This window comes from Helianthus annuus, chromosome 8 (genome assembly GCF_002127325.2).
Source record: "Helianthus annuus cultivar XRQ/B chromosome 8, HanXRQr2.0-SUNRISE, whole genome shotgun sequence".
Lineage (NCBI taxonomy): Eukaryota > Viridiplantae > Streptophyta > Magnoliopsida > Asterales > Asteraceae > Helianthus > Helianthus annuus.
The window spans coordinates 28,042,642-28,113,779 of record NC_035440.2 but is presented as its reverse complement, the minus strand read 5'-3'; the positions used below and the strand labels follow the sequence as shown (position 1 = coordinate 28,113,779).

Genomic DNA, 71,138 nt, shown 5'->3' with positions numbered 1-71,138 from the left:
CACGGTGGTGTTTGACGATTGAAGTGGACCAAATTCGTATTGGTCATATAAGCTACCCGGTAGAATGCTTACGCTAGCTCCAAGATCTAGAAGTGCCCGGTTGATTTTAAAATCGCCTACTTGAATTGAAATGATAGGCGCACCCGGATCTTGGAGCTTGGGTGGTAGTGCACCCGAAAGAATCGAACTCACATTTTCGGTTAAATCTAATTTTTTTGGAAATTTGTGAGTGCGTTTTTGGGTACACAAATCTTTCAAGTACTTAGCATACGACGGTACTTGCTTAATTGCATCCAAAAGAGGTAAACTGATTTTGACTTGTTTGAAAATTTCCAACAACTCTTCTTGTTGTGGATCTCTTTTGTTTACAACTTTTTTCATGGGTCCCTTCAATGCTTCGGGATAAGGGGCGGTATTTGCCTCCACACCCTTTTCCTTAGCCTTGGGGACGGGGATGGTCCCAACGGGTGGGTTGTTTTTCTTTTTCAAGTCATTTTTATTTTGACCCGTTTGACCATCCTCACGCTCATCTTCACTCGCATCTTCCACCACCCCTTCAACAAATTGGGGTGATGGTGGTTTAACACCATTATCTATGACTCGACCACTACGTAAAGAAATTTCATTTAATTGTACCTCACGTGGGTTTCTCGAGCTCGACCCTTGATGCTTAGGGTTTACCGTGGTGTCACTTGGAAGCTTCCCCATGCTTCCCTTTATCTGGGCCACTTCTTCCGCTAGTTGACCCACTTGTTTCGCCAATGCCTCGTGTGCTTTGTCTTGAATCTCGTTTGCCTTCTTTATCTCTTTAACATCACTGTGAGTCTCCTTTTGCATGTTTAGCAAAGCATCCATCTTGGCACTCAAGTCATCACCACCGGTTTGGTTGTTTGACCCACTTCCGTTACCGCCTTGGTTATTGTAATTCTTTTGGTACCCTTGGTTGTAATTTCATTGGTAACCTCCTTGGTTACCACCTTGACGGTTTTGATATGACGGCCCACTTCCTCCTTGATTACCCGGTTGGAAGTTTGGGTTCATTTGATTTGAAGCGTTGCCGTATCGAAAATTGGGATGATTTCTCAAACCCGGATGGTAAGTGTTGGAGTTCATGTCATACTGTTTTCTATCTCCATACACTTGATTGACTTCTTCAGTGTAACCACTCGACCCCGTTGGACATTGTTCCGCTCTATGTCCAATATCACCAAACTCCTCACAAACCTCGAATTGAACTGCATTCACTTCTTTCTTCTTCTTCTTCAGTTGAGCCATTTCCCGTTCTAGGGTGGAAATCCGGTCTTTGGAATCGAGATCGGGGAGTGACCGGGAAACTGGATGTCTTTTTGCTCTATCGGCCGATTCTTTTTCCTTGGATCGCTTGCTCATCCTTTCCAAAAATTCCCAATCATCATCTTCATGATTGCTCAAGAGTGTACCATTGCTTGTTGACTCTAGACGATTCCAAGTCGCATCATCCAAACCCCGTACAAAGCATTTCACCAACTCCCATTTTTCTATTTGGTGATGTGGGCATCTCCTCATTAGCTCTTTGAATCGAGTAAATGCTTCATGTAAAGGCTCACTCGAAAGTTGACGAAACGACCGAATTTCATCTCTAGCATCATCGGTCTTTGCCATAGAATAGTATTCGTCCAAAAACGCTTGTTGCATTTGTTCCCAAGTTCGAATATTGTTGGCCGGAAGTGTAAGGAACCACTGTTTTGCCTTGTCTTTCAACGAAAATTGAAACAACCGAAGCTTAACTTCCTCTAGTGCGAAATTGTGCCCCCCGATAGTATCACAAATGGAAGAGAATTCCGTTAAATGTGTGTATGGCTCATCATTGGACCTCCCATTGAAGTGAGGAAGTATGTTGATGTAATGCGGTTTACAATCAAACATCCTCCTTTCGCATACTATCGGAGAATTATTCTCGGTCACTATCGGTCGGAAACGGTCATTTACTCCCCGTGGAGGTTGTTGACGGCGTTGTGGACCATTAACTTCTTGGTCGACCGGTCTTCTATTATCCTTCTTTCACCTCTTCGGTCCTCCCTTCGATTATCCCTTGGGTTACCACCTCCCACGAAACGAGGAATCCGGTTAGGGTTTGCATTGTGATTATTATAAAACCCATCATTCCGGTTCCGTTGGTTATTGTTTCGTGGTTGACAGTTGTTCCCATAACCATCATTTCTTCCACCTCCATAACCGTATTCATCGTCCCCAACACAGTTGGCATTTTGGTAGCCAAATTCCTCATCATCATACCTTCTAGCATTGTAGATGTTTCCCCTATTCACGTAGCCCCAATCTTCATCATCGTTAACCCGATCATCGTAGTACCCCCATCGTCCGAATTTTCCGTATGAATGCTTACATGTTCCGGCGATTGATAACCGGGAACACTATACGGTTCATCATCGGGGATTGCATTCCTTAAATTGTCGATGTTGAAAAACGGGTCTTCATTTGCGGGATTGCCGCGATCACGGTTACCACTACGATCGGAATTGACATTCCGATCATCAAGGTTGATAGGTAACGATGCTTGTCGGTGAAGGGTTTGTTGTTGAGGTGTTCGTTGGGTGTTGTTGGTATTTTGGTTTCGGAAAGGTGGAGTGGGTGGTCTAGCGTTGGTGTTACCACCCGGTTGCTCTTGAGGTATAGGTTGTGTGTTTTGGGCGGGATAAAAGGTTCCTCGGGATTGGAATTGATTTGGATGGAGATTTTGGTTAGGATTAAAGTCTTGGTTGGAGTTGTGGTTTGCCATTGAATCAGTTTCAAGAGTCGGTGTGAGTGGTGGTGTTTGGTTGGTTTGATTAGAAGCAAGAGTTGCTTCTAACCGGCTTGCTAGGTTCCTTCTTGCGAGTCTTTCGATTTCCGGTTCGTAGACTAAATGTGAAGTCCTCCCGGAGTTCCGCGTATGCATGCACTACCTGTAACCTACACAAGTAACACATCCCGCGTAACAAGGAAAAAGACAAATACAAAAAGAAAGCTAAACAAATTAAATAGTTAATCGCAAAAAACAATTCAAACAATATCCAAACACAAAGCGCACGCACTCCCCGGCAACGGCGCCAAAATTTGATCGGAGTGTCGCGCTCCGGTCAAAGATAATATTTATAAGCCCAAATTACCCTTAACAATGTGTTAGTGGTAGTAAGGGGTCGATCCACGAAGAGTATGTGGTTTGTGTATGGATTTGACTGAATTATAAAGACTTGTCACAATTATGAAGCTTGCCAGATATTTTTGTACTTTTTTGTTTAGTAGAAAGATGTGAATTGGACTACTGAAATTGAATTACTTAATTAACAACTACTACTTAACGATTGCAAGAAATTTGGATACGAGAACAATAATAATAATAAAAAGGAGTCACACCCGGTTTCGGTAATTGTTAACCTAGGATTTCTACAAGTTTTAGTTTCAACTCAAATGCATTTGATTAACGGATTTAGTGTACCGTGACTTAGGTGCTACTAACTATCAACGCCCCGAAGAACGGACAAAAAGACACTTTGTAATCAACACAAGTAAATCCTAACAATGATAATGCACAATTACATATCACCGTTTCGTGAAGTCATAACTTTTAACATCGCTCGACAATTCACGAATTCGCAACAAATGTGACACTATTATCAAGAGTTTCAAAAATCAAATACAAATTGTCACTAAGTTAAAACAAGAACAATTTGAGACCCTAAAATTAACAACTACCTACACCGGGGTGAAACCGAGATGATTAGCCGCTCATGGTTGATGCAACTTGATCACCGGAGGTTTGGAATGCGGATGGAGTCATCTTGAAGCTTAATTGGATGATTGGTGAATGATGAAGGTTGGTGATGAATGATGATGGTGGAAGGATTAGGGTTTGTGGAATGAATGATTGATTGTGTAGATGGTGATGATGATTCCTTGATTCCGGATTGGATGTAGTGATAGATGGAATTGGAGATGGAATGGTAGGTGTTAGATGGTGAGATTAGGCTCCAAGATGATGTTCAAACTTGAAAATATTGTGTAACTCCCGTCTTGAATGGTCAACAACCCCATTTTACTCGTTCCAAACCCAAAAGATCAAAATTCACGTAGTCACTAATTGGGAGCCATCGGCGACGGACAACCCTACCGTCGGCGACGGTACTTGTTTTTCCACTATTGGCCGATGGCCAATGTTGCTGTCTACGGAGAATTTTAGGCTATGGTCAATTGTACCAACCGTCGGCGACGGCCCTTCTGGGCGTCGGCGACGGTGCCCAAAAACTGTACTTTCTGTTTTTCGCTTCCCTGACTACCGGTTGACCCGTTTCGCGTTCCGGTGGTCCAATTTTCACTCCGGTGACCCGTAAAGCTCCCGAAAAGCTCCTTAAACTCCATCAACCTGCAAAACACATTCTTGATTAAAAGTAGGCTATTCGAAACTAAAACTTACGTAAAAACGTCAAGTTACACAATAACGAGCACCGGTTTACAACCACGTATCAGTGACATGCATTAATTGCTAATTACTTATTCCCATGCATATTTGGATTTGAATTTCCCGGTACTTAGCGTTAAACATCTGCTGATCTAAAAGCATTACGGAAGATAACAACAACTTCTGCTGCTAAGTATACGTTTGCCAAAGGAAGCAGCTGCTACTTTCTCGTAGATGGGCAGTGGTTTGCCCTTTGGAATGTGGGCCAGACCATTTGAATACACAAGACAGTGGTCTGAAATCAAATTAAATTGATTTACATATTAGGCATTATGATGTAATAATGACATAAGAAAAGCCTTGTTGGACATGCTCTCCTGCTGACACATCAGCTTTTCTTATGTCACTTGGATTTCTCCTTTTATAGAAAATATAGATAGATATAGATATTTATTTAATGTCTTATAATGAATGTGTTTTTTCTGTTAAAAAATCATCTCGATATTACGTATTTCTTAAGTATATTAATGTCTCAAATTAAATTTATTATTATTTACGCTATGTAATTATATATATTACAATTGCAAGTTGGATGAACAGTAGTTTTTTTTGTCTTTTGTCTTTTTTTATTTCGTATACTTTTACCCTCAAACTTTCAGTGTTGACACTTACAACTCTTTAGCTTTTTTAAAACTTTGTAATCGAGTTTTACATGTTTATTTTATTGTCATGTTGGTATAAATTCAAATTGGTTTACATTTAGGTGTAATTTTTTTTATAGAAATGAGTTGAGTCAAATATAATATGTTCTTATGCTTATTATTATGTATGTTTTCAATTGTTCTACGTTTTAACGTAAATTTATTTATTTTTCCGAAAATAAATTGGGTCAAATATAATACCTTTTCGTACTTATTTTTATGTGGGTTTTCAATTGGTCTACCTTTCGATGTAAATTTAATGAGTTGGGTCTAATATAATAAGTTTTTATTAGACGGTATAAAATTGGAATCACTTTACGTTTGTGTCGCAATAAATTCAAGTTGGTTTACTTTCGATATAAATTTTCTTCGGAAATATGTCGGGTCAAATATGATACATTTTCATACTTATTTTTATGTACGTTTTCAGTTGGCCTACGTTTAGACGTATTAGCAAGTTGTGTGAATAATGCTTTCATTCTATTGGTTTTTTTTTTCTGTTTCCATCATGATATGATTTTATGATTTTTTTTCTGGACTTTATTTTTTGTATTTTTCTTTGTGTTTAGTGTTTTAGTCTTAGATTCCTTTTTCATTAAAGTTATATATGATAGCGTTCACGTTTACATTTAGAATTAATATAAAATCAGCCTGTCCCGCTATCCAATTTGAATTTTATATTATATTAATGGTTTTCAGTCGATGTAAAACATGTGTCGATATTCTTTTGCGCTAATTTCTTTCGGTTGTTACACTGAATCAAAATAAATACTGAGCAAAACCACACAGCATAGCGCGGATAATCTTTCTAGTTAACATAATAGGGTGAGTGGTTGGATCAAAGGTTCGAGTCTTAAAATAAATATTGCATTAAAAATGTAACCAACATAACATAGTATTCATATCATCACATATAACTTTATGTATATATTTTACTAGGCTATCACCCTGGAACATCCCGGGTTAGAAAAATTTAATTTTCAATAATCAAAAGTACATAAACAACATTTTGAACCTCTTAAGTTTCTTGTTTCCCTTCCCACCACAAATTTTTTGTTCGGTTTCATCAGTATTCCAACTTTGCCTCCATATGTATTTAAAGTTTTCATGTAAAACTAATTCCTTTTTAGTTCATAATGAGATCTCTATATAAAAATGCTTTCGCAACCCATACGCCAGTGGTGGCTTTGATGGTGTGCGGGGAGGACCTCCGCACAAGGCCCATGATTTCGAGGGGCACGTGATTTGTAAAAAAAATCTGATATATGTATATGTTAATACTTTTTGAAAATAGTAAACACATAACTATTTTCAATCTAATTAGATCTAATGACATTATCTATTCATTATATGGGTTTGGCATTGGAACTTCGCGAGCCGAAAAAAATAATATACTATGAATAACAAACAAAATTTTTTAAAAGTTTATATAAGTAGTTGAAGTGGTCATATAAGTAGTTGCATAAGGGCCACCCAACCCAATAACATCATCTAATTTGTAATACAGAATTCCTACATTTTATAGCCTTATGAAGAATATAGAAACACGATTAGAAATATATACAAACCAAACTGTGCACACCCAAAAGTCAATATATACATAGCAAATTCCCATCTTTAGAGGTTTACAAAGTCCAATCAAGAATACTCACATAGCAGCAAATAATCATATTTATTTCTTGTTCTTTTAAAGGACAAGTACAAAGTAAGATGCTAACTATCCAATGACGCGCCATTTTAAGAATCAATGTAATAACAATGGGAACATATTCTTCATAAGTACATAAACAAACTTCTTAGTCATCCTAGCAGAGGATTTAAGAACACGTTATGCTGTCAATGGAGCAAATGGAACAACACTTGCTTCCTGCAGTATCCAAAAGGTAACATACGTTTACAGTATTGAAAATTTATACACAATAGTTATAACCCTGAAAGGGCATTTTTGTACATATGAAAACATATCGTGTTCGTGGGCTGGCGGGTTCAACCTGACCCGAACCTGAAAATTTCAGATGAATCTGAACCTGACCCCACCCCGAAAATCTTGCCATACATATGAACCCGAACATGACCTGAATATTCGTGGGTTGACCTGAACACGACCCGTTCAACCCGATTTTTTTTCACAAATGCGGGTTGACCTCGAAATATCACCGCTCAATATGCTGGTATAAATTATTAGGGGTCAATAAATTACTCCTTATATTATCAAAATCCAATTTACTTGCAATATTATAAAAAAATAATAACGTCATCGTAACAAACACTTACCAGGACAAAAGCCACAAGTCGTCACAGCGAGTTCATGAAACGTGAAATTCCGCAATGAAGATTTAACCACTGAAACACTAACTTACTTTGTTATATGGGTTCACTTCATAATAAATTATGGGTGCACTCACCTTTTTTATATATACTTTTTTATAAAAAAGTTGACGCTCACTGGGTTTGTGTGAACCAGTACCTTAGTACATGAATCCGCCCCTACACTCGGGGTTATTCAAGTACTGGTGCTCCTACAATTGAAAATACTCAATAAGTAAACATCAAATCATCATGACCCGTTTAGACCCACATCCAAAAATTACCTAATTTGATCTCCGCCACCGCTAGATCTGAACTCGGGAAAACGTACCTGGGAGCACAAGGCTACCTCCAATCTTCAACAATATGTCGTTGCCACCACCATATATGCTTGTGCTATCAAAGACCACCGCGAGACCTCAGCCGATGGTTGCGCCACCTCTACTGTGTCCGAAAACTGGTGTATATATATCTGTTATCTCTTAAAACCCTTGAAGGATAATTTAATCTGTCTTTAGCTTATATTAACATCATGCATTTGTTAAATGGGTAATCTGCACCAAATAGAAATGAACTTTACGCGTTTTCTACATGATTTTATTAACCAACTTGAACTTATGCAAAATAGAAATCAGCTTATAAATCTATCACCAATTTTAGCACCCAAACTCATTTTCACATATTTTACATATAACATGTTAGTGTGTCACGCGTTGATGTCACATCAGATGCAATATAAGCAAAAAATGCTTATGTCAAAAAAGTTACAAAATAAATGTACCTGAACATTTGAAGAAATGATTGTTATTCAGAGATTTAAAAGCTGATCAAAGTAAAGCAAACAAAATATACACAGAAATGTACATACTTGTGCATGACGAAGTCTAACACGAGAACCGGCTCCATCGATTAAATCAATAGCCTTATCAGGCAGAAAACAGTCACTGCGGGCATAGATTAATCATTAGATGCGTAACAAAAAACAAAAAAAAAAGACGAACTTTTACCACCATTAAAAAAATATAACCGATTATCATCTGCAAGAAATTAAAGATAATTAGGCATTGTATTCTAATACCTTATGTACTGATAATCTGGTGGTAAATCACGTCACCTTTTCGTACTTTCATGCGCAGCGACTACATCCATAGATCTTGAACCCTCTGAGTGAGGGCTCACTTAATATCATAGTTAGTGAACTCACCAGTTACCATATTCCTATGCCAATGACTGCAATGATTAATATTACCTTGATCAAGTAAGTCTGTTTCTGGATCTTGATCTGTGTATGGGTCTCCAAGAACTGTTCCAAACGACACACACTCTTTCCATCCCCATGTGTACACCTCTCCAGCCATTGTATATACACAAAAAATATAAAAATTTTGTTTGCAGTTATATAAAAAGGAAAAAAGTATTAGCAATACCTGTTACACGGACACAATGTGCCCAACCTGCTGCAGCTTTCACCATTGAAACTTCACTCGGAAGAGGAAAAGGTTCCGGTGTTTCCTTAAAAAAATAGCACATTAGCTTCTTTCATATGAAACACATACGATGAATAGACGAAAAATTAAACACACCCCATGTCTCCCTGAGGTCACGTAGCTTTGACCAAGATCATCAGTTGTACCCCATGTGATTAGCTTCCCAGTGTCTGATCAAAAGCTTCACGGGTAAATATATTCATATATGCAAAGGAAGAATGAGTATATAAAAAATTAGCGACCTGAAATGGGCATAGCAAACCCACAGCCACCGCCACAAAAGTCCGTCCAGAAACGACCAGTGTCGGTTGACGGTGGGAAGTTAACTTCGACCGGAGAAACTAATGGCGAGCGTTGAGGTAAGGCTGCAGGTAAATACCCCCACATGTGAACCCGGACATGACCCGATATTCGCAGGTTGACCCGAACACGACCCGTTCAACTCGAATTTTTTTTACTTTCTAATTTTTTTTCCACAAATTAATATATTAAAATTCACTAAAAAACACAAATGTATATAATAAAATTACATTTAAATTAAGAAATCTTATTTTAATTTCTCATTTTAAGTTATAATTATAACATATAATACACACCCAATTTAATTTATGATATAGAACATATCGTAAAAAATATAATATAAAACAAATGGGTTAAACTGGTCAACCCACCAACCCGACCTAGTTAACCCAAACCTGACCCGTTTAGCTAAACGGGTTCAACTCGAAACTAACCCAACCCCGTTTAGACTAAACCCAAACCCGCGAATTTCGTATTAGCCCCATTGACGTTTGCATTTCTCATCACTTTACACCCTTCTGTCAGTTGACCGATTGTTTGACCGGTATGTTGTTAACACCCATAAGGGTATTATTGGATGGAAGCGTGTACAGTGACGAACTATGCAAACATAAATGGGGCAGGTGCAAATTGACGTTTACTCAAAAAAGAAACTTTATAATATAAAGTGTTACCTATAAATAATAAACACTTGTTGTTGCTGGCTCGTTTGAAGCATTTATTGAGCGAGATCATGCAACAACAGGACAACTTTAGCCGGTACAAGAGTTGGTGGACGATAAACAACGGGCCCCTAATTCAGGCCACTGTGTGTTTTTGGCTTTCAGTTACATAATAAACTATTGAAAAATAAGTAAACTGTTGCAAGAAAGTAATACCACACGTGTCTCAGGAGTTTCATGCGATATGTGCAGTTGTAGTATCACCCAAGTCAGCAAACAAACACTAATTGAACATGCGGAGGAAATTATTGGCATACGCCATTGGCTTCACATCGGGATGTGGCTGAACATAGATACAAGATAGTTATAAAGAGTCCAAATAATATTAATAGAGATAGAAAATGCAAAAAAAAAGGGACTAACCACTGCTGAAAATGTAACAAGTTTGAGCTCCATTATGGGTATGAAAACATACATATGAGATGAAAAGGTAAAAATAATAACTAAAAAATTTCTTGATTTATTAGTGTATACATATAGAAGATAATATCATCAACAAATACTAATGGAGCATCATAAGAAAATAATGAGAAAACAATCTATCACACACCTGGTAACGGCTACTTCATCTCCCTTTGTCCGCATCTCATGAACACAAACCATTTAGCATTAGGCACAAATCAACCATCATAGATCCTCAAAAGCCATATCTGTATTATTGAATCTTATCTTGAAAACCCCATAAAGAATGGAAAACTAAGTGCAACATGGCCAAAATAGGTAACTTACAGAGTATTATTGATTTGGAAAAGACACTTTTGTACCATTCATAGAAGAAGCCATAAAGTGAAACAATAATATATTCCACTTTTAAAAAAATCACTCAAAAATTCAAAGAGAAACAGACAAAATACAGCCTAGAAAAGATTGTTTTAATATCATCTTCTTAACCTAATAAAAGCTATACCTAGGGGACACATGTCCCCTATCTAGAGCCTCTATTCCTCATTTTCCCGCCAAAAGTTGCATCCCTTTGTTTTCCCTGTGGTGCATGGGTCATACGGACCCGTTTTCTAATATGGGTCATAATCACGCGTGCCTATATATTGTTATAACCCGTATAAACACTTCAATTCTCATATCGCACTAGGGTTTCAGCTTCTTCACCACGCTTCCACCTCCCTCATTCACATTCTGCCTCCATGAAGAAACCCTAGCCGCCTCCCTGTGAAGGAACATCATGAAAAAACTAAATCAAGTTATTCATCTTCTTTTTGTATAATTCAGTTCTAGATCCAAATGGATCAAGTTTTTGTTTTTGTTTTCATCTGTCGTCTGCTCATTCAAGCTCACAATTGGGGGAACAAATTTTAGGGTTTGTTAAAGGAGATGGTTAGAACTCAGAACGACGGCAATGGATTGGAATTCAGGGTTCTTCGATATCGGTAAGAAATTCTAGGGTTTCGATCGAAATAACGTTGGGTAAGAAATTATTTGGATCACTATCTTCTCTGTTTAAGGTTAGGCAAGCGTTAAGAAAGTCGTAATAAGATCACACTATTTAGAAAATCGTAAATAAGATCACTATCTTCAATCTCTAAAGCTTTTGAAACGTAATTTTTTGCTCTTTATTTCCTAATTAAATATTGTTTATGGCTGGATGTGCAGATTTATTGTTGATTTTGTTAATATTTCTTTAAATTCTAACTGTTACAGTTCTGAATAACAATGGTCATCCAATATTACGGTTGTTGATTCGCGTGTCGCAGGATTTAGGGTTTCGTGTTAACCAGGTAATTTCCTGGTCTGACTCATTTGTGTTTCATTCGGGTCCAACAGGTGCTCTCTAACCCTAAAATTTATTGGCCTTTAGTCAATATTAAGATTTTGATTTGTTTTTTTATGCAGGACTCAAGGCGCTTAATCTATCTGAACGAATGACTGAGGGAGAAAGCTCTTGAAAAGGTTACTTTTCTAGCCTAATACAATGTTATTTAGAAGATTTAATTATTGGGTTATTTAATTTTGTTGTATAAATAACATATTGACTTGACTTTTGTAGTAGGTTAGAAGTCAGTTTGGATTTTAGTAGGGGAAATGTTCAGGTACACAGTGTTTTTAGGTGAGTCTTCAAGAACTGTTATTTCACCGCATGTGAATTTGTCTGGTGTCAAAAAGTAGTCGACTTATGTATTGGGTCCTGTATTGGGTCCTTCTACATAAACAATGTTATTTTATCATCGTTTTTACCCATATTTAACCGACATGTATTGGGTCCTTCTACATAAAAATTATGTATCCGCCACTCAACAAAATTTATATACATTTTTAAAATCTTTCTGATTAAGTTCTCAACAAAATTTATATACATTTTAAGAATGAACTGATTTATTGGTACTCAAGTCTCAAATAGATAATGTTATGACATGTTTCTATATCAACAAGTAGGACATATCAACAAGTAGGACTTATGATACAAACAGAAAATCTCTGGTCCTAAATTGGTAACATCTCTATCTACTTTAATTTTTAATAGAGTGTACTTTATACCCCATTACATGTAATATGTAATTTTTAATTGTCAGAAGTATATATATATATATATATATATATATATATATATATATATATATATATATATTTGCATATTTTTAATACTCGGCCTCTTGTAATATAATGATGGTGTATGGAAAGAAATGTTTTGTTTAGAAAATCATACAAAAGTTATTAGGATAAGGGAAGTAGGGAACAATTTACACCTATTTAGGTTCAATGTTGAATTGTGACTTCGATTATAACATGGGCTGGCTCTTGATGTTATTTTGTTGTTTTTATGTGTAAATTATTGCGTTGTACCCACCAGAAGCCATCATTATCTTTATTATTTTCAAGCGCGTTCGGGTATTCATGTTAATATTTACTTTCAGAAAGTCAAATTCAAGGGATACATTCAAAGTGGACCAAAATTCAGAGCCCGTTTTCATCTCAGATTATGGTAATAGTTCCTATAATAACTTTAATGAAACACAAAATCAAATCTATTGTGGTTTCAAGTGAAGTAATGAAATAAATACATGTTTTAGGATTGTTCAGACAACTTCAAAGATCAAAAGAATTCTGGTATGTACCTAAAATGCAGACGAATCACAAAAAGATGGTGGATACCTCGGGTAAAGGTTCCTCCAGGAGGACTTTCAGATGAATCAAGAAAATGGTATGAACATCAAAAGAATATTTACAACCAAGCTCTTAAAGCTTCCATGACCAGAAATGCGCAAGTTCATTGAGAAATGGAGGTCCCAGAGACCTACATTGATTCCATGCCAAAGGTAATTTTGTATATTTAAAAAATATTCTTTTTGTTAGGTATGAATTTTGACGCAGTTTCATTTATTAGTACCATGTTTTTTTTTTGTTTTTTTTTTAAGAAATAGAATAAACATTGCATTTTGAAAATGTGGAACAAGGTATACCGCAAACATTGGTACTTCAGTTTAATTTGCCCTTGATGTGTTGCTTAATTGCCATACTGTACTAAGTTCCGAGTAAGTGTTTTTCTTCGGATTACTTTCAGTTTGTGCACATACAGGTCCCAATGTATATTACACACCATGCATCAATAATTTTATCTTTATATTTTTCTTTAAGAACTAAGCATCGTCGTTATATTTATCTTTATAATTTTATCTATAATGAATAAAATATAAAGTAATTTTTTTCTGTTTCAGGTAATCTAATTAGAAATAATCTAACTAGAAATATTTTTCTTTAAGAACTAAGCATCGTCGTTAAATCAAGTTCAAAGTAAAATAAGGTTGATGCATTGGAGTTCAGTCATCTTCTTCATCCATATTAATGGCAGAACACAAATAATCGACTTATTTAATCAAGACAAGTATATTTAATCAAGACAAGTATATATGGGCTTTCAGTTATTTCTTACTATTTTGCATCCCAATTTTTATTCTTTTGACACTAATTTTTTTACTAATGAAATGTCTCTATACTAATGAATTTGTGTGTTGCCATGCTTGACGTATGGTAGGAACACAAGTTCAATTTGGTTATTGTTCTAAACCAGCTTTTACTTTAATTAATGGAGGAAGAGTTATTTTGAAGGAAGCTGTTGGTCCATGCGTCTGTCGACTTCGTCTTGTATCGAGTCTTGTATAGAACTAGTTAGATCAGGGCACGAAAAACAAGAAAGTGTGAATTAGAGGTGATTCCGCTTGAAATGACACCAGGTCATTTCAAGCGAAATCAAAATGATTCTAATTCTGCTTGAAGTAAACATGATGATCTCGCTTGAATCTTTTATGTTATTCCGCTTGAAATGAACATGGTCATGTTCAAGCGGAATCACAAAGCCTATATATAGGGCATTCCAAGCGAAATCAGATAAGAATTTCCGGATTGTGCAACGAAGTGTTGCCGAAGTGTCGTCTCGCTGTAAATCATTGTGAAATCAATATAACGACAGTTTAAAGTGATATCATTGCTGAATTGACCTCAATACGTCTGTTTCCGCCTTTCGTATTGAGTAAAACTCTTCTGATCGACTCGTTCGGGTCCGCATACGATCCTACAAGTGGTATCAGAGCTCAGGAGGAAGAGTTCATACCAATTCAGCTGCGAATTTTGTTTTCTACACCTTCTTTTTCAAAATTCAAAATTTTTCACGGTTAAAATTGGCTAAATTTCTCACAGAATGTGCGCAATAGTGTTTTAACAAAGCCTTGAAAGTTTCAGGCCTAAAATCGATCTAAAACTGGTAATTTTCATAATTCCGCTTGAAAACAGCTTGAGAATGATGACATCAGCAACATTTCAAACGGAATTAGATGCTTAATTCCGCTTAAAACTGGGATTTCGCTTGAGAAATTGGATTGATTCCGCTTGAAATGGTATTCTGCTTGAAAAGTTCTGTTTATTCCATTTGAAACCTGCTAATTCCACTTCAATTAGTGATTCCGCTTGAAAAAGAGTTATTTCAAGCGAAATTAGATATTTTGTTTGAAATTAGTTATTCCGCTTGAAAAGATATTTCGCTTGAAAGGAGTTTTTTGCTTGAAAGTACTGATTCCGTTTGAACAGGGATTCCGCTTGAGATTGTGATTTCGTTTGAAAACACTGTTTGAAAATTTTTGATATCCAAAACATGGAAGGGGAATTCTACAACGCCTTTGCTACCCCGATCACTGTGACTCAACAGACAATGTTGGAAAATGAAACGGGGACTATGCAAAAACCGCCTAAACTCATGAACATCGAGGAATATAAAGGTTGGGAAGGACGGTTTGAAAACTGGGTACAAGCGAATTATTTAGATGCTTGGGAATGCGTTGAGACAAAATACGTTAGACCGACAAATGACGATGAAAAAGAGATTGCCATCAAGGACATGAGTGCTGATGATAAAAAGAAATATAAGAATGAAAATATGATGCTAAGTCTGCTACAACACGCTGTGAAAGAAGACATCTTGGTCTTGCTACAACACAATGGTAGTGCTTATTCGATCTGGAAAGCTTTAAGATCAAAGTTTGTTGGTAGTCAAGAAATGATAAAGAACAAAAAATCACTTTCGAAGAAGGAGTTTGATCTATTTCGAGGATTGAAAAATGAGAGCACAAAGCAGATAATTGAAAGGTATTGCAATTTGTTGGTAAACATGAGGAGAGTAAGCATCAACAAAGACAATGAAGAGTTGATTGAAAAATTAGCAGATGCGTTGCCACACGAAACTTGGGGCACATACTTGATGATGCTAAGGAACAAGAAGGGTTTTAGCAATCTGACACTTAGCAAATTCATTGAAAAGATTGAGGCTCAGGAGATGGAACAGATAAATATTTCAAGAATGAAAGTGTTTGATGGTGAACAAGACATCGGTTTGTACTACAAAGCAGGATTGACTGATAAGACAAACATGTCACCGAAAGTTGAAACTGCATTCAATGCAAAGGGTTCATCAGGAGGTTCATCTAAAGGATCAAGCAGCAAAACAAGTTTTTCTTCATATCCATCATTTGATCCGAATTTGGCAACAACAAAGAATGGCAGGAAATTACAGTGCAATATTGTTTTGAATCTTGAGGATGATCAAGATTACACAGAAGAAATTGCAAAAAGTCACATGTCTTTGTTGGGAACTCTTTTAGAATCATATGGAAGTTTTGTTGCAGGTAGGATCGGGAATCCAATGCTGAGGAAGGAGGATTATGACCAGATCGATGCTGAAGAGATGGAGTTAATGGATATAAAATGGTGTTTGGCTAGTGTGTTAAGGAGAGCTGAGAAATTCAAGCAGATCACAGGAAGAGATGATCTCTGTGAAGCTAATGTTTCTACTTTAGGTTTTGATAAATCTAAAGTCACTTGTTTTCGTTGCAGGGAAAAAGGACACTTCAAGAGGGAGTGCACCAATCGCAAGGCAAGTGGAGCTCAAAATCCGTTTAACAACAATGATTACTACCGGAAGGCCATCTACCATCAAGTTGCTCAACAACCAACTCAGCAACAGGCACAAACAGCACATGGAAGAAATGTGATTGAAAAATCTTCAAAGAGAGCTTGTATGGTGAATCAAGATGAAAAGAGTCCATCAACAGGTTTCAACTAGGACAAATATATTCCATCTGATACTAATGCATGTGTGATTGATCAAGATGATGAAAAGTTACCTGAAGGGTTTAGCTGGGAGAATTTCAATTGGGATGATTATGATCTTAACAAAGCTCCAGTTCACACAGCTTTTGTTGCCCGAATTGAAGAAGATAGTGATGATGACACTGAATATTATGCAAAAAGAATGAGAGATCATTTGAAAATGCTGGCTGAAAGTGACAGTGAAGATGAAAAAGCTAAACAGAAAAAGAAAAGGATCAAAACACCGGTCAGCAGTGATGATGAAGATGTTTCGGTGGTCAGAAGAAAAGTGAAAGAAGTTCCAAAGTTCAAGATTAGAAAAGAGATTGATGCCAGGGAGATTCCTGTGAATTGTGAAACCTGTGTGATCATGAAGAAGAAAAACAGTGAGTTAATCAACAACATGAACAGGTTAAAGGAATCTTATGATGTGTTGAACAAAGCAATGAATATGTACAATGATAAAGTGAAGAACAGGCAACAGCAATGAAGACACTTCAAGGAGCGTTCATGATCAAGCAGAAAGTTGTGAACAACTACATCGAGAAGTGTGCTGTTTTAGAACAGAAACTAGAGGCTCAAAGAATTGAAACTGAAAGAGTTAATCGTTTGTTGAAAAGTTACTCATGTACTTCTTATGTCATTGACAGGATTTATCTAACTATTGAAGGCATGAAGGCATTTGAAGAGGATGAAGTGACTAAAGAACAAACTGAAGAAAAGACTTCCGAGAAGAAGAACGAAAAGAAGAATGACACAAATAAAAAGACTGACAAGAAGAATTCTGGTAAGAAACAAGGTGTCAGTTATAACAAGTGTCCACCTCCGCTGGAAAATGGATATTTGCCCATAAATCCAAATTCTGAAAGAGTTCAAAAGGCAACAAACTTACAGTGGGAGTCAGAGTCCTCAGTCAATTTGCCAGAAAGTATTGATGTCACGTTTACATCGTCTAACACTGATCAACAATCTCAATTGATGAAGAAAGTGGTGGATCATGTGTTAGATAACGATGAAACTGAGGAGTCAAAGTCTGAGTCCAGCACTCCGGGTCAAAATGAAAAACAGGGCAAAAGAGTTTATGATAAAGAATTCCTGTTATCAAAATCTAATTTGAATGATGAAACATTTAAAGTAGCTTATACTTTGAATGATTCTGACAAATTATATTCTGATGAGGAATTTCCAATAAGAGGTGTCAAAACTGAGATGATAAAAAAGGTTTTCAAACTAACAGAAATCAATATTTCTGAAATAAAAGATTTAAATCTTACTGATAAACCTAAAAAATACACCTCAAGAGTTCAACAAAGATTAAACAAAAAAAAGGGTTACAGTTCTGGTTCTGGTTTTCAAAAGAAACCAAACCATAACGGTAATTTCAAAAAGAAAGGTCTTGGTTTTACTCCAACAGAAAAACAGAAAAATGAAAAATATGTTTGAGATTTTAAATCAAAGATGACATTTGTTTCAGGTACATCTTCTGAAGAAGAGAAAGAAAAGTTATTCAGAAAGCAGTCTAACAGAGATTTCCTTGCAAAGAAGCAAGATGAGATGAAGACTGTTGATCAAAAAAAGAAAACTCGAACCTGTTTCAAGTGTGGAAAAAATGGTCATATTGCCATGAAGTGTTTAAAGGCAATTCAAACCAAACAGGGAGTTTATAAACTGAAAGAAAAAGTAGTTGAGTTTGAACCGCCAATTGATAGAACCAAATTATTCAAAAATTCAAAATTTGAAATTGGTGAATGTTCAAACAGGTTTTACAAGAAAAGAGCTAAATCTGACAATCAGAAATGGGTTGTTAAGAAGTCTGTTGATAGTTCTAGCGATGATTCTGATAGGTCAAAATCAGAGGAGCTATCTTCTGGCAATGAATCTGATTCCACAAAATCAGAGGAGCCACAGGTTGAGGAAAATGGTGAAAAATTAGTTCCGACTGTGGATGATGAGAATTTTCCACCACTTCGGGCTGAAATTTTTAAAAAGAAAATTGGTAAAGTTGAGATTTCAAACCAATTCTATTCTGATAAGCAGGTTTTTGATGTTGAAAAGGCTTTTAACCCCAAAGTGAAACACATCTTTGGAAAAATGATTGACAGAAAAGTCAAAGGGGTTAAAGAGTTCTATGAGAAGAAGATGGGAGGTAAGAAACCGAGTGTTGGTAGTTCGGTAACACCCAAGGCTGGTCAGGCTTGGGTGGATATATTCTTTGAATAGAAAAACCTGACTTGCCGGAGCTCCCAAGTTGGTAATCGTGGAGCATGAATCGGCATCTTTATTAAAATGTTTTTAAAATGGTTAAGTGTGACTTGCCGGAGTTCCCAGGTTGGTAAGAGTGGAACATGAATCGGCATCATTCTTTGTTTATTGGTTGATAAACTTTCATGTGGTAAATCAGGGACATTAAGTTGTACTTGATTTCTTACAAGTGGTACAGAGGTTTATTCTGACAAAGTGATTAATCAAGGTCATTAATTTGAACTTGATGTAATCCTCATTCAAGTGGTTGAAAAGCAATATGTTGAACCTCATTCCCTACAAGTGATAAAATCAACTAAACTTATTTTCCAGAAAAACCATTTTGATTAAAATAAACTTAAGTGTTTTGAAATCATAATAGGAAAATAGTTTGTTGAGAGGGGGAGTTCTGATTGTTTATGCCGAGTGAATGGAGGATTGAAGCAATTCACAACAGTTGTCAACTTTGTTTGTACAGTTTGTTTTCAAATTTCTTTAAATATTTCTGAATTCTAGGGGGAGTAAGAATTTTAGAAAATCCAAAAACATTAGAAAAATTGTAAAAGCCAAAAACATGATAAAATTCAAAAATGAGTTTTTGTTGAAAATAAAGGAAATGATAGTACATCAGTGGACTATCACAACACGCTAAAGAAATGTAAAGTCAAAAATGTGATAAACAATCTCACTGAGGATGTGCCAGTAGGTTTTTACACATTTAGTAGATTGATTTTGAGATATAAACCTAAATTCAAACTTGCTTATATCGTGGGGAACATTTCTTGGATATATGGGTAACCCCCGAAATCTTGTTTGAAAGGTCCCTCTTTCTGAGATACTAGGTCTTTATACTCAGTAATATCTGGGGTATTATCCCGGGACTTCTGATTTTGCGGAAGCAATGGCCTAGTCCCCACATAATACTTTCCGCATTGCTTGAAATATAGCATCGCCCTCAGCATAAAAATGATAAAACATTGAAAAATGCAAATCATGTGTTGTTGTAAGAAAAGATCCTCTAAAGGGGACATACCAAAAGTCGAGCCGTCATCTCTCTGCTGAATGGAAGTTCTGACCTGAGCTCTCACGGTTTCGCATCTAACCCCTTACAGATATCATCTAGGTATACTCACCTGTAAGACTGAATATTAGGATCTGGATACGGGAGTATATTCAAGTGGTGGGACACGCGAATAAGTTTAAGTCCTTAAGACATTAATCTCGTATCTCGAAACAGTTGAACTTTGTGTGAAAATTTAAATGGATCAGTATACTGACAATCTAGGTGAATTGTTTAGAACTTAAAATGAAATCAAGCTTAACGGTGTTGGTGATTTGTCTCATAAACTGATATGATCCTCTTACACAAACTCACATAAATATTGTCTGTAAATATTTCTTTACTACATTTCATATTATTCAAAATCCAAAAAGATTTTATGTGTGTTTTAGCATAAATTTTGAAAAAATCCAAAAAGATTTTTGTCAACTGTTGTTGTAAAGCTGATGTTCAAAATTCCAAGTGCTAAACATGATGAAGATTATTTTGAGTGAAAGATTGTGTTTAAAAAGTTTTAAAATCTTTTCTGCAAGTGATTAGTCAGAGATCTGTAAGTAGTGTCTAAGACTGTCAAATCTTTATCATAAAAAGCTTATGTTTGTGGTAGAGAATGTGTAGGTTTGAGTAAGAACTGGGTTAATTGATCCTGAGAAGCTTGAGTTTAGAAAGCCAGGTTTCGATTCTGAGCAGAGTATAAGGCAGGCGACGATCTTGAACCTGTGAAAGCCAGACTGCGATCCCAGCTTATTGAAAGAGGGAGTCTGAAAATGCTAAGAGCCAAGTTTAACATGAAAGTTGTAGATAAATTTAAAGATTCAACATTCAAGGAGGAGAGTATTTGTTCGAAGGAAGTCTGATGGTGATGATAGAGAAGAAAAGAGAGAGATTTGAGGATGCTTTTCAGTGTAAGCTACTTCGAAGAGAAGCCCGAAGGCTGATAAAGACTGAAGATGCGAAGACACGACACTTTAAGACTCGTCAACATTCGAAGGGGAGTCTGTTGGTGCATGCGTCTATCGACTTCGTCTTGTATCGAGTCTTGTATAGAACTAGTTAGATTAGGGCACAAAAACAAGAAAGTGTGAATTAGAGGTGATTCCGCTTGAAATGACACCAGGTCATTTCAAGCGAAATCAAAATGATTCTAATTCCACTTGAAGTAAACATGATGATTTCGCTTGAATCTTTTATGTTAATTCCGCTTGAAATGAACATGGTCATGTTCAAGCGGAATCACAAAGCCTATATATAGGGCATTCCAAGCGAAATCAGATAAGAATTTCCGGATTGTGCAACGAAGTGCTGCCGAAGCGTCGTCTCGCTGTAAATCATTGTGAAATCAATATAACGACAGTTTAAAGTGATATTCTTGCTGAATTGACCTCAATACGTCTATTTCCGCCTTTCGTATTGAGTAAAACTCTTCTGATCGACTCGTTCGGGTTCGTATACGATCCTACAGAAGCGTCGTTTTTTATGATTACTTTTAATCAGAATTTGATATTTTGAATAAAAGTAAAATATTAAGTTTTGTTATAGAAAGATCAAATATAAGTTTTGATTTTAAAGGGAGATCAAATATAGGCCAACCATCGTGTTTCCTCATTCCGTTTCACATTTACAACTTTTGGCATGTGTAGAATGGGTGCCGGTTGTTTTTTGTATAGTTATATAATTATACTGTTAATTTTTAATGAAATGAAATGGTTTAGGAGAGTTTATGAATTGTAAGAATTTAGTCTTTTTGACCCATTACATGACCTCTGTAATTAGTTTGATACTCTTGATGCTCTAAATAACTATTTTGTAGTAATGCATAGTACTTTTTCATAAATGCTTTTAGTATATTGCTTATTATGAACTTTAAATAAATTGAATAATTTGTTTGTCAATCCAAACCGACCCGTTTGTCACTTTTCCCCATTATATAAAAGTGTACGTTTTAAGTTTTAACTCGACTCATTTTGATATGTTATCCAACCTGTTCGTTCTGCCACGTCTATTAAGAGTCATATTGTTAAACTTAATGGTTGTGTGTGTCTTACAAATAATTTTCAACATCGTTTTTTGTTTAATATGTTTGAATTTCTTTTTCAACAATTTTAGCTCTGATGAACTTATTGGACCATTTAGCTGTTAGTCTAGCAGCTGAATTTTCAGGCTCGATTGCCGCAGCAACGTCCAATTTTTTTTTAGCATTGCCAGATGTCGATCACAATGTCTTGGGGATGAATGTACAAATTTATGTTTTTTAGCCTCTCTGAGTTACTTGCTAAGAGTTGGCTCTATGAGTAATTTTTTTTCGTTGCCGTTAAAAAAACAAAATATTTTGTATAATTTTGTATTTAAAGTTTTTATCAACCTAAGGACATGTAGCACACATGGTTCTAACCTAATGATTATATTAGCTTATTATTGTTTGCTTAAATGTGCGGTTGATGTTAATATTGCTGATCCGCCAAGCTTTGCTGGTCACCAGAGACATGGGGATGCTTCCAGAATCATCAAAATTCTTTAATGTATGTTTAAAATTTTGGTTGACTTATGGTCACCAGAGACATGGGGATGCTTCCAGAATCATCAAAATTCTTTAATGTATGTTTAAAATTTTGGTTGACTTATAGTTTACAATTGTTGACTTCTTATGGTTGACTTGATTCAATGCATTCTGCACATGAATTGTAGTATAGGTTTTCTGTTCTTCAACTGGTGGGCTTACTTATTCCATGCTACGTGGTGGGTCGTTCATGGTTTTAATGATTTAAAAAAAACAAACTATTTTGTATATTTTTTATTTAAAGTTTTTATCAACCTAACGACATGTAGCACACAGGGTTCTAACCTAATCATTATATTAGCTTATTATTGTTTGCTTAAATGTGCAGTTGATGTTAATATTGCTAATCCGCCAAGCTTTGCTGGTCACGAGAGACATGGGGATGCTTCCAGAATCATCAAAATTCTTTAACGTATGTTCATAATTTTGGTTGACTTATAGTTTGCAATTGTTGACTTCTTATGGTTGACTTGATTCAATGCATTCTGCATATGAATTGTAGTTCCAGGTTTTCTGTTCTTCAACTAGTGGGCTTACTTATTCCATGCTACGTGGTGGGCCATTCATGGTTTTAATGATTTTAAGGCAAAGAAGAAGGCAGGTTAGTGAGTCACTTTAATTCATACTCCGTTTTTTCCATATCTAACAAAAGTGTAACAAAGTAGAGCACATGTTTGAAATGATCTATTCTAATGTCACTGTCGTGGTTAATAGGCAAAGCAAGAACCGGGGCTAACTACAGACTTGCCTTGAAGTGGTGACACAATGGCTATCTCAACACCATTCAGTTAGTGAAGTTCAGATGTGGAACATGATGCACATTCTATACCTCCTATTTTGAAGGTACGCAAGTTCTTTTACACCTCTGTGTGTGTGAAGTTTTGAAAAATTTATGTTAGTGACTATTTATTGATTGTGGATTGTTTTTAGGGTCTCAACTTGCATATATTTCCGAAAACAGTAGTACTGCTTGATCAGTTAGCCTTTTGCAAACCTCCTATGTGAGTAGCTTTGACTCATTTTACTTAAAAAATGGGTGTATGTGGAGTGTGCTATATCTCTAACGGGTCATATGGATTAACTAAAAAGAAAATGGTTCAAATGAAAGCATAATGAAATTACTAGCCAAAGGTAAATAAATGGTCTTATATTGATAAATAGCATTTGTACATTTGTTACTGTGAAATGAGCAAATATTTGCTTTATCCTAATGATAACTTTATACGTGTTCAGAGACCTTGCAAACTATATCTTTGGGTGATTTTGGAGCTGACTATGTTGTATAATCTTCTGGCATTTTTACGACGGTTAATTTGAAGTTAAAAAGTTCAGTTTGGTTTACCTTAAAACTTTTAAAGGACGTGTACCCCTAAGTTGATATTTTTCTTCGTCGATATGCAGGGTGGTGCCAAGAAGTTGGTGATCTCAGCTCCATAAGCCGATTCACCTATGTTTGTCGTAGGAGTAACGTAAAGATGAGTCTTGATCTCCTAAAGTGGAGATTGCAAAAAAGATGAGTCAGATATCCCTCTCCCTCTGACAAGTATCTTCTCTTAAGCCATTTAGCAATGGTAGCATATCTTTATTTTATAAGATCTAGTTTGATTTCTTATATTTCGTCACCTAACTAGGTTTCTGGAAATGAAACCAATGATAAATTTGAGTATGAAGCTTCAAAAAATTTTTATTTACAAATATTATTTTTTGCATGTTCTTGCTGTGAAAAAGGCACCAAGTGTAAGATATAGGTTAAATGGAAGGGATTTAGCACTATTATAACTAGATATCCTCAGTACTGACTTTTGTTATGCTTTATGACGTAGACGATTGTAATCGTACAATACAAGTTAGTTTATTATATGTTTAATGTTGTTAATGTTTTATTGGCATTTGTTTTTTTGTTTAGACATTCACGGTCTTTATGATTAACAATGTATTTGGTTTTTAAAAGTAACAAACATATTATTTTTCAACACCGCGAAATTCACGGGTATTATCACTAGTAATTTGTATGAATCTTTAAACTAAACATGATAAAATCAAGCAACTTAGATGCAATGCAAGAATCACACTATGCAACATGTTTTTTTAAAGTCTTAATGAAAGAAAAAGCCATGCCTTTGCAGCATCAGATGATGATGCTTGAAGCTGCAGATTTCTCTCATTTAAACTCTTTTGCAATCTAGAAAACTCTTCGTCTATGCTTTTGAGTTTTATCTCTAGTTTCTGCTTCCTAAAAATGTAGAAACACAACCCCATGATATGTCACCTTGGCCGAGGAAAATTGCAACTCTTTCAAGTTTGTTAGTTCTGTAACACAAAAGGGTGTAAATCATCAACATAACATAAATGTTAGATATGCTAATCATTTAGAACCAATCATAGCTTTCATAGTTTATTTACAGAGATCAATTTGGTATAAACATAAAAGGAAAAAAAAATTATATGAGCTTTTAAGAAGCTAATAAAGAACTGTAGAAATTGCCCCTAGAGTTCAAGTAGCTTGTAACATGGAAGACATCATATCAGCACCATCAATACATTTTCAGTTATGGAATTGATTAAGAGCAAAGTGATAACACCCATAAAATCTTGCCATTCAGGAGGCTTTCCCTACAACATTTTGAATTCAATCAGGGTTTTATAGAGGAAAAATGGTAATTTCAAGAACATCATGTATTCAATTAGGGTTCTTAGTTCTTACTCCTCAGTTTGGAACGGCAATTTGTGTTTGGAAAGCTTTGCTAGATCAAAGAGAATGTTCCACATTGTGTTCTTAGCCTATCACTGGATCTGTTTGTTGGCTCTATTGCAATGGTTTTGTTCAGATCTAAAAAAAATTAGGGGGCATTTGAAATTTGAAAATCCCGCCCAAGACAATTCACGGTGTTTGAAAGCTTTTGTTTGAAAGATATTGAAATCAATTTGTGCTATAGAGGATTGTACTACATGCTTCTAACTCTTGTACATATTGAAAAAGTGGCAAATGACCATTCTCGCCCTTCTAATATGCTTATATATATAGAGTATAGATATATATATGATATAGTGAAAAATGGGACCTACCTCAATTAGCTCAGCTCTTCTTCTGTGAGGATCAACACCTGATACGCCAAACCGAAAATGAATTGGATCTCAATTTGATAGGAAACAAAAGAACTACATGTATCATAATTCAAACAGAAAAACGTAATCCACATAATCGTCAATCGTCATTCATAAAACTAATTCAAAAAAAGATAACAAAATTTTGAAATCATACCTATATGATGCTAATCAGTTACCAACACCAAAGCCAAGATGAAAAATCGCTGAAATTTACATTCTGAAAACTAATTGTAAATCTGCCTTGGTAAAATGAAGGGCAAAGCAATTAGGGTTCTGAAGAGGAGTGCCCCAACATCATTACCACCCAATCCTCACTATTTGTCTTTCTCTAGTTCATGCTGTCAAATCAAAACAAAACATCACATATCCCCACACTCAATCCAACCAAAACCCTAAATTTATTCATCAGCAAAGAACATATAAAACCTAAATGTACATTCCAATTGCCAATTAAAATCCATCAACACCAGTTCTAACTATAATTACAAAACCATAGCACGATAAAACAACCAAAAAACAACAATTTCAAGAGCGTCTAAGGCACTATAACCGAACATAACAACAATGATTGACTTGCAGCCTTTATGACTCAATAATAAATGGAAACAACTTTGGGAAAACCAAACCATACAAAACTTATCCTTTTTGACCCATCTACTAATTTTGGCACCACTAAATTAGAAGTAAAGAGGACTTTACCCATTGAAGGGCCTTTGCTTCAGAATTATTAAAAATCACACATAAGGGATAAGGGCCACAATCACCGCTTTCTTTGAAGAAATCACAATGGCACTTTTCTCACTGTTTTTCTTTTCTTGCCCTTCTTGAAACATTCATTCATTTCATCATCTTCTTCAACCTACATCGTCAAGAAAAAAAACAGTTATAAAAATAATAACAAATATGCGTATCAAAATCATCATATCACATCCAATAGTGGCATATCCTTCAATTACAAATATGTCACCTGTAACCAATAATGTAGAATACTTGGAGAATAACCACAATGGTGGCTTTCATAACGATATCCTGGATCAACACCACTGTACATGTGTGCACAAACTTTTCCCCACCTCATTCTGTTACATAGCAGCATAAATTAATCCCAGTTTAATTATGTTCGCTCAATTACGTGTGTATTTAAATAAATAACATCAAATATTATGATCAACTAAAACCCATACGAAAATAGGGCATTTCAAGAAGAACAAACACTATAAAAAGATCAAAAAACAAAGAATGAATTCAGAAAAAATAAGTTTCATCAACTTTTTACAAAGTTGCCTAACCTCAAGCAGCAACTCACGCAGTTGTCAGCGTGATCGTAGACGCGTGGCGATGAATAGAGGAACTGTCGAACAGGATTCAGCTAATGAGGAAAGGAAAGCAATCTAAAATCAACAAATAGTTAACGAAACCACAATAATTTATCAAACGATTTAACGATTGGTGAAAAATAATGTTAAACTTCTGAAATTAACCTATGAAACCAATGAAGTGATTATACCTGTTGAAACTGAATGAAAAGATCCGATGATTATGGATGGATGAATGGTGAAAAGAGAGAACATAGAGCGGCTGGATCAATATAATTAGGGTTTTAGGTATACCTGTTGAAATCGAATGAAAAGATCCCACAAACTGAACAGTTGAAAACGAACATATCAAAATCAAATGTCAAGAACTTCGAATCAGATACAGAAACTTACCATGAATACAATCTTTAGAGGCAACTTTTGGGTGGCGACGATCGAAGAAGAGTAGATTAGGATTGGGATTCAAGATCTGAAGAGTTTTCTAGGTTTTGCAAAGTAGCGGTGATGAAACGTATGAGGGAATTAGAATGATTAGGGTTTTTTTGTTCATTATATACCCGGGTCAAACTATGCGGGTATGGTTGCTGCCATTCGGATCCCGTGTTAGAATATAAGGTTTCCCATGTTTTCCCGCCAAAAATGTAGTGAGGTTGCACCACAACGCGACACGTGTCCCAAATCTTATTCATTTATTATATATACTAGCGGTAAGACCCGTGTGCAAACACGGTTCGTTTCTTAGAAAACCATGCATAACACATATTGATAGAACATATAGATGCATGTATAGATATTGTACGAAAATGTGTTATCTATTATAGCTAAAAGACAACTATAAGTAATATAAAAGATATTTAACAAACTTAATAAAAGATGTCTAAAAGATGTCTAACAAACTTAATAAAATTCATCAGTTACATATGATTGTTTCCATTCTCTTATTCAAAAAAGATAGTATCCACTCATTGACAATATAAATTGTTATAAACATAAGTACATATAAAAGATGTCTAAAAAACTTAATAAAATTCGAATACAACTTAACTTTAACAAACATTAACTAAAAACACACGATCACCTGCCTAAACAACACACATCAAACCTCACTCAAGAATTTGTTACGCAGCAACATGTCCTTTGCTACATGTTGTGATCTGGTTAAATATGCTACTACAAACAATGTAATAGCTGCTGATCCAACAATCTCCCTATACAACAGATGATACGAAAACCCTTCTTTATTACTGATTTTTATTTCTCATCAACATCTCCCTGATTTGTCCTTTGAATTGTAGTTCAAAGTCCAGGGAGAACATGTCTTCTTCATCATCCCTCTCAAGTTGAAGGTCTAACAAATCTTGGAGATCGTATGCATTCAGATTATATGCACTATCCATTTTAATCTCTTCAACACTACCATATGATCTGATCAAAGTCAATACTTGGGTTTTTGAAAAATGACTTCCACTTTACTATTTTTGGATCAGTTGGTTTTCTTGCGCAAAAAATTATTGAAGATGAGTTTGGTGATTGTGGTTTGCTAACTAAATTTGCAATTGATTCAGACAAATCAGATGATGAGAGAAGGTTTTTCGGAGTACCGATTTTTAGAGACAGAGCAGCAGTTGTAGGATAGACTGGGTTTTGAAGAACATTTGAATATTCAGCTCTAACTACTTCCAGCTTTTTGTAGGTCTCAACTATCTTCCGTTTAGACCATCTGGCAATGGATCTAACTGGACCATAACCAGCAGCCACAAGCTCTGCTCTCATTCTTTTAAACTTCAATACCTCATCTGAATCCACTGTTTTGACTTTCTTCCAATTAGGTGGAGTTGGCTTTACCAGAGGATCATTGTTCATTTTTGTGATTCTATCGATATGAGTTTTTCTCTTACGTGTGGAGATGATTTCTGGTGAAGGAGAATGTTTTGGTAGTGAAGACGAATGTATGGGAAATCTTTGTGACGTTGGAGATAGTTGGATTGTGGTTGGTGTAGTGAAAATGATCATGGAAGATGTTTGACAAACTTCATTAAGCCTTTAAACATTTTAAAACCTAGTATTCTTATTGAAATTCTGATATACAGATAATATTAATATAAATTTAAAATATTGTTCGTTATTTAGTGTGACTTGCATAGATTAGATTTGTATATCATCGTCGTTTGATTATATCACAAGAGTTAAACTCATATCATTTTTTCTATGTGACACGTAATAAATGCTACCTCGAGGGACGTTGTACGACCGAAGTAATGTGGAAAAAAATCTAATTAAATACTGGTAATTTGTTGTAAGTTGTTTATAAGTCTTAAATATGTGAAGACATTGCTTTGTATTGATGAAATTTGGTATTTGTACATCATTAATATTTGTTGTCTTAGAATTTACCAAGGTTTCTATTTTATTTTAATTTCACTTCACCAAACTAACTTCATCACCTTCGAAGTTAAATCGTAATCAGATAAGAGACATGTGATAGGCCAAAAACCAGTCTTACACAAAAATGCTAGGAAATGACTAAATGTTTATGGCCTTGTAGAACCACTAGCTTTAGTTGGTATACTCTTGTGAAGTGACACGTATGGTTCTTATGTTATTTTACTCTTTTACTGAAGAAAGATGTTGTAAGCTACAGTAAAACCCAAAACTTACTTTAGACTGTGGTAAAAAATAATAGGGCTGACAAATTGTGTCTTATTGAGTTTAACAGGTCTCTGATGACGCGAATAACATAAGTATTAAACATGAATACAACTTGTTTAACTACTTTATATCTCATGTCTATAACACAGTTGTATGTTTTATGTACCAAGGAGAAGAAATGATAGATCGTAGCCTTCTAATTATATTTATTTTTAAAAAAGTAAAAAACCAAGTAGTGTACTTTTTCAGTAAACATGTTTAATCATGTCTTATACAGATATCTATTGTCAGCCCTAAAAAATAAAGACGGTTCACATTTGAAACATGTCATTAATTAATACAATGTTTCTTAGTAATTTGTGCACTACAGCAAAGTAAGACCATGTGTAGTGCAATACTCAAATAATGCCTCCATCCTTGGGCGTTTTGCGCCATGTGGCATGTGGCAGTCTAGTCAGCAGTGGCGTTTTTCATAAATGGGTGTAGTGGGATAATGTCCAATAATGATCCATCAATGATTACCCAATAATTATTTTTTGTTTTTTTTTAATTAAAAACTAATGATATTTGATTTGTAACCATTTGATTCGCTCAACATATCTTGACCCGGCGTTTTAGTTAGAACGCACAAACCAATTTTTCAAGAAAAAAGCCCATGGGGGCGGTTGAAGGGCATGTTTGGGCGTTTTTTTTTTTGGGAAAAATGCCAAAAACCCCCCACTACGAGTGGTGTAAACATGCATATATTGATTTTCAAATTTCAATGGAGTGTGAATCCCCGATTAATCTGACTTTTGTGAAATAAATTTAGTTTGTTTGGTCTTTTAACATTGATGTAGCATACTTTTATTTTTTTTGGTTGAGTTCTGGCTTTGCATGCATCAGTAATGTGACGACTATCTCTACTCTTTTGGATCTTTTGAGTTTACTGGAATGTATGATATATATGATTACGTAATTATCCATCATATGCCTCTTATAGTCTCATGTGACTAGGATTTAACTTGAAGGTGGATGGAGTTAGTCTGGTAGAGTGAAATTGCAATAAAATAGAAACTTTGGTATGTAAATTACAAGACATTTAGATTTTGTAAAATATTGCAAATTGCTATAAACCACATGGACCAAAGCTGCAATTTACTTTATATACTTCTAACATCATCTACAATAAGGAGACTAAAAAACGGTTATATACGTATCTAGTCAGCTGCCACATCAGAAAAATATTCATTCTTTAAAAACACCTAAAACTCATCCAATGAGAAACCTAAAAATACCTAAAAACATAATCATCCATTTTTAGAAAAATCACTCTCTATCTGTATATTATGTAACTAAAAGGATAAGATGACCCACCATTCATTTGTTTTTAGTCATTTTTGTAGGGAAACATATCTAAAAAGTAGGGCAGAAAAACAATGTCCACAATAAGAAAAAATGGACAATATGAAAAAATTAGTAAAAACAACACTCAAAAAAGTATTATTGTGAATGCTCAACAATCTATCAACTTATCATGTTTTTTCGTATTTATGGCCTTAAGCTAGCCATTAGAACATGCTTTCTATAGAAAGAGCATCCACAATAAGGTGTTGTTGGTGGATGTTTTTATTTGCCACATGTCACTTGCCCCACCAATAAATTTGTTTCTCTTTCTTACCCTACACACAATACATAAAAACATCAATTTCTTTTTCATCTATTCTAGCTCTCTCCTAATCATACTCACATTTATGTTTTTTCATGATTTTGTGAAAGAACAAAATACCTATCTCTCTCCTCCACCTCAACACTCTCTCTCATCCATGTCACCAAAACATCTAAAAACATCCTTATTGTGGATGCTCTTCATATCTCAAAATGTTGAGAAGAAGATTAAAAACATATATTAAAATTATTAGTAAAAGATAGTGATAAAATGCTACATGTTAGTCATGACTAGTCAATAATGTTTGCTTCCCACATAAATAGTATGAGTTTATATTTTTCCAAGTGCATTTTAAAAGGTATGTTTTTATTGTTCAAAACAAAAAAATATGTTGTCATGTTGCATTTCCCACATATATAGTGTGAGTTTAAATTTTTGCAAGTGCATTTTAAAAAGTATTTAGGTATAAAAAAATATTGTTCAAAACAAAAAAATGTTGTCATGTTGCATTATGAAACTGTTCTATACACAAAAGTTGCATATTTTAATGATTTATAGCATAACACGTTAATATGATACAGTAGATATGTGTATGCAACAAAGTTTTTTCCATAAGATAATATGATACAATATAGTGTGTACATAAAAACAAATTATTCTACATACATCAATTGTATGCTTTCTTCGTAATATGATGCAATATTATTCTACATACATCAATTGTATGCTTTCTTCGTAATATGATGCAATATGATATTTATATGGAACAAATTATTCCACACATAAATTTCATGCTATTTATAGTATTTACAATAAAAAAGGGAAAACACATAAATTATTATATTTTAAAATAGCTAGTTAAAGTCTAATAATAATAATAATAATAATAATAATAATAATAATAATAATAATAATAAAGTATTAGCAGAGGTGTAGCTTAGTGTAAAGTGGGGGGTGCAACCGTCCCTCGAATGTTCCGGTTACAAGTGTAAAATTTTCTATTTTTCGTCCGAAAATTTTAAAATTATATAGGATTGTCCCCTCTCCCCCCAATTATTTTGCCTAAATATTTATACAATATGTAAATTGGGTCCCATAACTTTTTGCCCCGTCGGAACTTTTAGTCAAACTCCGCCACTGTGTATTAGAGCATCTCCAACCACTCATTTTTAGATTTTAACCGCTTTTAATGGAAAGAAAGAGGATAAGATGTAAGAGAGAAGTGAAGCATCGTTATTAAAAAAACATCAAACATGTTTGTAAAAGAAAATGATGGGCTAAATGCCCTCCTTTTTATATCCCTTTTCTAAAAAAAGATAGTTTTAAAGTTGTTAAATTAAACCTATATAAAGTCCTAATTTTTAGTTCTAATTTTAAATAAACTTTGGATAAGAATTGGTTATATAATTTAATACATTTATTTGAAGTTAGATAAGACTTGGTTATATAACTAATTAATTTTTTATTGGTTAAAAAGGTTAGGTAACATATAAAAGTAGGGTTTGTTAATTGATTCTTTATTTTTTTTAAATAATTTAACTTTTTTCTACTAATATAATAATAGAATTAGTCCTATTTTTTAAGTTCATCAGATCTTTTTTATCTTACTTGTATATGTCATTTTAATTAATAGATAACTAAAGAATTTAATTTGACAGATTTGAAAAACACTTAAAAGGAAAAACAATACATACCAAACATTCAAATTCCATATCTTAAATATCAATTGAAACATTAATTATATCACTAAGAAAAATAGAATTACTAGTATAAACAAATTAATGGAGTTTGTGAATATATATTAAAAGCAATCCCAAATGTTGAAAATAAAACAATTTTATAAGGGTTTCAAGACATGTTATTCGAAGAGTTGTTTAATTACAAAAAAGTAACGACATTCGATTTAAAATTTTTAGTTTCGCCACTGATCTGTGAAATTTTTTGGATAAGTCTCGGTGATATAATTTAATTATCTTTTTTGAATTGTTTAAAAATCTAAAGCAGATACAATTAAAAAAATACAAAATATAAAGTTAAATTAGCCGGGTTATTGTTAAAAAAAAGAAAGGTGCATTTAGGATCACAAAAAACAAGAGTAAAAGAGAGAATATCTTCATCTAGCCCCACATGATTCATGTTTAAATAGGTTAAAAACAACTAAAAAAAGGTTAAAAACAAAAAAAATAAAATAAATAAATAAATAAAAAATAAAAAAATAAGTGAGTATAAATAATTCACGGCAAACTGAAAACTCTCCCATTCCCGAAAAACCCTCATTTGACTCCGGCCACCACCAAGCTGCTGCCGTAACGCTGCACACTTGCCACCACTCGTTATCTTCATCTTCAACTCACAAGTACGATACATTACTATAATAATATTATTATCATCACAATTACACACCTAACCTACACACACTAAACCCCCAAAACAACACGCACAATTCACGATCCCTAATTCACTTTTATTCCAATTTTTATCGCAATTGCAATTCATTTTCGTTCGATTCATCTGTGTAGGTACTTGCATTGCTGTTCGAACACACGATTGGTTAGGTATGGAGGATTTGGCGTCTGAATGCAAGGTAATTCTTCAATCGGTTAACAATTCTACGATGTTTTCGTTTTTCTGTGGTTGTTATCGTTCTGATTAATGTGTTTGGAGCTTAATTTGATTCAGTTGTTGATTATGAGTTTACGCGGTTGAATTTTGTGTATTGATTGGTTTGAGAATTGTGTACAGTGATCAGAGATGATATTAGTTTTTTTTTTTTTTTTTTTTTTTTTTTTTTTTTTTTTAAAGGATAAATTTTGTTGATCTAGAATTATACATGCATACCTGTATGCTATAAGTATATGAATTTGTGTTTGTGTGAAGAGTTGTTGAAGTTTGAAAGGGAAAACAGTAGTTTGGGCACATTTTAGTTGCATTGCATTGCTTTGCTGTATGCGTCGCTAATCGAAATTGCTGTATAAAGTATAAACCTAACCTAGCAGGCTAGCACAGTGGAATGGTTACTGGACTGTCGGGTGTGTGATTACTGTTTTCTTAAATGAGCATCGTTTATGTGATTGTTAAACAGATGTTTATTACGAATAATGTCATTTTAGGGTTCCACTTGTTTTTAAATGAGACAACGTTGTGATGATATATCAAGTCCTTTCTCGATGTTTCACGCTTCACGCCTGCTAAAACCTCTGATTAGTGCCAAATGTGGTTTCCTGTGAGAGGAAGAAACATGAATAGCAAAATGTATAGGAAAGTTCTTTTGCGAATTCTTAGTTTAGAAACTTGTTCTATGATTTTACTTAAAATTTTTGGATCAAAATGTTGTTCATAGGGATCCTCATTGATCCTAAATATGGAAAGAGAGGGCAGTAAATAAGATCATGATAAGTCCACGGGACGTGTTTTTCGTCTAAGGATGCTTTATATTGTTTAGGAAACCTAGAAGTCATTGTCTTCGCATGCAAACATCATTCACATCCTCGTATAGTTCAAATTGAAAAGTAAATATACGTAATTCCTCTATTAAGAGAAGTCCTGTTGTAATAAATGTGAACGATGAGGATTGATTTCTTTCCTTGTTACTACTTACTCAAAATAAATAATTATTACTTAATAAGTTTATCATAAAATGTAAATCCAAGGATGAGCTTTTCGACATGGTGTCCGTGTTTACGTTTCCCTTTTTTATTCGCAAAATAATCTTCTTGGCGCAGATATGGTTACATCTTAGACGTCTACATGTTGTCTAGTCTTGGCATGCAATGTAAAAGTGTCATTAGAATAAGGACAGCACGTGATCTCCTCTTTTTTTTTTCATTTATATGTTTGTGTTACTGTGTTTTTTCCTTGTATAACAGTATATCTTTTTTGTGTGTATATGTATTATATTCGTAGACATTGAACGTGTTATGTGGTTCTGTATACATGTAACTCATTTTCTTTTTTCAGAAAAAAATGGCAATATTTAGACTTCAAGAACTTAAGGATGTCCTCAGCCAACTTGGTCTTCCAAAGACAGGGAAAAAGCAGGTATTTGCTCTATTGCATTAATATGCCCCTGTTGAGAATATGAGATTAGAGTAATCAGTATTTAGTTTTTTACTATATATGCGTAGCTACGTGCTATCATTTGTGTTTAGCTATGTGCTATGATTTTGTATGTGTGGGGCATATTCCTTATGATTGTATGCTACAATATTTGCTTAAGTTTACCTACTTTTTTGGTTCTGAATAAAGACCTATTTTACTGAAGTTCTATGCTTCAATTCATGGTGTAACAAAATCTTCTTAGTAACAACCTTCTATAAGGCCAGGATATGAACACTTTTATTGAATTTAAATTAACAACATTGAGAGCAACTACTATTTTTGGCAGAACCGCATAAATATTATTACTATAAGCCTGATGTAATTACCAATCATAACAGAAGTAGACAAGTGATTAAGTATGAGCACTGAAACCCACAGAAAATGACAGCTAAATGTTTTTAAATGCTTGTTGGCCGTTCTCTAAGTTATATACTTATTAATATACGTGTAAAGTGTCAAATCATCAGCGTTATGGACGGGGCATTGCAGATGCTCTAACAATATCTTTGCATGTATTCTGGTTAAACTGATGCATTGGCTTGATATTCCGCCTCAATGGATATATGCAACCCCTTGAGACTGTTGATATGCGAGTTTTAGTTTTTGGTATATGTGTGTTGGAGTATATGAGTTAATTTACTGTAAATATGATTCTTCCACGTTGATCTTTCAATCTCTGGGTGGACCTTATGATTATAATAGATTTATATCTTATACTATTCATGCTGCCAGAGTCTCAATTTTATTTGTTTATGCTTTTTCGTTATTGATTTCATTCTCCCATATTTTTTAAGTATAATAAGTTTAGTTTAACGTATATCCTTGTCTTTATAGGATCTTACGGAGAGGATACTGACTTTGCTTTCCGACGCAGAAGGTAAGTATTGGCATTGTTTTCTTCTGTTGCTTGTTTGCTACAAGGCAGGAATCATCATTATATTCTCACTTATAATTTAAGGGTAAAATGCCATTTTCGTCCCTGAGGTTTGGCCAGTTTGCAACTTTCATTCAAAGGTTTGTTTTTCCTCATCTGGATCCAAAAGGTTTGAAATCTTGCCATTTTCACCTGGCTTGTTAACTCCATCCATTTTTCTTGATAAATTGGGGTATTATCGTTTTTTTGTTAACTTAAAGGGCAATTTGGTCTTTTTCACTTTATGTACAAGCATTTAGCATAATGTACAAGTACTCAAAATACCCTTACTAAATAAAAAAAGACGAAAATACCCCTGACTTGATGGAGAAAAAATGGATGGAGTTAAAGAGCCGGATGAAAATGACAAGATTTCAAACCTTTTGGATCCAGATGCGAAATAACAAACCTTGGACGAAAGTCGCAAAACTGGCCAAACCTCAGGGACGAAAATGGCATTTTACTCTAATTTTTATATTTGTAAGTCTTTTTTCTTATTTCAGTTTCCTTCTATTCCTTTTCTAGCATCAGGTAGTCATGGCCATGGTTCGCGAAAGAAAAAAGATATACATAAGGAGGATGTGGCAAAGACAATTGATGACGTTTACAGGCAAGTGTTTAATCATGTTTTTTTCTATATATCTTATGATTTCTTTGAAATAACATTGATAACTACAATTATATATGCATACGTTTTTGCACAAAAAACATGTCAACATCAATTGTTCATACTGCTATTTAATAGTTAGATTTGTTTCCGTTTCAGAAAAATGGCAAATGCTCCAGTCGCTGGTGGACAAACCGTCTCTGACAGTAGCAGCATTTCACCTAAAATGGAGATTGTGGATCAGAAAGTTCGTTGTCCATGTGGCAGTCCACTGAAAACAGAGTTCATGATTCAGGTTTCTTATATGATTTAGAAACTTGTATGTATTTTTAATAGAGTGTAATATATGGATGGTCCCTGTGGTTAACCAAAAGTTTGGACTTAGTCCCCAGCTTTTTTAAAGTACACGGATGGTCCCTGTGGTTTGCACTTGTAACACATTTAGTCCCCAACGTTTAATGACTAAATGTCTTACAAAGTGTATACCACAGGGACTAAATGTGTTACAAAGTGCAAACGTCAGGGACCGTCCATGTACTTTTGGCAATAGTTGGGGACTAAATACGTTAAAAGGTGCAAACCATAGGGACCGTTCGTGTACTTTTAAAAACTAGGTACTAAATCCAAAATTTTGATTAACCACAGGGACCATCCATGTACTTTAATCTATTTAATAAACAGCGTCCACTGAAATATGCATTTTAACGATTGATATTAGTTACATGGCATTTTTGTTTGACTTGAAGTTGTTTTGGTTCAGTGTGCAGATTCACAATGTAATGTTTTGCAACACATTCCCTGTGTTATTATCCCCGTGGAGTCTACCGAGGAAGCTTCACCTGCTCCTTCCCAGCATTATTGCGAGATTTGTCGTGTCAATAGATGTGACCCGTGAGTATTGTATTATCATGTGCCTCTTATTTATTACAAACTAATTAACTAATATAAAGAAAAATACATCAGTTAATAAATAGCGAAGAGAATGTTGCACAACTCCCAAGCTTTGAGAAGTATTGGCATATCAAATTTACGCATAAAAACATTTGAACACTTTAATGTTTTCAACAATCCCGACTTGGATAATGATATATGATTGATATGGTATAATATTTTTCTGTACTTGGTAATTTTGTAATTATTTCTGTTGAGGAAATTTCTTATCTGGTCAGATTTTGGACCACTTTGGCGAACCCGTTAAATCCGGTGAAGCTTCTTGCCTCAACTATAACGGATGACGTGTAAGTTAATTAGTTTTGATCATTTTATTGAACTGTTTTATAATAAATTCCGTATTTGTTTTTTGTAGTTCAACTCCAGTACAGGTATTGGAAACAAGCTTCCAAATTACTAGAGCTGATGTACATTTGCTGGAGAAAGCAGGAATTGATGTACAGGTGGTATTCCTTTAGTTACATTTTTAACTGGAAGTGTCTTTTTACTCGTTGGATAGATTTATTTACGATTTTTTATTCTTTTCTATTGTGCAGGCTTGGTGCATGCTTCTAAACGACAGTGTTCAATTCAGGATGCAATGGCCTTGCTATCCTGATCTAAAAGTCAATGGTATGTTAGCTTTTTCATCATTTGTGGACCATTTAATTTTGTGTTGTGTATTTACTATTTACAGTTAGGCCTGTAAATGAACCGAACAAACACGGACAGAGGCATGTTCGTGTTTGTTCATTCAGTTTAATCGAACACATTTTTTTGTTCATGTTCGTTTATTAAAAAAATGGGCCTGTTCGTGTTTGTTTATTTTCGTTCGTTTAAAACCTAAACGAACAAATCACGAACATAAACAAACAAAATTTAACAAACAATAAATAACACTACTGAACATAATTGAAGAAACATAAATGAACATAATTTACTTAACATAAACGGACATAAAGTAATTTTTTATATGAATTAGTAATTAGTTACGATAAATTCCATTGGAAAACCCATTTTTATTACTAGAAAGCCTACCAATTAGTTACATTTATATAAGTAGTTAGAAAGTTCCTTTTATGAATAATTTTTATGTAATGTAACTACTTATGTATTTAAACTGAAACAAACATAAACGAACAAACATAAACAAATGTAAATAAACGGACATATATGAATGAACATAAACGGGCGTTCACGAACATAAATGAACGAACAAAACGTGTGTTCATGTTTGTTCATTTAATTAAATGAACAAAAAATTGTGTAACGAACATAAACGAACTTTCCAACGTTCAGTTCGTTTACAGTCTTATTTACAATTGTGAACTCTAATTGTTTTGAGTAAGGGCGAGACATATGATCATTAACTGAGGAATACTGTGATGGTGATTATAAAAATTCATAAATTTGCAAATATAAATCTAATATAATATTATACATCGATTAAAGAAAAGTTAAGGTAGGGTCTAGGGAGGGTAAGATGTAGACAGCCTTACCTCTACCCCGTAGGAATAGAGATGCTGCTTCCAGTGAGACCCCCGGCTCCATAGTGATTATGGAATTATGATAATGAATTTTAATTATTATACATCGATCAAAGAAAAGATTTATACGTGCCAGGAATCCCTGTCAAGACAATCAATCGACCTGGATCAAAGAAGCTTGGTGCCAATGGTCGTGATGACGGTCCATCAGTAAGCTGTTTTATTCTCACACTTGCATTTCCTTTCAATTTACCTTAACTGCATTTTTTCTAATGTTTCTGTATTGTGCTTTTTTAATCAGATCTCAGTGTTTCTAGTGGAGGGATTTAACAAGATCTCTTTATCCGGTACTGATGATCGAACCTTTTGCTTAGGTGTCAGATTAGTTAAGCAAAGAACCGTTCCACAGGTGATTCATTTATTTTATTTTAATGTCAGTTCTTACTTACATCATTTTACATAATTTTTATTGACATATTATATTTTGGGTAGGTTATTAACATGATTCCTGGTGAAGAAGAAGGTGAATCCTTCACTGAAGCTGTTGCTCGTGTTTGTCGTTGCATTGGTGGCGGAATGACTGCTGCTAATGATGATAGTGACAGTGATTTAGAAGTTATTGCAGATAATGTCACTATTAATCTTCGTTGCCCAGTAAGTCTTCTTAACATTGTATATATGGTAAATACATATAGTGTTTTTTTGGTGACCATGCGAACCTGATAGGGAAAAACTTACGGGCCCCACTTATATCTTGCTAACTAGTTAGGGAAAAACTCACGGGCCCCACTATCTTTTATTGATATGAATAACAGATGAGTGGATGTCGAATGAAAACGGCTGCTAGATTTAAAGGATGCGTTCATCTTGGTTGTTTTGATCTCCATACTCTTGTTCAAATTAACCAACGGTCTAGAAAGGCAAGTTCTACCATACATAACTGATAACTGTTAAATTAGGTTTTCTTAAGTAGTTTGCATTATGCAAATCTTTTTTCTTTATTTTTTTTTTCAGTGGCAATGCCCCATTTGTTTAAAGAACCATTCATTGGAGGACATTATCGTTGATCCCTATTTAAATCGTATTGTTAAGATGGTATGTAATATGTTCGTCTCTAGCTCAGGATTATCTTGAATACAAGTTTAAAGGCATCTGATAATATATATTTTTTTAACGCGCTTGAAAAGATGCAACCTTGTGATGAAGATGTAACCGAGATCGAAGTGAAATCCGACGGTTCATGGCGTGTGAAAATCGGACGCCCGTTTATGGATCTCGAAAGATGGCACATTTCAGATGGATCTTTGTGTGCTTCCGAAGCGAAACCCGGTTCCAGTATCGCGGTTTCCGGTGAAAAAAGTGAACACCGGTCAGCAAACGGGAACGAGAACGGGGTCTCAGAATATATGATAGATGGCGCGCAAGAGATAATCTCAATGAGCCATAGTTCTTCTGATAACATGCAACAAGACGAGAGTCACGAGATACAGAGTGTCAACCATGATGTTATGATGGATTCTGTACCGTACAATCATAACCCAACATCTGGTATCACTAACAGAAGCTCTTCATCGTCATTAGGAGAGCAAAACATCATCGTTCTTAGTGATTCCGACGAAGAAAACTTTGATATGGTTTCCGAAACACCCGGCCCACCGGACCCGCCCACTGCTAGTTTTAGTTCACACACTGCTAATCCTGAAACCCTTGATATGCACATTGAAGATGTTGTATTTCCAGCTGGTATGGCTTCTTTTACTCTTTTTTAATTAATTGTAGTTACTAATTAATTAATTATTATCAATTTTAACCAAGTGAATAATTTTGTCTACATTTGTGTTGCAGCGTCAGAAGTTCCTAACGAGGAAGCTGAATCTAGTCATAAGAATAATAACAAACGTTTAGGTGGCCCAGGTGGGCCAAGTGGCCCGTTCACATTTCCCCGTCAGCCCAGATCTGTAAGAAGACATCATGGAACAAAAATTGCACCAGGAAACGAAAAGGTAATAACCACGCTACCATACATCTATAATATCACTATATGAAATCTAAACAAACGCCAATCTACATGTAGAAAAATGTGATTTTATGTATCTTTTTTTAAATGCTTATATCTGATTTTCTAAGGTGGTTATTCATCAGAATTATCGACTTGTATTAGATGGTAATTGTGTATATGTATTGTATCTGTGAATTATTTTAAAAACCTTATACGAACTAACGATTGTGAAACTCTTTTCTGAAATTTTGTACAAACCGTTAAATTGTCAAAACCAGCCGAACTGAACCCGTTTGAAGGGGGGATTATGTCTTATTTGGATTTTATCGACAGGTGACTAATGGCTGAATTCTTGAAGGCAGTGCAATGTAATTTAAGTGAAGCTGCAATTTGAAAAGGATAGTTGTGGTATGTTACAAATGGATTACAGTTGGTATAGAACTATAGATTCATCTCTTTTTGGTAAGTCAGTAGAAAGAATCTATAAATTTTGTTGTCTGGATAGTTCTGTAAATCCTAATACCATCTTGTATAGATATTGTACACCTATCCTGACATAGGTTATGGTTTTTTTTTTTTTTTTTTTTTTTTTTTTTTTTTTTTTTTTAACTTGCATGAATGTTTTTCATGATTATGGGTTTCAAATAATGTACCATCTTTGCTAGGCATGCTCACGGTCCGGTTCGGTCGGTTTTGATGAAAATTATATGCCGAACCACTAATGACGGTTGTGGATTAAGACAAACCGAACAGGCTGATTTTACGGGTTGATGGTTTGGCTGTTTTAAACAATTTTTTTCTTTAAGAAGCATGATGCATAATTTCGTATTAAATTATTAAAATGATAAGGATTGTTAACGAATATAGTTCACATACATAAATTTATATATCAAAGTGAAAAGCAATAAATGTTAAAATGTCTAGTTTGTATTACACAGCCAGGTCCAAGTTCCAAACTGGATCGTAAATCGTCAAGCCATAAAACCAAACCGTGAACTGGACCGTGTATATTTCAAACTGGTAAAAACCAACATTTTTTTTTCGTTTCAGCGGTTTGATCAGTTTTGATAGTTTATGAAGACCGCTAATTTCTTTTCTCATTTCCTAGCATTAAGGGGTAGTAGCTTTTGATGATTCAAATTATCCATTTAAATGTAAATAGAGGGATGTGCTAGTGACAAATTTCTTTTTGTTCCGTTAATATTACTTGAATATTTTTTCTAGCTATAAAGGTCAGTTAAGTTTCAATATTGTTTATTTAAGGAGAGGTTAGAAGTAGCTAGTATATCAAATAAGATAAAGGAGGGAAGATTGAGATGGTTTGGACATGTGAAGAGGAGGCAGAAGATAGAGCCAATTAGAGTGGTTGAAACTCTCGAGGTGGAGTGGAGGAGGAGTAGAGGCAAACCGTAGACCCAAAATTACTTGGGATGAGCGGATTAGGCAGGATTTGCAAAGATTGCACCTCTCTGAGAACGTGGTCCATGATAGGAGCTCGTGGAGACGTAGGATTAAGGTTAAGGATTTCTAGGAGAGGGTACAATTGTGTTTTTAGGTGTAGTGTATGGTCGTAGATATGTAACTATGCGTATAGGCTGTTTGTGTTATATTTGTCTTGTTTACCATGCACGCTTTCACCACTCATGTTATATTGGTAGCTTCATACACACACACACACCTCATTTTCTATTTATTTCTTTCTTTCCTGGGTGTTTTGGAGCCGAGGGTCTCACTGGAAGCAGCCTCTCTATCTTTAGGGGTAGAGGTAAGGTATGTCTACATTTCACCCTTTCCAGACCTTACCAATAGCTTTGCTATTTGTGAGATTTTACTGGGTATGATTGATTGATTGTTCTATGTATGGTTAAGATAAAATGATTTAGACGGAGCACTCATAGGTTAATGGAACAAATTGATATCGCTCAATGGATATATCTACATGGTTTATTTTCTTTTACATTTTATCTGAAGTAATAGGTAAATGTGAAGAAAAGCACTAAATAGCAACGAAGTTTTACAATTATATTGTTTAGGTCACTCATTTTAATCACTTACTGAAAATTTCACTTCAATGTGATAATATTGATACTTAAGTGATTTTGTAATTAGATACGAGTCGATTGATGTAAAACTTACATAGAAACGGTGTTCTAAACGGCTTGATTTTTGTTAATTGGAAGTTAAACACTCAAATTGAAGCACCGTTTTTATGTTTGGAGCACCATTTCAAGGTAAGTTTTACATCAATCGACTCGTACCTTTGTTCTGATCAAAAGCCCTAAAACATTAGTTTGTACTTCAGAAAAAAGACCAATGATGTCGACTTGGTATTATTAGAATCCAATTTTTTTTTTCTTTTGGAAAAGGAAGACAAGAAGTAAAAAGAGAGATGGTATGTTACATTTAGCACACTATACAAAATCTAGTAATGAGTAAGCTAATGATACAAAGTTGATTAAATACTTAGCTAGAAGATTCTTGAAGTAAGCTTAGGGTTTGCTTAAATTTAGGTTGCCATTAAGCATATTATATATTTTCTTTTTTGGGATATTTTGTTAGTCAAAAGAAAAATATATTCTTGCTTGACAAAGAAAATTATCTAGATGAGATTATTTACAACTTTATTTTAACCCAATTGATTTTGCCCTTTCCCCTTATACTCGTACTCAGTTAATTACTAAAATTAATAAAACCTCATAAATTCATTAGGTTATGTGTTTCGGGTTAACTAAAAGTGCATAACACCCTGACACGTTATTGTCGTAAAGGTAATGACCTTTAACTAACTCATCCTTTAACTATCATGTTATAGTTTAAATAAAAATCTTAAAAAGCAAAAAAAAAATGTGTTTGTTTGATTTGGGGTGGACACCATCTCATTGGGTCGTCACACCTTTTAGGGGGGTAACACCTCCCCTCTTGGCACCCTCCTTTAACTATCACGTTTCGGTGTTTAACTAAGATTTTGAGTGAGGTGATACGACGCACCCTACAAATAGTAGTCTTATCAAATACACATACACCTACCTATTATGAAGGCATATACATACCTATACAATAGTAGTCTATTAATTTTGGTTTTGTTTTCAAATTCTAACCCTAGATTCAATCTTTATGTCATGCTTGTGCTCGTATATATGCATATGCATGGTATATATACGTGTGATTTACCTTCATATTCTAAAAGTTGATACTTATACAGTATAATTGCTTTTACTTCATTGAACATACATTAATACCTTCAAATACATAAAAAGAAAAATATGATGTAAAGGTATAAGTCTAAAGAAAAAAAATATATATATTGAACATCAATAAACAAAAATATCATGTCCAAATCGCCTTCAGATCTATGTGACACGTAAAAAGTGAGCCATTACATAATATATTGAGAACGTAGAGAACTCAAAATTGTTAAAACAAAATAGACATGTTTAAGTATAAGTAGCAAAAATAGACATGTTTAACCCAAAGATTTGAACATAGACATAGAAATCTAGCCTTCATTAAAGTAGTCGGACTCACTTCCATCAATAAAAAGTTGTCACATCAGTTCTGATGGCTAAATCCTCACTTTTTAGCGAAAGCGCCGATTGACCGACTCATCCCGCTTTTAGGAAAAACAACACCCGCTTTTGGATGCGGACTAAGAATATTTTGGATAAAAGCTGAAAATCATTATCTATTTTGGAAAAATATGTTTATTTTGGTATTTTCCCATTTTTTATCAAGCAGGGGTTTAAATGTATGTTTAGTATAAGTAAAAGGACCATTTACGTAACTCATGAAAAAAAAGTTTACATACAAAATCACAGAATCCTTGTATATTGATCCATTCTCTTCCAAAATAACCGTTTTTTTCTTCACAAAATGGACGACCAAATCACCACCGTGAGCAAACCCTCCGGCACGGCGGCGAAAGCGACCGGCGGCGGTGTACAGCAGTCGTTGGAGACGATGAAATCAGAGAGACACGTGTGGCTCATGAAATGTCCTCCGATTGTATCTCGTTCACTTACGCAAAAACAATCAGAATCTTCAACAGATTCTCCGATTGGCGCCAAAGTTGTCGTCACCGTTGATCCGCTTCTTCCTAATAATGATTTCTCCTCTACTCAGGTACCACCACTACATTTCTATTGCCTTTGTTGTTATATGTGAACCCTATTTATTTGTGTACGTTGTTTGGTTTTGTGATGTGATTTGATTAAAGCTGTTAATAAACCTAGATTTTGATCGATTTAGTGTAATATTTTATGAGTTGATAGAATAAGAAACTAAAATACTTTCTCGTTTTTTTATGAAAAAGTCACTTAGTTATAATTTTGACGTAAAAAGTCAAAGTTGACGAAAGAGTTTAATAAATACAATATGGAATTTTAGCCTTCACCAAATAATCAGCCTCATTTCCTCCTATCAGAAGCTGTCAAATCAGCTTCACCGGTTGAGACGGCTAGGATTTAGCCTATACTTTTTGTTGAAATGTGCCGGCTAGGCCTACAAGTTTGGTGAAATGTGCCGCTCAGCTCGCGCTTTTGGTGATTACTTTGGTAAAAGCTAAATTTCATGTCTATTTTTGAAATTTTTCGGTCAAATTTGAATGTTTTAGTAATTTTCTCTTGAAATAATGACATGTTGTCTCTTATTTGATAAGATGACATTCAACTTTTTTGAAAAAAGTTATATAATCATTTTTTGACTAGTTTAAGAGGTAACGGGTAATCTTTTAGATATTTTTTCATAAGTATATGCATTCTAGACAAGTGTAGAGACTTTATTGTAACAAAATTTGGGTTTAAGGACTTTTAACTTTTTCATGTTTTTTTTTTTTTTTTTTTTTTTTTTTTTGACATGCGCTGGGATTTTTATAGTCAGATTTAAGATTTAAGTTTAGGGAATTTTTCATAAAAATGAGAAAGTATGTTGGTTTTTTTATGACATTAACCCGTTTTTTGTTCTTTTAGTTAGAGAGGAGGTTCTCTTTTGCATATATGTATGCATGCTATGTGTAAATTAATGAGGTGCATTGACAGAGCTAGAACAATATTTATTGATCTATAGTTGTTAATTAAATAGTAGAACTCCAATTATCTCTCCATCCTTCATGTTCATAGCTATTAGTTTAGCAGTGTACTATGCCAGATTTTCATGTTCATAATCATTAGTGCCAGCCCTGATAATCATTAGTGTTGCTGAATGATTTATGGTTTGTATAAATAGATCTTTTATGGGCGTTACTGGTAACGCACTCTAGTTGTTTATCTGCAATCCACGATTCATTTGAGAAGACATTTAACATGTTTTGAGATGAAATGAAACTATGAAAGCATTGTTGATAATACCTTCAAAACAGTTTGGGCTCATATTAAAGGATACGATCATGTTAAATAAGGCAAGCATGTTGGTGGTTGATTGCCTATAACCGATATACCATATCTATTTTCTTTCTTATAACATGAATTATTTATAGTGATACTTAGAGATTTGATCTGTGTATTGGTTGTAATGGTTGTTGGCTAATCTTTTCTATTGCTATGATTGCTTAATTGACTTAACTAATTGAAAGAAAATAACAGTTAACAGAGTAACTTAGTAAATGCAGTTTACTTGTTGTGTGGAATGGTTTTAAGATAAAAGCAAAAAGAATATTTCTTTTTCCCCTTTTCTTAGACCATGTGTAGTGGGGCGTTTTCTTTAAAAAAAGTTCAAAAAAAAACGCCCTATAACGCCTACCCCTCCATTACATGGGGCGTTACTTTTCAAAATTTTGGAAAAAAAGTTCAGGCGGCGTTTTCTTTAAAACGCTCAAAGTGTACAAAGGGAGGAATCTTGACCTTTGACTAACCAATAGGAATTAATATTAGTGGATGACTATGAATATAGTTTTTTTTTTTTTTTTTTTTTAATCCTTTTTAATAATTGGAAGGGGCATTATGGGGCATTATACCCACTACACCACTTTTGCTATAATGCCTCCTTGCTGACTAGGACGCCACGTGTCGTATAATGCCCCATGGTGGGGGCATTATAAGGTTCTACCACTACACATGGTCTTATCATGCTTCCTTTTATTTTCTCTTTCTTTTTTCCCTTTTATTTTCTCTTTGCTCTACTTTTCTTGCTTCTGTTTCTGAGAAGCATATTGTTGATTAAATGATTTTTGTGGACTGTAGAGTTTGTTGGTCCGATACGCACAATCTCATCATGGTTTGTTACTATCAACGAAGCTAAAATAAAAATAAAAATAAAAATAAAAAAGATAAGATAACAAACAAACAAAAAGCAGGATGATGTAAGGTGGCCTTTTGTTTTCTGTCTTTGCTTCTTTATTCATGAGACATTTGGTTAAGTTAAGAGATAAGAAACTTCCTCTGCTAATGAAAGTAATTGATTTTCTACATTAAGCATAATGGTATTTCTCTTTCTAAGGGGCAAGTTCAAATACACCCTTGAAAACTTGCATAATATTATATTTATCAAACTAAAGGAACTAATATCAAATATACTCATTCAAAATGCTATAATTTTCATATCTCCACATTTCGTTTTCATTAAATGTAGTTTATAATATAACCATTATACCATTCTCTTTCTCCTTGCACTCCAAACTTTTATATCCTAATGCAGAACGAGTATAAATGTCATAATTATGAGTATGGATATGTACTGTATGTCGTAAATATGATATTATATGAAGTTTAGAGTGGATGTATGAAACTATCCCTTCTTTAATGTAGTGCATACTTTCTTAATGTCTTTCCAGTTTATGCAAATTCTTACATGATGTGATCAGTTTACTATGGAGTTGCTTGGCACCGAATCAGGGAGAGTACCCAAATGTTACTCTATGGACATGTCAACAGATTTCATTCCTATGTCTGTATTTTCCGAGTCCAAACAAGGTGAGTAGCAGCCTTCTTTTAAATTAAATCTATATTTTAAGCCATTTAGCGGTGTATAAATATGTTATTTTGAAAAGTTTATTTATAAACTAATAAAACAAAAATGCTAAATATATGAAGCCTCAGGAAGGGTTTCTGTTGAAGGAAAAATATATCATAAGTTCGATATGAAGCCTCATAACGAAAACATGGAGGAATATGGGAAGCTATGTCGTGAAAGGACAAACAAGTATATGACTAAAACCCGACAGATACAGGTTTTTTTTTTTTTTTTTTTTTTTTTTTTTTTTTTTAATTTTCTTTTATGATTAGTAACCAACTGGGATTTTTTTAAATTATTAATAAACTTCTTCTTGTTCAGGTTATTGACAATGATAAGGGAGCTCATATGAGACCAATGCCAGGGTTGATTCCTATAAGACCCCTTTCACAGAATGTAATTTCAGCTTCTTTTTCTCTGTTTAAGTTTTGTTATATATGCCTTTAATCGATCAACTCTTTTGGTGAGTTAAAACGGGTCATTTTCATTGCGGGTCTGGTCAAGTTGACCCAAGCAATCTTCTGTTCAGTTTTTTAAAAGCTTCTTGTGTTACCAATGATTATGAAATCAAAATAATAATTTAACTCTTTTGATAAAACGACTTAGGTGGTTGTATACATCTAAAATAAATTTTGGACATTTTTCAGCTGGTTTGACCCGTGTTTTTGATGCACTTCCGATTTACAGGAAAAAAGGAAAACTCCGGTAAAAGGATCAGACACAAAAAGAACAAGAAGGGATCGCGGAGAAATGGAAGACATTATGTTTAAACTCTTTGAGAGACAATCGAATTGGACATTAAAGCACCTTATTTCTGAGACGGACCAACCTGAAGTATGTTGTTACCTTTTAATCTCTTCATTTCATATAGTTGCATAGTTTTTGTACATTTTTAGCTCTATTAGTATATAAGTAAAAATGGTATAAGGTTTAGAAAAGAAAATATACATCATGGAAGTAAATATATGTGTTTTGGTTTTAGCAATTCCTGAAAGATTTGCTTAAAGATCTGTGCATCTACAACAACAAAGGATCGAACCAAGGTACTTACGAGCTCAAACCGGAATACAAGAGATCCACTGAAGAACAAGAACAAGAACAAGAACCACCGTCGAAATAGCTAATTTGCACGTCTGTTTGTTTGTCATCTTTATAATATGTTCATGTGATTTGCCTTTTTGTTTTGTTGCCAATAACCAATTTTTTGCTAAATATATATGAAAAAATTATTTAGAAATAATGAAAAATAACATTTTAAACTAATAATTGTTAATTTAAATATGTAAAGTTAAAAACACTCTTGGATTTGGTTGTGATGGTACGAGATTGTTGTTTGAAGCATTAGTGCTATCATGATATGATGATAGTCGTTATTCACAAATCTTTAATTTCCTCTTCTTTTGTCACCATGTCATTCGTGAACACTATCATAAATTCATAATGCTATTCATGAAAACCAGGAATTTTTCAAATCCCACTAAACATAGTAAAATAAATAAAAACTTTAAACGTTGTAGCATTGTTGAATTCAGGGGTGCTAAATGGGTGGTGTCTGTGGGTTGGTAGGTGGGTTTTAACATAAACTTGAAGGTTTGACAAGTGCCTGAGCATGAACGCGAGAATCAGGTCAGACATGTGACATGGCACGGTTATTCATGAATTGACACAAACATGATTCATGTAACCTGATTTTTTTGGCATATTAATATCTAAAACTACAAATTTGCAACAAAAAACTACCTATTATAACAATTACATTTAAGTTATAATAGTTGATGTTGATTTTTTTTTGGTTCTTAAATTTTGGCTAAATACCTAAACATTTTAGGTTATGAATAAAAACACATTTAAAAGAATAAACATTTCAATGCGTCAACTCACTAACCTACCCGGTTAAACCCAATCAATTTAGTTAAACATGTTTGCATATTCGACCTGATCTGAGGCCATTCAAACTAAAGCCATGTTCGATATCAAGTATCAAATTATCTTGAATAAGTTTTTAATGAAAATATGATTGTTTTAAAAATAAACTAAGATAGAAAAAAGTGATATGATAACACAAAAGAGAGTTTGTAAAAAAAGGAAAAACAACATTAGTAAATTGGTCCAAAGGGGTGCTCTAGTGGTACCCCGATGATTTTATCTATAGGAGCTTATCGGTTGGATTTTTGTTGGTGACAAAAAGTCATGCGTGAGCAAGAGATTTTATCATAATGGGTTTTCGAACGATGAGTTTCCTCTAGAATTGGTGATGAGCTGAGTCACCAACGCTATTTGCAATCGCAGACATGAATGATCTTTTGCTAATGAGTGTACCTGATGACTGCACTTTGTTTAATGTTCAAAAATATTTTAAACATTAGTCCATTAGTGAGAATATCAAGAAGTTTTCCATTTTTTAAACTAGAAAGAAAAAACACATTTTTATGATAATTTTTTTGTGAACTTGAACGCGAGACCAATGGACCACCACACCATTGGTTACAATGATAAATTTTATTTAAGTGATTTTAATAATTTTTAGAGTGAATTTCAAGGATTGTTCTTTATCTTTATACCCATTTTCAGGCGCTGTCCTTTATGTTCAAAATTGACGAGTTTTGTCTTTTATGTTTTCATATCATACACATTTTGTCCTTTAGACCTAACCCAGTTAGTTTTTTCAGTTAAATTTGGTCATATGCTTTGCACATGAGGGCATTTTTGTCAATTTAAAGGTAAGTTCAGCGGCAGATTTACAGCTCAAAGCTTCTGCAACCTTTGAATTGACAAAAATGCCCTCATGTGCAAAGCACATGACCAAATTTAACTGAAAAAACTAACTGGGTTAGGCCTAAAGGACAAAACGTGTATGATATGAAAACATAAAGAACAAAACTCGTCAATTTTGAACATAAAGGACAGCGTCTGAAAATAGATATAAAGATAAAGGACAATCCATGAAATTCAGTCTAATTTTTATATAAGTAACTCCATTAGTGAGATTATCAAGCAAAAAAAAAAGCACATTTTTCATGATAAATTAAAACTAAAATTAAAATATTGGCATTAGGTGTGCATGATGCATCCATCTAGAACATGTATAACCACCATTCCACCAACCACTTGTGAATTGTCAAATCAAGGCAGCTGCAATAAGAATGGGTCTTGCTCTTTAAAAAGCCCCCCACATTTGACCCAAATCAACTGGAGAACTCATCGATTGTCAAAGTCAAACAAGTGCGTGTGTGCACCACGGTGTCGTTTTGGGGGTTTCCTTCTGTCTTCGTAACTGTATAACCCATATTTAACACCTGTTCTTCCTTTACTATTCTCAATTCACCATTTTTTTATATTCTTTCATCTCTTTTTGATCCCAAAAATTAAACTCCTCTGCGTTGACTTTTTCGGTCAATTCATCTATCTGCTTCATAATCTTCAAGGGTATGATCAATTACACCTTTTGATATACTTTTTTAGTTTATTTTGATCGCGGGGTTTGTTTGAATTGAAGTTTTAGACGAATTTATTATTGGGTTTTTATTGGAATTGTGGATTGGGTTGATTAGTTACTTGAATTGATAACTTTTTGATGCTGAATTTTTTGAATTTTGGATTAAAGTGTGATGGGTTTTTGAGGAATTTGGGAATTAGTTCCATTTGATGGCTTGTTGAAGCTGAAATTTGTGATTATTATGTTCTTGACTTTTGATGGTCAAACTTCTATTTGTTAAATCTGTAATTGTAACATGTTGTTTCATAATTCTAACACCTTTTTTCTTTATTTATAGAGAATTTTGTTATGTTTTGATGTGATGATTGAGTATAATGTCAAAAGTTAAGGATATTCATATCAATTTGAAATCGAAACAGTTCATCTTTGACTTTCAAAGTCAATCACAATTCACAAGCAGCAGCCACACACAATAGTCGGGATTAATATTTTTAGACATATTTGTTCTTTAATGTTTAGAGAATCCATTGGATTGAATTGGTTTATTGAAGTGTGATTGTGTATCCTCTTTTCATTTTATGATCTTGTTATGAGAAATGTTGCTACAAACCGAGATTGATTTACCTTCTTTTTTGTGTGCAGATCAACGTCGCGTTGAAAATCAACTTTTTAAATAGAAACATGGCTGAGGAATCATCAACTTCCCGACAAAACATTGTTAGTTGCCCATTTTTGCGTAACATTAACGAGCCAACTAATTTCTCCTTTTCTTCATCGGTGCATATCCCATTGCCGGTAGGTTACCTTCCATTCATATCTTCATGTATAGTAATTTTATTGCAATTACAAGTTTTGTATGTTATCTTTCGTTGTTACATACTCAATCACAAAGACACAAAGTAGCTCCATACAAAACCAACTTTAAGTAACAACTATGAGAACCGTTTAAACACATGTACATATTGCTTTAACCGTGATGCAGGGCTGGCTCAACCATTTTGGTGGCCTAAAGCGAAGTAAAAACTAGAGGCCTTTTTCCCTAAAAAAATTGCGTAAATCGCAATTGCCGCCCAAATACAATACTCCATATGCAACGCCCCTACAAACCTGCTATACATCAATAATATCCATCGCAACCCAGCCCAAATATTATATATAATTATTACTAATTTTTTTAAAGTTGGAGGCTCTGTTTATTTGGAGGCCCAAAGCCCAAGCCTCAAAATACTTGGGTTGGGCCGGCCCTGCTGTAATGCATGAAGCAGTTATGTAACAGCATAACCGCCTCTATTTTTTCTCTTCCACAATATGTGGTCATCAAAACGTACAAATGTCTATGTAGTTTTCACTTTACACGTCGTCAACACTTTGATAGTTTGAACATTGTGAAGAAAACAGTTTAAATGACCAAAATACCCTTTTTCGGAATTTATTCTCACAATTTCTTTTCTCATGGTTCAGGTACGAGGAACCAAAGGTCCTATATTTGAGGACGGTCCCAGTTTTGATTCGGCGTTTAGGCTTTTCCACAGTCAAAACGGTGTGGTTCCACTTTCCGACCCATCAACACACGGTCCTCAAAAAGTGAAGTCCGAGCCACCCCCACAGCAGTTCCATCCCTTAGCCGCCAGGGCAGCTACAATCAGTCTCTCGGGTTTTGGCGGGTCCTTCGGTTTTGACGCATTCAACGAGATGTTCAAGAATCATCAACGAAAACACAAACCATCCAAGAAAAACTCCAGTCATGAAGCATTGGGTGAAGAGTGGTTACAAAACGGCAAATGCCCAATGGCCAAATCTTACAGATCAGTCACTAACGTGTTACCAATTATGGCCAAAGCACTTAAACCGCCATCAGGCATGTTTGACCGGTGCCCACCGGTCATCATGGCGGCTAGGGCGGCTCTATCAAAAACCGCCTTTGCAAAGAACCTACGGCCCCAACCACTGTCTGCAAAAGTGCTCGTGATCGGAGCCATGGGCATGGCGGCGAATGTCCCATTAGGGATATGGAGAGAGCACACTGAAAAATTCTCACCGTCGTGGTTTGTGGCGGTTCATGCTGCGGTTCCATTTATAGGCATGCTTAGAAAGTCGGTTTTGATGCCCAAATCCGCCATGGCTTTTACTATTGCAGCTTCTGTTTTGGGTCAGGTGATTGGTTCTAGAGCTGAACGGTACCGGCTTAAAGCGAAGGCTGACGCGACCCATGAAGTAGCGGTTACGGGTGGACGTTGTGGCGAGCCTGTCGAGTGGGACTCGGAGTCTTTGCAGGCTGTTAGGCCAGTTTCTTGAAGTTTTGATTGTATTGGCCAAAACATGTATACAAGTGTTGCAGAGTCTTTTTGTATGTTGTGTAATATAAGTGGTTATGAGATTATCAACATTATTCTACTTCCTTAAAATGCAACTTGAAACTCCTTGTTCAAAGTTGTTTCTTTGAGTTACATATTTATTAAACAATTTTAACCTTCCTATTTAACCCATCACTTGCTCTTTAATTCACTCAATTAAAAAAAAAAAACATTAAAAACCTAATGCATTTACGGTGGTCACTCTAAAAGTTAAAATTTATTATAAGAATCAATAATGTTTTCAAAAACACAATAAAATTGTTAAAATATATAGTAATAAAGGTGTTAGATCTGTTGTTTCACCATAAATAAGTTTAGAAACGATAACCATACAAAAATGCGTTAGCTGAACAAAGAAGCCGATCATGCATTAGTTATAGAACTGTTAAAAAATAACCAATTGCATCGTGAGAAAAGACGTTATTCCATCTCTTAGCGCGGATGCAAGTCTAGTTAGCCTTTTATCAATATTTTTTACAAAAAATATTTAGAAAAGAGTAAATTACTTTTTAAGTCCCTATGTTTTAGTGGTTTTCAAAATAAAAAAATTTAACGCCTAGAGTCTCTAACCGCTCATTTTATAATATTTTGAGTCCCTGTGTTTTGGTGATTTTAACTACTTCCAAAATCAGAAGTACAAGTGTTAAAATTTGGACTCAAAACGTTATAAAATGAGTGGTTAGGGAGGACGTTAAACTTTTTGATTTTGGAAAGTGATTAAAACCACTAAAACACAGACGCAAAAACTAATTTCTTTTTAGAAAATTAATAATTTGATTTTCATTGTTTGCAAATTCAGTTATTATTTTCAAGGCTAGTAGTAAGAGGACCCGGGGTGGGCTTTTTTTTTTCCGTGATAGAATTCCACCACGCCGTTATACACGACCGCCACTCAATCCACCACGCGTGGAAGAGTTAACGCGTTGTGGTGGTCACGCGTTGAACTTTGGAACTTTGTGTATGGTGGGTTGTACTCTGTGCTGAGGAGTTGTACACTGATGGAATAAATAAAAAAGGTTGTGATACCATCACTAGTGATACCACCCCCTCTACATTTCTATCACTAGTGATAGAATATTGGTTGTGCACATGGCATGACTTGATTGGATAGTGGAACTGATAGATTCTATCACTAGTGAACCACCCCTAGTCCCCTAATAATGACGTTGTTCTTCCCCTAGCGACTCGTTTCGCATAACAATAATGTCAACGAATAGTCCATCTCCGGCGACATTTGGTGAACCTTGGCCGGAGTATAACGACGGTCTAACTTACCGTGATCTTGTCCGGTCACCTGATTCCGGTATATCTCTCTATCTATACATGTGTTGTACGATTAAAACTCAAGCCTCTGATTGTGCAGGTTTAACATTGATTGAGTATTACTCTCTCAGGCATCAATCTTCAGCTCCTGCTCTAGGGTAAGCATTTTTAGGGTTTCATAATTTCACTCAAATACATTTCTTACTGTTATATAATTTTGTTACCCTAGGAAAATACAAGTATAAAGACTACAAATTAGTGAATTGGTAGATTATTCTGTTACCATAGACAAAATAAATAAAAATATAAAGAAAATGCTTACATGTATGGTTCGGGTAGACGGTATATATGTTTAAGGTTTGCGCACCAGGTTCGGGTTCGTTTGCCACACATCCTATCTCTAGGTTCAATCAGCAGTAAAAAATATGTGCATATTTAACATTGAAAGATGAACCAGGGATAAGCCAATTCTTACACCATTCTTTTTTTCTTTTTTTACTTAGTTTTTGCATTATTGTAAATGTAACTGTAGGATAGAACATAGTTGTTAATAGCGAGCATAGCGCTCGCTATAGCGTTTAGCGTGGCGATGCGATTATAGGTCGCAATCTGATTTTGGCGCCTCCATAGCGTGGAAATAGCGGGATTATAGTTTTTTTTTCAAATATAAATAGCGATCATGGTTTTAAAAAACGTTTGAGGCGTGCGCCTCGAGGCGAAACGGCCAAAAAACGAGTCTCAGGGGCGCCTCGAGGCGAAACGGCCAAAAAACGAGTCTGAGGCGCGCCTCATGGTGTTTTTAATGTATATGTGCCTCAAAGGGGCTGAGGCGCTAAGAAAGTTGCGCCTCAGGGGATTTTGATAGCTGTTTTTGATGGTTTTGACTTTTTGTGTCAATTTCAAGCATTTCATGTCTTTTCTAAGTGTGTTTTTGATGATTTTGATGAATCTGATGATGAAATTAGTTAGTATTATTATTTTTATAATATATATAATTTTTATATTTATTTATTTATTTATTTATTAATACCACCTCGGCCTTACACCTCTTGAGGCGAAGGGAAAACGCCTCGAAACTCGTTTCCGTTCTTTTAAACCTTGATAGCGATAACATATGCCTATAAAATAGCAGAATTTTCCTTTTTAATATACATATAAAATATTCCTAAAACTATCTTCTAGTGTATCGCTAAACATAAAATAGCGCCCGCTTTTTCATTGCTATGGCTACGTAGTGTATAGGTAGCTTGTTGCTGTCATCCGCCATTCGCTATTAACAAATATGGGATAGAATGTATATAAGCCAATTACATGAATGTATGGTATATGTTGCTTCTTCGTAGTGCTAAACATGGAGCAGTTGGTTGCAGAGAATCGAAAACGGTCAGGTTGGTATCTGCAAATTGCTGTTAGCCTGTTACAGTTTCACCTTTGACTGAGTATCAAAGAATATAGCGTTTCTTCAAGTGACGGCTTTTGTGGCTTGCAGATAACAGTCAACGGAACAGTTGTCACTGATCCAAACACCGTTCTCAGGTTACCATCCTACCAGCAATAAACACATTATTTTGATGTGTACCATAAAAGATGATTAATTACATTTGAGTAAACTGCCATTTTGGTCCCTGAGGTTTGGTCACTTTTGCCACTTTAGTCCAAAACTCAAATCTTTTGCATCTGGGTCCCTGTGGTTTCAGTTTTATTGCCATTTTGGTCCAAAAATGAAATCAGGTCATATTTGTCTTATAAAATCCTGCTATTTTGTCCTTTTTCGCAGGGGCAAAATGATCATTTCTTTTTTATAAATAAATACCATATTTTATAAGACAAATATGACCTGATTTGCCCCTGAGGAAAATGACAAAATTGCAGGATTTTATAAGACAAATATGAACTGATTTCATTTTTGGACCAAAATGGCAATAAAACTGAAACCACAGGGACCCAGATGCAAAAGATTTGAGTTTTGGACTAAAGTGGCAAAAGTGACCAAACCTCAGGGACCAAAATGGCAGTTTACTCATTACATTTTGACACTGTTTGTATATGTTAGAATCGGCACAGAACTAGTATATCACAGACGTCCATGGAAAGAACCGTACGCACCATACTTGCTCGAGGTTTTATTTGAAGATGATCATTTGGTACTTGATCTTAAACTTCTGCTTTCTCAATTTATCTTATTTGTTATTAATGCTATATAAATATGTCGGGCTATCAGCTTAGATGTTCGTGTAATGTGTTCAGATTGCGCTAAACAAACCATCTGGTCTACAAGTTTTACCCGGTGGACTGTTTCAGCAGCGAACTGTCCTTACACAACTCCAATGGCGTATAAAGAATCAAGAATCGTTAGTACCGGATCGAGAATTATGCCCTGTTCCAGTTCATAGGCTTGGAAGAGGGACATCAGGTAACATTCTTTTATATTAAAGGCAAATCTAGATAGTGTGTGATTTTAGGAATTGATACAAGTAAACAGAAGTTTAGGCCTGTAAATGAACCAAACGAACACGAACAGAGGCATGTTTGTGTTTGTTCATTTAACTTTAACCGAACACGAACACGAATGTATAATCAAACACATTTTTTTGTTCATGTTCATTTATTAAGAAAATGGGCATGCTCGTGTAGTCGTGTTTATTTATGTCCGTTTGTTTAAAACCTAAACGAACAGTTCACGAATGTAAACGAACATAAAAAACAAACTTAAACGAAGATAATTTAACAAACAATAAACAACACAAATGAACATAATTAAAGAAACATAAATGAACATAATTTACTAAACATAAACGAACATAAAGACATAAAGTAATCTTTTTTATATATATTAGTGATTAATTACGATAAATTCCATTGGAAACCCCATTTTTATTACTAGAAAGCCCAATTACCAATTAGTTATATTTATATAAGTAGTTAGAAAGTTCCTTTTATGTTCAATGTTTATATAAATATAACTGCTTGTGTATTTAAATTGAAACGGACATAAACAAACAAAACATGTGTCAATGTTCGTTCGTTTAATGAACACAAAATTGTGTTCATGTTCGTTCGTTATTAAATAGACGACCTTCCTGCTGAACAAGTTCACGAACAGTTCGTGAACGTTCCAGAAGTTCATTGAAGAAGTTAGGTGATTTCAAATTGACCCTTATGTGGTGCACGGCATTCATATATTATTGGTTTTATTCTAATTTAGACAGTTGTTTATGGTCTTGAATCTTGATAATGTATGATCATTCGTCTTCGTTCCTTCCCTGATAGGAATATTACTTTGTGCGAAAACAAAGCTTGCAAAAACTCGGCTTGCAGCTCTTTTTGCTGACAAAACGTCAGCAGTTTCCAATAACAGGTTAGGGAAGAAAATAATTTATTTTGATGTTGATGCATTTGTAATTTTGTGTAGTTGGTAACTTCTGAGATTTGATAAGAAAATCTTTATGTCGGCAGAAAAATTGACAATGAGGTCAATAAGGTCGGAAAAATGTCAAAGATATACAGGGCACTAGCAAGTGGAATTATAAACGAGGACGAGGTGATTGTTCTGAACAGATCTGTTTCTTTTAATTCTTTTTAGGGCAAATTGGAAATAAATAATCCCAACTTTCTCAATTTGGCCGATAATAATCCCAAGTCGGTTATTAGCCAATAATAATCCGAACTGGTCAATTTTTTTTTGTAAAATAGTCCACCGTTAAAATAGCTTAACGGAGTTAAGTTTTTTTCCGAATTACAAACCGATGTTTTAAGGCTTTTGATCGGAACGAGGATACGAGTTGATTGATATAAAACTTACCTCAAAATACTGCCCTCAACCCACGAAAACGGTGCTTCAATTCGGGTGTTTAAATTCCAATTAACAAAAAATCAACCCATTTCGAGCACAATTTCGAGGTAAGTTTTACATCAATCGACTCGTATCCTCGTTTTGATCAAAAGCCCTAAAACATCGGTTTGTAATTCGGAAAAAAACTTAACTCCGTTAAGCTATTTTAACGGCGGACTATTTTACAAAAAAAAATTGACCCGTTCGGATTATTATCGGCTAATAACTGACTTGGGATTATTATCGGCCAAAGTTAAAAAGGTGGGATTATTTATTTCCAATTTGCCTTTTTTTAATAAAGATTAACCATTGTTTTATCTGAAATCTTCATGCTTATCGTTTTTCTAGAATCAAAGTATCACAACATAAACGCATCATGTTACAGGCTGTGATTGATGAGCCAATTGGAACAGTGAAATATTCTGGTGTTGCTAAAGGATTATATGTTGCTTCTCCTTCAGGTTTCTCGCTATATAAGCACATACTTGTTGGTCACTAATGTTTACCTTAGGAAATTACATACTATAATAAATTTGAAAAGAATAAAAAATGGTCGATGATAATCTTTTGGCTGATCCTTTGTTATGTCTCTTTCTATATAGGGAAACCAGCATTGAGCAAAGTTCATGTTTTGAAGAGAGATGTACAGAATAACCTCACAGTTGTTCAGGTGCTGCTGGGATATCAATAGTAGAGTTGTGTGTGTGATATATAGTTATATGTACATGTATGCGTGTGTCTATATGTATACATATATATTCAGGGGTTATGATTTATCCAGTCTCAATAAATATGTATTTTACTTAGTTAAACAAATCTTATGGACAGCATAATATACTGAAAAAAATAAGACTGTCAGTCATCATTAATGTGTTCGAAACAAATCATAAACATATAATGATTATATAGGGATATTATATGTTCAGGTACTCTAAAGACATTTTCTTTTACCCTGACACTAAAAGAAGTTATATAATCTTTAATTTTTTTAGTCAATGCTGATATTTATGCTTTTGTGTTGTTTTTTTTGGCAATGTGAGTAGGTGGAGATTCAATCTGGTAGGCCCCACCAAATCCGAATTCATCTTTCGTTCATTGGACACCCTTTGATAGGTTTGCTTTTAAAACCCTGACTTGTTAATATGTTTCATTTTGATTTAATGTCCCTTTTTTTCTAGAGTAAATTACTGTTTTGGCCCCTGTGGTTTAGCCAGTTTAACCATTTCAGCCTAAAAAGGAATCTTTTAACATATCAGACCCCGATGTTGCATTTTATAACGGTTTTGGCCCCTGACACTAACTTTGTTACTTTTTTTGCAGTTAAGTGTAAGGGTAATTAGGTAATTATATACCTTAGGGGCTTTTTTTGATAATTACAAAGTTCTTTTAATATTTAAGAGATTATTAATGCAATTACTCAAGTTTTTTTTTTTATTATTTCGTTATTTTCATGATTATTATTTAACAAAATATGTTTTATATATACACATAAATCTGTATTTTCATTAAGCGTTTGTTTTTTATAAACGTCGTCTTTAAAATCATTTGTTTTTTAGCCTTTTTTTTAAACAGTATCGTTTTTAAAATTATTCATTTTAAACCACTTGTTTATTAAAATCGTTCTTTTTAAAGTTGTTTGTCTTCTAAAGTTTTTTTCAAACGATTCATTTTATACCGTTCGTTTTAAAATCATTTTTTAAATAATTCGTTTATTTAAGTCGTTAATTTATAAAAGCGTTTCTTTTTAAATCGTTCCTTTTAGAACCGTTTTTGAAATCGTTCATTTTTTGAAAGAGTTAATTATTGTTTTCGTCCCTGTGGTTTGTCAAAAATCACTATTTCAGTCCATTAGTTAAAAAATTGCGATTTCAGTCCCTGTGGTTTCACTTTCGTAACCATTTCAGTCCACCTCGTAACCATTTTAGTCCCTGTACTTAACAGAATAATGGATTGAAATGGATACGAAAGTGAAACCACAGGGACTGAAATCACAATTTTTAAACTAATGGACTGAAATAGTGATTTTTGACAAACCACAGGGATGAAAACAGTAATTAACTCTTTTTGAAACTTTGTATTCAGTTTACTTATAGCCATTAGGGAAAAAGAACTTCAGAAAATGAACGATTTCAAAAATTGAAAGAATTTAAAAAGGTCAATTTTGAACGAACAAGTGGTTTAAAAAATGAAGATTAAAAAAATGGCGTTTATTAAAAAACAAAGCCTTAAAAAATAAGTTAACAACGCAAGAATTTAATAAACAAAAGGTTAAAAAAATAAGGAATTTTTAATAAACAAACAGTCCAAAGAAATGAAAGATTTGAAAAAGAAATTAACAATTCGAAAAAAAGTTTGAAAAATAAACGATCTTTTGCAAACTTTTTATTAGAATGTTTCTTTTTTTTTTCAAATATTACATTTCTTTTGTTTTTATCCACGTCTTTTTGTTAAATTTAATAAATGAACGACTTAAAAAAGTGAGTAAATGTTTAAAAAATAAATGATTTTAAAAAGAATGGTATAAAATGAAGTGTTTAAAAAACTTTAAAAGACAAAACGACTTTAAAAAGAACGATTTTAAAAAACAAATGGTTTAAAAAGGAACAACTTTAAAAACAATAGATGGTTTAAACAAAATATAAAATAACAAATTATTTTCTAAAACAACTTTTATAAAAATAAACAGTTAATGAAAGTACATATTTATTTGTATATTTAAAATGTATTTTGTTAAATAATAATCATGAAAATAACGAAATAATAAAAAAAATTTGAGTAATTGCATTAATAATCTCTCGAAATATTAAATGAACTTTGTAATTATCAAAAATAGCCCCTAAGGTATGTAATGACCTAATTACCCTTACACTTAACTGCAAAAAAGTAACAAAGTTAGTGTAAGGGTCCAAAACCGTTATAAAATGCAACCTCGGGGTCTGATATGTTAAAAGATTCCTTTTTGGGCTGAAATGGTTAAACTGGCTAAGCCACAGGGGCCAAAACAGTAATTTACTCCTTTTTTCTATAAGAAACCTTTTTTTCTTCACAATAAATTATATGGACATGAAAATTAGGTGTCAAATCAAAGAAAATTATGACCCAAATCAAGGTGCTTAATAATGCTCATAAGTTTGTTAAATCATCTAGAGAGCTAATGATTTAGATAGAAAAAGGCAGTATATTACAACTCTTTTTGGAATTTATATTATTAATGGTTTTTGCATATCTTCTTGGCAGGTGATCCGCTTTATCTAACTGGTGGGAAACCACAATGCGCTGTGCCTGAAACTGTAGATGAAACATTTGCCGAAGATGGGTACATACATTTATCCCAACTTCTATAAAGTTTTATTTTGTCCTCCTCAACGGTCAGACATCAATATTCTTGGTTTATTGATCATAATTAATTATGTTTTAGTTTTGTAGTTTTAGAAGTATAAAGTTGCTTGGTTTATTGAGGCATAATAAATAAAATTTTCAGAAGTATAAAAGTTGCTTGGTTTGTTGAGCATAGGGCGCAAATGAGCCGAGCCCTCGGCTCGTTTATTATCTATTAATTAATATTTTAAAATAAAAAACAATATAAATAATAGACTCGTTTAGGCTCGCACGCTTGATAAGTGAAGCTCGGGCTCAGCCTCGGCTCGTTTACTAGACAACTTTAAATAAAGGATAATATAATTAACAAAAATTAATTGAGCCTGATGAGCTTCACATGCCAGGCTCAAGCTTGGGCTCAATTAATAAACTAGCTTTATTTTAGGCTCAAGCTCGGCTAGTTTCACCGAGCAGCTCGCAAGCCGCTCGGCTTGTTTGCACTGCATAACTAATTAAGTTCTCTATATGTAGTAATTGCTTTGTGTTGTTTAATCTTTTTAGAGGGTATCACAGACCTGCAAATCCTGTTCCTGGAGACTGTGGGTACTACTTGCATGCTCATCAATTAGTTCTTTGTCATCCAATGACAAATGAGGTATTCCTGGAATTATACGCTCAAATTGTTATATATATGATTCTCTGTTATGCTTTCTGTGATCAAGGTTCTGCTTTATTTTTTTAGTTTTAAAATCTTGAGTTATTATCTCTGCCATTACCTCATTAAACCATTGTTTTGACATTGCATTGCATGTGAAAATGCAAAAAGAAAATAATACCAAATTGGCAGCAATAAGTGAACACAAGCTCTATGGGTCTGGTTGTTCAGGCGTGTAGGGTTAAGGATCAGAATGGTAATTTATGCCAAAATGGGTTGTTGGGTTGACCACAAACATTTTTTTGTCTCTCTTGCATTTTACTTTTATGGGAGACTATTTGCACACTTGGTGTGTAGATAGTCAGCCCAAAAAGGGTTTTTTTTGTCCTATATGCACACCCTACAGTGTCGAGTTGTGGCCAAAGCGCGGTGTTTTGGTCCGGTCAACCAGACAAAGACTGACAGGTGTCTGACGGGTCTGTTGACCGGACTAAAATGCAGAGCTTTGGTTGCGTTTTGGTCCTGTCAACCAGACACCCGGTCAGTCTTTTGTGTGGTTGACAGGACCAAAACGCGGCCAAAGCTCGGCGTTTTGATCCGGTCAACATACCCGTCAGACACCCGTCAGTCTTTTGTCTGGTTGACAGGACCAAAACGCGGCCAAAGCTCGGCGTTTTGATCCGGTCAACATACCCGTCAGACACCCGTCAGTCTTTTGTCTGGTTGACTGGACCAAAACGCCGCGCTTTGGCCACAGCTCGACACTGCAGGGTGTGCATATAGGACAAAAAAGCCCTTTTTGGTGTGTATATAGGCATTTGGGTGTGCCAATAGGTACACCCTTTGTAAATATTTAATGTTTTGAATATAATTTCCAAAATGTATTAATTTAAATACTAATCTAAATATCTTGTATAAAGCCATCTGAGAGGTTGTAAGAATACACTCCGGGTCACCTACGACCTGTTCAACCCCATTTGACCCTTTCTCTTCTTAACGAATTCTACTTTCTAAATTTGAAATGTCAAATTTAGTGCCTCCATATACAAAAACAGAACAAATGTTTCTAGTTTTCAACTTTCAAAGTATTCTATCTTTTAAATTTTTGGAATATAACAACTTTAATCATTTAACCTGATTGAATATTTAGATTTACAGAGTTTGTTTTTGCAGATGATTAAAATAACAGCACCACTACCGCCCGTCTTCTTAAGTCACGAGTCAGGAGAATGAACAAAACACATTGCTTTATTATCAATCAGGTCAATACATGTTGCTATAAACTTACTTACTTTTTTGACCCTTAGCAAACTAGTTATGTTACACAAAAAAAAAAAAAAAAAAAAAAGAAGAAGAAGAAAATATTACTTTAGATTATATTAGTCGTTTATAGTTAATTAAAAAAATAGACCCTCTAGTTTTTAAAGGGCATTTTAGTAATATTTAACAAAAAAGTTAGCAAGGTTTGGCTTTAGTACTTAACATTGTGACAAATTAGAACGTTAATACCTAATGTTGCAACAAAAAACTATTAGTACCCGACATTGAAATTTAGCAGAAACCACAAGGACCAACGGTGTAATTTTTTCTTTAGTCTTTGACCCATGTTTAAAAAAATCAAGCTCTATGATTAAAATTCGAGCTCGGCATGTTTATTGTTTCTTATTCATCTAAATTTTATATGTACACATATAAGTATAATTTTTATATATAAAACATAATATGTATTATTTAGTTGCTTTTATCATAATAATACATATCACAGTATTTATTTATTATGTAATTACATATTTGTTATATTTATATAAATAATATACACATTTAGACTACATGTTTGTTAGACCTTATGGTATATAAATGATAAATCTATAGAATGTTTCAGGAACTGCTTAGCTTGAGAGTTGAGACGAGTAACCTGCTGTTGGGCTGACACTTGGAAAATGGGCCTGGCTCAGGCTGTTTGATACTTTGATGAGCTACATTTATAGTTGGGCCAGATGTGTGGATCTGTATCTTTTGGGCCAATGAACTTTTTAGAGGTTATTTATTTATAGTTCTTAATTTGGAGAAGTACATGGTCGAGGTTTAAAGACATATTCGATGATCCTTAAATACTAAAATAATACATTATTAATTGCAAGTGTCATCATCTAGTCATTATGGTGCTAAACCACCTTTAAACCTATTAATGGGTGACCACACATTTGATTTACTATGATTAGGTTTGTATCTCATTGTCAATTTTTTAAACATCATGTCATGTTTAAATGTCGCGATGATATTGTTTGACAGATAAACGATACGACAACGTAAAGTAAATATAACACAAAGTAACATAAATCAAATCAGAAACATCAACGCGAAACAGACAAATGAAGCAAAATATGACTGACCTCAATCACAACACGGTTTTCTTAAAACAAATTGTGTGCGTGTGTGATACCACAAATTGTGTTTTCGGTATGTAACTAAACACTTTGTTCCCCTTTCGTACATCATCATCACCATCATACTCGGTATATCCCACCAATAGCAAAGCTAAGGTAGGGTCTGAGGAAGGTGAGATGTAGACAGCCTTACCAATTAAAATGTGTAATGGCAGGTTAACTGTGTCAAAACGAATCTGATTATGTGCAATGAGCCTTCGTCAAGAAGAATGCAAACCAAATTTGTAAGAGAACGCGATACTGAATATTTGTAGCAAGTACATAAATAAAAAAAACTTTTTACCTTTAATTTTTTAGTAAGTACATAATTACAAAAAAAAAAAAAAAACCTTAATTTAATCATTTTGTGACACATTGTGGTAAAATATATTAAATATTAATCAAACAGATTTGGTGTTCTTTTTTGAGAATCTTTTTACTAAACGGGTTTTATGTACTTTTTATTGTCTGAAATCATATAAATAAAGTTAATGGAATAATTAACCAAAATGAATATTTTGATTCCCACTAAAAGCAAAATTAGTGGAGCCAAAGAGCATCAAGAAAGGCAAGCATATTGAACAAGATAAGAGGAGGACACGCACACACATTTAAATATTCTTTCATGTACTCCCATACTTCTACTTCCTTTAGATATTAACAAAGTCGTTTTTCAATCAATGCATTAACTACACTATTAAGGTTTATCTTAGTTATTATATTGTGAATTCATGGTTTTTCAATCTTTGAGCAAATATTCAAATCATGCCGTTTCACTTAACTACAAATTGCCGCGGTATGAATTTTTTAATCATGTAGATCTCACAACTCGGATGTGGCTTTTAAATTTCGAGCACAAAACATGCAGGATGCGACACATGTATTATAGGATAAGGCTATATGCATCTCTTAAATTGTAAAGTGAGTTTAAATATGTCGTAGTTTTAAATGTACTTTGTAATTGGTTTAGACGTGCAATTTTCTGATCACAATGAATTAATTTAGAAAAAATTTGTTTACCCAAATTAAATATCATAAAAATATCGATTTTATGATGCATTTTTTATTTTTTATGATATTGAAGTATATAAGTTATTTGATTTGAAATAAACCGATGAACCTACAAAACAACATTGGAGACTGATTAATTTTTTTTACCATTTCAACAGCTTCTTATTATTATTTAGAATCATGCTCCCTAAATATAAACTTAGTAAAGAAGCAAAATAGGTCCTATGGATAATTATGTTATAACTTCACCAAGTTGCCCCTCAATATATTCCTTCCTTAAGGTATTAAACTTTCAACTTATACTTTCTGATTTATTGTTTTATTTATTACTTTTGAGGCAAAGCTTTACAAATACCATACAAAAAATCTAAAAAGTTATCTTTAACCTTATTTTGATTTATTTATTTATTAATTCACAAACATTTAATTCAAGAATCGATTGTTCAGTCATTTCTGATTCAAAACCAAAACTAAGGTAGTTTTTCGATTTTTTTTTTTAAATTCATTAAACATATATAATTAATAATTATACTGGTTTTAAAACTGGTTTTAAACTAAAATAAAATCAGTAACCTACAACTTGAAACATCGTTCAGAGTAAAGTTTAAAACTGGTTTTAAACTAAAATAAAATCGTCCTTAAAGGAGTTTTTAACTCAATTAACATATATAATTAATAATTATTCTTCTTCTGTTTTATTCTAGTTTCATCATGATGTGAAACATGAAGATTCGACATAAGGAATAAAATTATTTCCCTAAATATGTACAGAAGATAACATGGAATCTCAAATTTTAGGCCACACACACTACATTATGTAGTGTTTTTGGGTACTATTTTTCGTCTTTCTTCAAAACCACTATTCTAGAGTAGATATTCTTACTACTTTCATCCCTTCACGTTTGGTTAAATATAATATCTCTATTCACACACCGAACAAAAGGGGTACACTTGTAATTTGAACAGTGAGTTTTTCCACCTTGATATATACCGATTATAACTTAGTCGACCAAATATATATAATCTATATTGTATTATAATGCATGAGGGAGGGGTATTTTAAGATACCCAAAACATAAGAACTTCTTCCCCCTTTATTTATAGAAAGACCTCTAAAATGAGGGTAGTTTGGTCTTTTAAACACTATTTATTTTTTAGCCCCTAAATTTATTACACTTAAATCCCTGAGGTTTTAACAAAATTATAGATAATTAGTTACAATTCACCCTCCACAACAAACTTATATTTTTTTTACGAATTCTTGGCATATCTTATAAACTATATTGTTTAAAAAAAAATCCAAAGATAGCATGACGACCTACACATTTTTGTCGACGTTTCGATAGTTGTCTTGTTCAATATCGATGCACGGATTAAAAGGTACAAGTCGACAATGCTTTAATGTACAAGTAATTAATACTTGTGATCTAATGCGCCTAATCTACAAATGCAAACAAAAACAAAAAGAATTAAAAGTCCCGTAACATAAAATGAAAATATTATGTGTCACATTTTATTTTATTAAAACTGCCTAGTATCTATACTTAGATATATCTTATAAAAACTTACAACTAACCACAACAAACTTCCTAAATAAAGGGGTGGCAAATCTAAAATTAAACTCTAATGCACTTCTATAGTTATTACTATAAATACATAGCAGGACATCCCTGTATCTATTGCTAAACAAAGTTAAAAATGGATCCAGTTCTGAATTTAATTGTTGCGAAAAACCAAGAATGCGAGATTTAAAATTCTAAGGTCGGTTCTATTATATCGCAGCAGTGTATAATTGTTTTCTTTTATTTACTTTTATGTGAATGTTAACTTATTTGATTTTTAGATTCAGTTGCATGATGAACATGCCAATTTAAACAACCCAGTTGTTGAACAAGTTTCTAAGGTATTGATTTTGCTGGTTTTTAAGTATTAATTTTGCGTATATCTTTCATATTAACATGTTCGTTATGTTATTATATGTGTTTTTATTGCATAATGATTGTGATAAAAGTGTTGATATTATTTCTTATGGTACAATGTTTAGTCCATACAAGTTTAATCTTCAACATAAATTTAGTGAAGAGGTAGTTTTAATGTTTATTTAATCTTTTTTTTAACTTTTGTATTCAATTTTTGTCCTTTTTAAGAAACAGAAGTTTTGAGACTCAAAATAAGAGATTCAAGAGACTCTCTGAATGGAAATGGAGTGAGTTTATTAATTTAGACGATTCTGAGGACAATGACAAAGAAGAGGAATTAGAAGATACTGCCGATTCAAGCACAAACCAGAAAACCCGATTAAAAATACCTCGAGTGTCAATTCAGAAGCGGAACGGATTTCATGCAGTCTATATGAAATCGATCAAGTGTTTTATGTTTTTTTTCATTTTCAGTTGTTATGTTTGATCTAGACGTATGAATAAAGTTTATTTTATTGTTGAACTTTAATTTTGGTGTCAATATAATGCAGGACCCTATTAATAAAGTTCAAAATAAAGTTAGTAATATAAGTTTATAAGTCAACATAACTTATATAAGTTAATATCCTAAAGTGCAATAAATAGATATTGCAGTTAGATATAGTCAAGCTTAAATTATAAAATATTGCAGTTATTCTTGGATATTAATCTAATAATATTCATTTCTTAATTAAAAAATAATAAAGTAATAAATTTTAAAGTTAAACTAAAAAACTGAACTTACTATGATATAAAGTTAATCAAAATATAAACTCTTAACATCCTATTTTTTTATAAAAACTATTTTTAAAATTTTATAAAAATATAATTTTTTATATATATAAAAACAAAATTTAACAATTAAAGTTAGAGGTGTAAAACGTACTTACAAGTCAACTACTATTTTTTATTTTTATAAAAACAAAAATTTTAAACTTTAAGTTTATTGGATGAGTACCATGTGAATATTTAAAAAAAAGTTATGAACTTTAAAGAATGAAATTATAAACTTTATCATTTAACCAACAAAATAAACTTACTTTACAACTAGAACAACTTATCTTTTATTTTTTATCATTTGATTATTTTTTTTATTAAAAACGAAACTTTACATGTGTAAAATAGTTTTTTTTTACTTTATTTATAAGCAAAACATTTTGTTTTTCTATAAAAGATAATTATTTTATAAACAAATTTTGTAACAAGTAATATAAATAAAATACTCCAGAAATTTACAATCATTACTAGATAAATACTAAATTGTGTTGCCAATTTTTAGGAATAATAAGTTCAACTATATTGTTATAGATAATATTAGTCAGTTTCAAAAGAATTCTTTATCAATTTGACTAGATACATAGTAGCATGGTTGTAAAAGTCCCGCCTAGGCTCCGAGTACTCCCCGAGTACTCGCTACAAGGTAGGCTGCCGAGGCACGAGTACTGGTCTCCTAGGCCAATTACTCCCCGAGTAATCTCCGCCTAAGCCTAGTACTTCCCGAGTACTCCCGAATCCGACTAGGGAGCGCCTAGCGACTTTTGCAATCATGCATAGTAGATTGTGTTGCATATTTTTAGGGATTATAAGTTAAAAGTAGACTCATATAGATACGATTAGTTAAAAACTAAAAATTTGAACTTAGTATGATATAAAGTTAATAAAGATATAAACTCTTAACAACCTATTTTTTTATATAAAAACGGTTCTTGAAATTTTATAAAAATATAATTTTTTTATATTTGTAAAAAACGAAATTTAACAATTTAAGTTAAAGGTCTAAAACGTACTTACGAGTCAAATACTATTTTTTATTTTTATAAAAACAAAAATTTTAAACTTAAAGTTTATTAGATAAGTACTATGTGGATATTTAAAAAAAGTTATGAACTTAAAAAAATAAAATTATACTTTATAATTTAACCAATAAAATAAACATACTTTACAATTATAACAACTTATCTTTTATTTTTTGTCTTTTGATTATTAATTTTTATAAAAAAAAATATTTTTTGTCTTTTGATTATTAATTTTTATAAAAAACAAAACTTTACATATGTGTAACACTTATGACATATATCCACCACAATAGTATTATCATAAATATTATATGAATAAGAAAACTACCAGAAACGAGTGCCGCAATGCAAAGTGTCGCCCCGCCGCATCGCGCGAGCACCGTACTAGTATAACTAATATGTATATATATATATATATATATATATATAGGATAATGCTAGATAAAAAACCCTAAAATTCTTAGAAAACTCTGGAAACCCAAATGGGAAGCCATTTTTACCCAACCTCCCGACATTTTTTTTTTTTTGAAAAAAATTACACATGTAATATACATGTTTTAGAGTGTTTTGGGCCAAAAAAAACAAAAAAGCGCCGAAGGGATTTTTTAAAAAAAAATAAACAAATTTCAGCTCCTAACACGTGTTAAGCAAAAAAGACATAATTTCGCTGAAAATTGCTGAAACTTGTTTTTTTTTTAAAAAATATCCCTTCGGCGCTTTTTTGATTTTTTTGGCCCAAAGGTCTTAAAAACATGTATATTACATGTGTTATTTTTTTCAAAAAAAAAAATGTCGGGAGCTTGGGTTTTCTCGGGTTTTTTATATATATAGGGTTTTCTATCTAGCCCTACCCTATATATATATACATATATATTCTTAGGATTCTATAAAAAAAAGACATTTTTCATGAGAAATGTGAGAATGCATAAGGATTGACATGTAGACATCATGTTTTGGACTTAGAAATGATATTTTGGGTTGTTTTGACAAAAAA

The 71,138-nt window shown here is 33.6% G+C and overlaps 5 protein-coding genes and 2 long non-coding RNA genes across 17 annotated transcripts; 6 read left to right on the top strand and 1 right to left on the bottom strand.

The window, feature by feature from the left end:
• Window positions 1-6,709: 6,709 nt before the first annotated feature.
• LOC110872507 lies at window positions 6,710-10,733 on the bottom strand. Of its 2 annotated transcripts, XM_035976557.1 has the most exons (10): window positions 10,503-10,733; window positions 10,109-10,235; window positions 9,905-10,023; window positions 9,173-9,295; window positions 9,027-9,100; window positions 8,871-8,955; window positions 8,693-8,800; window positions 7,775-8,387; window positions 7,411-7,655; window positions 6,710-7,003 (listed from the first exon to the last, which is right to left on the bottom strand). In XM_035976557.1, exons 2-8 carry the CDS (start codon window positions 10,129-10,131, stop codon window positions 8,353-8,355), a joined length of 567 nt encoding a protein of 188 aa, XP_035832450.1. In that variant the 5' UTR covers window positions 10,132-10,235; window positions 10,503-10,733; the 3' UTR covers window positions 6,710-7,003; window positions 7,411-7,655; window positions 7,775-8,352. The 2 variants fall into 2 exon arrangements, with proteins under 2 accessions (XP_035832450.1, XP_021976998.2); XM_022121306.2 differs by lacking the exons at window positions 6,710-7,003; window positions 7,411-7,655 and having other exon boundaries at window positions 7,662-7,997; window positions 8,312-8,800; window positions 10,503-10,717.
• Window positions 10,734-10,874: 141 nt separating this feature from the next.
• Window positions 10,875-13,459, top strand: LOC110872508. 5 transcript variants are annotated; one of them, XR_004864883.1, is made up of 7 exons: window positions 10,882-11,337; window positions 11,609-11,685; window positions 11,801-11,857; window positions 11,955-12,014; window positions 12,820-12,887; window positions 12,976-13,221; window positions 13,321-13,459. It is a non-coding gene; the product is annotated as an uncharacterized LOC110872508 (long non-coding RNA). The 5 variants fall into 5 exon arrangements; XR_002554501.2 differs by having other exon boundaries at window positions 10,876-11,337; window positions 12,976-13,459; XR_004864884.1 differs by lacking the exon at window positions 13,321-13,459 and having other exon boundaries at window positions 10,876-11,337; window positions 11,958-12,014; window positions 12,976-13,311.
• Window positions 13,460-22,706: 9,247 nt separating this feature from the next.
• LOC110872510 lies at window positions 22,707-24,173 on the top strand. The gene is made up of 5 exons (XR_002554503.2): window positions 22,707-22,810; window positions 22,901-22,999; window positions 23,113-23,241; window positions 23,329-23,529; window positions 23,632-24,173. It is a non-coding gene; the product is annotated as an uncharacterized LOC110872510 (long non-coding RNA).
• Window positions 24,174-33,344: 9,171 nt separating this feature from the next.
• LOC110872511 (E3 SUMO-protein ligase SIZ1) lies at window positions 33,345-41,733 on the top strand. 2 transcript variants are annotated; one of them, XM_022121308.2, is made up of 18 exons: window positions 33,345-33,475; window positions 33,639-33,703; window positions 35,077-35,157; window positions 36,052-36,094; window positions 36,662-36,740; window positions 36,897-37,032; window positions 37,498-37,628; window positions 37,907-37,975; window positions 38,044-38,131; window positions 38,225-38,300; window positions 39,291-39,364; window positions 39,456-39,563; window positions 39,647-39,808; window positions 39,970-40,074; window positions 40,169-40,249; window positions 40,342-40,897; window positions 41,000-41,157; window positions 41,487-41,733. In XM_022121308.2, exons 2-18 carry the CDS (start codon window positions 33,677-33,679, stop codon window positions 41,499-41,501), a joined length of 1,989 nt encoding a protein of 662 aa, XP_021977000.1. In that variant the 5' UTR covers window positions 33,345-33,475; window positions 33,639-33,676; the 3' UTR covers window positions 41,502-41,733. The 2 variants fall into 2 exon arrangements, with proteins under 2 accessions (XP_021977000.1, XP_021976999.1); XM_022121307.2 differs by having other exon boundaries at window positions 36,656-36,740.
• Window positions 41,734-44,970: 3,237 nt separating this feature from the next.
• Window positions 44,971-49,307, top strand: LOC110872512 (general transcription factor IIF subunit 2). 2 transcript variants are annotated; one of them, XM_022121310.2, is made up of 6 exons: window positions 44,971-45,272; window positions 47,947-48,055; window positions 48,182-48,312; window positions 48,417-48,491; window positions 48,783-48,929; window positions 49,078-49,307. In XM_022121310.2, the coding sequence occupies exons 1-6, from the start codon at window positions 45,024-45,026 to the stop codon at window positions 49,213-49,215; spliced, it is 849 nt and encodes a 282-aa protein (XP_021977002.1). In that variant the 5' UTR covers window positions 44,971-45,023; the 3' UTR covers window positions 49,216-49,307. The 2 variants fall into 2 exon arrangements, with proteins under 2 accessions (XP_021977002.1, XP_021977001.1); XM_022121309.1 differs by having other exon boundaries at window positions 44,977-45,272; window positions 48,176-48,312.
• Window positions 49,308-51,201: 1,894 nt separating this feature from the next.
• On the top strand, window positions 51,202-53,994 carry LOC110872513. The gene is made up of 3 exons (XM_022121311.2): window positions 51,202-51,521; window positions 52,174-52,326; window positions 52,993-53,994. Exons 2-3 carry the CDS (start codon window positions 52,213-52,215, stop codon window positions 53,824-53,826), a joined length of 948 nt encoding a protein of 315 aa, XP_021977003.1. The 5' UTR covers window positions 51,202-51,521; window positions 52,174-52,212; the 3' UTR covers window positions 53,827-53,994.
• Window positions 53,995-55,030: 1,036 nt separating this feature from the next.
• LOC110872514 (RNA pseudouridine synthase 5) lies at window positions 55,031-65,142 on the top strand. 4 transcript variants are annotated; one of them, XM_022121313.2, is made up of 15 exons: window positions 55,031-55,188; window positions 55,249-55,306; window positions 56,509-56,536; window positions 56,638-56,684; window positions 57,202-57,292; window positions 57,396-57,561; window positions 58,419-58,506; window positions 58,605-58,689; window positions 59,366-59,441; window positions 59,583-59,650; window positions 60,024-60,093; window positions 62,218-62,296; window positions 62,860-62,953; window positions 64,127-64,207; window positions 64,832-65,142. In XM_022121313.2, exons 1-14 carry the CDS (start codon window positions 55,089-55,091, stop codon window positions 64,184-64,186), a joined length of 1,110 nt encoding a protein of 369 aa, XP_021977005.1. In that variant the 5' UTR covers window positions 55,031-55,088; the 3' UTR covers window positions 64,187-64,207; window positions 64,832-65,142. The 4 variants fall into 4 exon arrangements, with proteins under 4 accessions (XP_021977005.1, XP_021977006.1, XP_021977004.1 ...); XM_022121314.2 differs by having other exon boundaries at window positions 64,127-64,209; window positions 64,824-65,142; XM_022121312.2 differs by having other exon boundaries at window positions 64,127-64,215; window positions 64,836-65,142.
• The last annotated feature ends 5,996 nt before the right edge of the window (window positions 65,143-71,138 follow it).

Bases quoted from the DNA above. Each gene is read 5' to 3' on its own strand.
- LOC110872511 (XM_022121307.2), top strand. From the start codon at position 33,677: ATGGAGGATTTGGCGTCTGAATGCAAG. The intron at 33,704-35,076 runs GTAATTCTTCAA...TTCTTTTTTCAG, and splicing joins ATTTGGCGTCTGAATGCAAG to AAAAAAATGGCAATATTTAG. The intron at 37,629-37,906 runs GTGAGTATTGTA...TTATCTGGTCAG, and splicing joins CGTGTCAATAGATGTGACCC to ATTTTGGACCACTTTGGCGA.
- LOC110872507 (XM_022121306.2), bottom strand. From the start codon at position 10,131: ATGAAACTCCTGAGACACGTGTG. The intron at 10,024-10,108 runs GTATTACTTTCT...GGCCTGAATTAG, and splicing joins AAACTCCTGAGACACGTGTG to GGGCCCGTTGTTTATCGTCC. The intron at 9,296-9,904 runs GTAACACTTTAT...ATTTACCTGCAG, and splicing joins CAAGTGTTTATTATTTATAG to CCTTACCTCAACGCTCGCCA.
- LOC110872512 (XM_022121309.1), top strand. From the start codon at position 45,024: ATGGACGACCAAATCACCACCGTGAGCAAACCCTCCGGCACGGCGGCG. The intron at 48,056-48,175 runs GTGAGTAGCAGC...AAATATATGAAG, and splicing joins ATTTTCCGAGTCCAAACAAG to CCTCAGGAAGGGTTTCTGTT. The intron at 48,313-48,416 runs GTTTTTTTTTTT...CTTCTTGTTCAG, and splicing joins CTAAAACCCGACAGATACAG to GTTATTGACAATGATAAGGG.
- LOC110872513 (XM_022121311.2), top strand. From the start codon at position 52,213: ATGGCTGAGGAATCATCAACTTCCCGACAAAACATTGTTAGTTGCCCA. The intron at 52,327-52,992 runs GTAGGTTACCTT...CTCATGGTTCAG, and splicing joins CGGTGCATATCCCATTGCCG to GTACGAGGAACCAAAGGTCC.
- LOC110872514 (XM_022121313.2), top strand. From the start codon at position 55,089: ATGTCAACGAATAGTCCATCTCCGGCGACATTTGGTGAACCTTGGCCG. The intron at 56,685-57,201 runs GTTACCATCCTA...TGTATATGTTAG, and splicing joins GATCCAAACACCGTTCTCAG to AATCGGCACAGAACTAGTAT. The intron at 62,954-64,126 runs GTATTCCTGGAA...TTGTTTTTGCAG, and splicing joins GTCATCCAATGACAAATGAG to ATGATTAAAATAACAGCACC.